At 36.5% G+C, this 72089-nt stretch overlaps 2 protein-coding genes and 1 long non-coding RNA gene across 3 annotated transcripts; 2 read left to right on the plus strand and 1 right to left on the minus strand.

Annotated features, from left to right (window-relative positions):
* Nucleotides 1-588: 588 nt before the first annotated feature.
* On the plus strand, nt 589-5909 carry LOC148275875 (inositol-3-phosphate synthase 1-A-like). Its single transcript, XM_088235086.1, has 6 exons — nt 589-719; nt 1941-2061; nt 2381-2531; nt 2610-2701; nt 3524-3632; nt 4291-5909. Exons 2-6 carry the CDS (start codon nt 2041-2043, stop codon nt 4704-4706), a joined length of 789 nt encoding a protein of 262 aa, XP_088091212.1. The 5' UTR covers nt 589-719; nt 1941-2040; the 3' UTR covers nt 4707-5909.
* A 576-nt stretch (nt 5910-6485) lies between these two features.
* On the minus strand, nt 6486-43654 carry aPKC (protein kinase C iota type). Its single transcript, XM_088235085.1, has 6 exons — nt 42234-43654; nt 25660-25710; nt 22801-22886; nt 12112-13263; nt 11073-11188; nt 6486-10534 (listed from the first exon to the last, which is right to left on the minus strand). Exons 1-6 carry the CDS (start codon nt 42346-42348, stop codon nt 10447-10449), a joined length of 1608 nt encoding a protein of 535 aa, XP_088091211.1. The 5' UTR covers nt 42349-43654; the 3' UTR covers nt 6486-10446.
* Nucleotides 43655-50184: 6530 nt separating this feature from the next.
* On the plus strand, nt 50185-51747 carry LOC148275877 (uncharacterized). The gene is made up of 3 exons (XR_015823921.1): nt 50185-50496; nt 51022-51200; nt 51450-51747. It is a non-coding gene; the product is annotated as an uncharacterized LOC148275877 (long non-coding RNA).
* The last annotated feature ends 20342 nt before the right edge of the window (nt 51748-72089 follow it).

The raw sequence follows: 72089 nt of genomic DNA on the forward strand, positions 1-72089 counted from the left end.
TCAGCACTTAATAACGGAATTTTCGATTGTCTTAGATAGTACTTAGTATATTCCACCTCATAGTAAACTAATTAGCACGTTGGCTATTCTTTTCTCGCGAGTTTGATTCCTGACTAAGTCAAAAATAAATTTGTTAAACAAACAAAAAAATTAAACATTTAAATGGCAGGTTGGATAATGTTTAAATGGCAGGCTGGATTTCCTCCCTAGGGAGTTATTTAAATCTAAATAACCCATAAATTTACTGGTGCAAGAAGTATAAACATTTCAAAATTGTTTTTAGTGTGTTCAGCCGTATGAATCTCACCCACATGATAAAGGTTTTAGCTCTTTTACTTCATAAAAATCAATAGATGGAAAAGTTGAGGAAATGTCGATGTTTAAACATAGGCAGAATGGTGAATGTTACACCGTGTGTAACGTGGCCGATTAAACCAACCAATGACAGATCATAAGCCCGGTAAATGCCTAGACTTCCATATTCCCTTCTCAAAAATGTTTACCTCCTCTGTTGCAACAAATTTAGATCTAAAAATTTGTCTAGTCAAGTAAGACAGAGTGGTCTAATGATGACTCGGGTTTCAGGCTGACCGCGCGGACAACATAGTCGGGGGGAACCGGTACGAGCAGTACAGCCAGGTCAGGAGAGATATTGCAGACTTCCGGACCAAGCATCAGCTGGAACACGTTGTTGTCCTGTGGACAGCCAATACCGAAAGGTAGGTAAATGAACACAACTAAAACTTGATTGATTCATTTGGATTTTTATCTTAATAATGAAATTACTGCATTTTCCACCCAGTGTAATGTGACTAATTGTACCTTTTTTTAGTATTGTAGCTTGTTAAGAAATTTCGTTGATTATTTTTGTAATACTTACCGTTCACCTTTATATTTTTTTATAAATATAATTCAATTTCTTGAATGAATGTACATACAACTATACCGATAAGAAATTATTCAAACAAACGTATTTTAAACTTCATCGTGTAATGTATGCGACATGTTTAAAACTTACAAATATATCGATGGTGGAAAGAAAAAAGTTCCCAAGTGCCATGTAGTCAACTTTTCGGAAGAGCCAATGAAAGTTTTTTGTTTAATTAATAAAAAAATATCATATTTTAAATTTTTATATTAATTATGCAGGAATCATGCCAAAATAATCGGTACATATGAAAACATTTTTTCAGTTTCAATGCTGCAGAACAGCATTTATTTGGTATTTTAAAACACATATTACAATTAAGTGTACCCACGAAGCCTAAAGACTAATTGGCTCTTTTGTAAACCTACTACACGGCGCTTATAAACTTTTTCCTTTCCACCGTCAGTAGATGGGGGTCGGTGCAATATAAGATCCTGACATCACTGCGACCCGTGTAGATCTATTGTGACGGGTCCCCGTAAATTAGTTCTTGCCCTCCGAGCCCAGCTCTCTAAAGAGCCTGGCTACTGAATGGAGGGTGAGTATTCTCATATTGCTAAATCTTCCCCCAAAGCCCAGATCGGACTATTGGGTAGGGGGCGAGCGTTCTAACCCCCGAGGATGCGGCTTCTCTTGTGATATAAAGCGTCATATTCACATATAATGTGTATAGGTGTTTCATCATTTGCGCTGCAGAACCTACCTAGCAAAGTGTTTATTCAATCTGCAGTGCCATGTAAGGGCTCTGTAAGCAATAACCCTCGCTTGGTTTTGGCTAAGTTTCATCAGATGGAATGCAAACCTTCACAAATACCCCAGTAGTATATAAATATATTTGTGTATTATAGATTACCTTTGTTTTCTACACATGTTACATTTACAAACATTGATAATATGCTGTATTTTGACTTTGTGTTTCATAATATGGTGTTTTAAAAATAATCATATCAATATAAAAATAATCTAAATGTGCAAATTAAAAAGTCACATTTGTAATTAACATCTGTTACAGATTCTGCGATGTGAAGCTGGGAATTCACGACACCGAAGTGAGTCTTCGCGCTGGTTTACTCGCTAATGAGAAAGAAATATCACCCTCTACAATATTTGCTATGGCGGCCATAGATGAAAAGGTGTGTTAATATTGTGTTTACTGAATAGGTGTGTAGATTTTAAAGGTTATTGTTATCAATACGTATCGTCTTTTTTGGGTGATCTCCTGTAAGTGAAATTAGTTTCGACCACCGTTGCAGGAGCCATCTTCAGGGAAACTATGTTAACCCTGAAGATGGCTCTTGCAATGGTAGCAGAAACGTCAAAATGAATTCAACCTACACGAGAAGAGCTAAAAAAGACTATATATATTAAAAAGACTAAAAATTTATCCCAGATTGATAAAACTGTAATGATTATAATAAATAGTGATGAACCTAAGAACAATTATCTCCCCAGTGCTGCTACATCAACGGGTCCCCCCAGAACACGCTGGTTCCGGGAGTACTGCAGATGGCGCAAGCTGCGGGAGTCTTCGTGGGCGGAGACGACTTCAAGTCCGGCCAGACCAAGCTCAAGTCCGTCCTGGTGGACTTCCTCGTCACTGCCGGTCAGTTTACCCCCTCTCCGTGTCTGCTCTGCGTGCATTCGAAAATACTCGGGAGTTAACTCAGCGTATGTATTGCAGGTATAAAGCCCGTGTCCATCGTGAGCTACAATCACCTCGGAAACAACGATGGGAAGAATCTGTCTGCCCCCAAACAGTTCCGATCCAAAGAAGTAAGTTGGACAATAGTATTATTTGCATGGTATTAGATATTTACAAGTATATATCTCCACTTAAGTCTATATAAGATCACTGGGAAAATTTTTACAGCAGACCGGGCTTAAAGTTAAATATTCACTAAAACAACGAACACATCATCGGGTCAATGCCGGAGTTTTAAATTTCTATACAAAAATGAGTTTTTAATAGAGGTATACTGATTTACTACGGTATCAGCCAATATGAGATTGTGTATTAAGACCAAATATTTGTAATAAATTATGAAGCTGATTTAGTGCAGCTTTTTTAGAATTAATAAACATCAATACGTAAAAACTTAGATTTTGCAGATTCGTGAATTTGGCGACAATTTACATATTTGGTCCAAAATTTTATGTTTTAATTAAAAATCTAATCTAAAATCTCATGCAGTAGCTTTTTTCGCTTCTAACAACATTACAACCTCAGGAGGCTGCTGATAATTATATGATATCAGTGTTGCGGATTAGACCTCATCGGTTGTAGAATAGATCTGATATTTTGCTACATTTTAGTTTTAGATGACGCAAGGCTTACTATTTTATATGGTTTATTTTCTAATGAAAAACTAACAGAATATGGAATGATCACCTTTTTTAAAATAGCAACTATTCAACAAAAGAATCACTAAACAAAAATATGTATGTTCAATTCAGAACGGACTTACCAAAAAAGAGTCAGGCTCTTCTGTTTGGCAAGTGACTCACTGATTGGGAATAAAAAAAAACACAAAATGATATAAAATAGAATAAATGGATAAAACCTCATACCTATCTTTGTATGCTTATGGTACTCAGATAACCAAGAGCAATGTGGTGGATGACATGGTGGAGTCTAACTCCATTCTGTATAGCTCCGGGGAGAAACCGGATCATTGTGTGGTCATCAAGTACGTGCCGTATGTTCGTAAGTAATACTTTTTTCAATATTTACAAAACGTAAACAGGTTAGGTTAGGTTAGGGCAAACTTTTGTTACTTTATATATTATAAAACACAAACAGGAACCTGAAGCTTCAGGTGCAAATAACTCAGGTTTATAAAAATTTAATATAGATTTATTTATGATCTCATTTGGTTACAATAAACACATTTAACTTTTTTATATACAGGTAAAATTTAAATAATATCTAGCTAAAAATAATTCGAGCTAGTACAAAAAAAACAACTTTGAGTCAAGATTTTACTGATTTTTTAAATCTAGAAAGGCATACAAAATATAAGTTAAACCTCAATGAATAGAAATATAAAATCAAGTGTGCTTTGGACAGTAACACAATGTATTATTAATAATAATAGTTTATTTATCCTACCTGGGTTTTTTTCAGTAGCTATACAGAGTTGACATCTAATTTATCTCTACTTATTTTTCATTATATACACGGAATCTAAACAGGAAACAAAATTTAGATGGGGTAGGAATGTGGAATAAGGATCCCAATTTAACCTTATTATTCTCAGTATTTGAGAGTAATATCAATTTTTCAACTTTTTCGTATTCCATATTATAATGTGTTTTATGTGGAACTATTAAAAAAAATCTAAATATTTTGATGCATTTCAAAGGAGATTCCAAGAGAGCGATGGATGAATATACTTCGGAGATACTTCTGGGCGGTCACAACACCATCGCAGTTCACAACACCTGCGAGGATTCTCTCCTCGCGACGCCCATCATCCTGGACCTGGTTCTCCTGGCCGAGCTGTTTTCGCGCATCTCCTTTGCGGGGGAGCGCCTCCACAGCGTGCTCTCGCCGCTGTCTTACCTGCTCAAGGCCCCCCTAGTGCCCCCCGGAGCCCCCGTGGTGAACTCCCTGTTCCGCCAACGCGCCTGCATCGAGAACGTGCTCCGCGCCTGCCTGGGGCTGTCCCCCGAGAGTCACATGATGCTGGAACACAAACTGCCCTCCCTCATGAAGAGAGGGCACTCTAACGGGATCAACGGATCTCACCACATTCCATCCAAGATACCTAAATATTAAAATCCTCAACTGACAGTGGTGAATAAACCTAACATCCCTTTTGTGACAAACTTTTATTATTATTATTCAGGTAGGCAGCCTTTGCTGATGCGCCTATATCTCGTGTACTGCTTTCTGTCTTTTTTGTTTTTTATAACATTGTTTTTTTTTTAACAGTCAACTTCACTTTTTTTTTAAAGGAATAACCCGCTAAGCCTCTATTTAGAGGCTTATCAGCAGGTGGGATAGAGGGGATATGGAAGGAGGTAGTGAAAAATACACCACAACACCCAGACCAATAGAGAAAAAAATCTTTCTAGGATTTTTTTCTTGCAACTGGCGGGAATCAAACCTGCGATGCCAGTTTCACAGTTGGCTGTCTTACCAACTGGGCCACGGCGCCTGTCTTAAAAGTATTTTTTCTTAAAACTATGTATTTATTTGTTGACAATTTAATTGATTTATATTTATTGACACACAAGTCCACAGGACCAAAGTCCTGTCTTGAATTAGGACGAAAAACTATGTTATCCAGGCTTAGAGCTTTTCCCCACCAACATGACTTTGTATTTTTAAAATGACGTATATCCAGAGCCGGACTACCATAGGTTTAGTTGGCACAAACAATTAAATAAATACGCTCGTATTCATTTACAAACATGTATATTCTTTAAGTGCCAAGGCGCTAGATTCAGTTAGATACAGCGCTGCATATAGCGATACCTAACCTAACATGTATGATTCTCATAGAACATAATGTATTCCTGAAAATTATTATTACGTAATATACATTAACTCGGGAGTTGAATGACCAATCTTTAATGTCCATTTTCTCACATAAAATATCATATCCGTTGAATGACATTTTGTTAAACCAAACAATAAAAGTGTAACATATATCCTTTTCCCTATTGGACATTCGCAATCTTAAATAATTGTGTTTGTCAAGTAAAATCAACAGTATGTGAGGGAAAATTATTTGCCTTCACTACGGTTTACAGAATGTCAAATTATTTTTTTTGTTTGAGATTTTTCATATGATATTGTACGAAAAATAATTTAATACTGACAGTAACTAAATCGACAAATTTGACTAATGTACTTACCATAGTACATATTAATTTACTAATGTATTATTAATGTAGTGCCAATCTTTATTAAAAAAATATGTACATTTTGTGTACAAGTGTATTTTTGGATTATTAATAAACATTTTGATTCCTACTATGTATTTATAAAGCTAGTAAATTATTTATTTTATAATGTACACATGTACTGCAATTGTGTCGCCAAGACAAGAAAAGACTGTTGATGTTAGGAGGAGATCTGGAAAAGAGGAAGAATACTGTTGGTAACTTGAACAAACAATGATAATGCAATTGCATATCACTTTCATCTTCGACCGTGATTATTTTGAATAATATGTCGAGCTTACACTATTTTCCAAGGGTGTTTACAGCTGCTAACCTTTTTGCACTATTAAAGTAAAGATATCGAGCGTCATAATCCAAATATGTCCTCAACCGTAACATGTGTTTTGGTTTAGTATAATCGCAACTGAAAGCCAACTGCAACTTGGCAAACGATTAATGTGATTAAATTGCTATTTATATTAAAAGAAATAAATATTTTCTTACAGAATTAGTATTACCGAGGCTCGTTGTTAAATCCTTACTATGATCTATCCCAAAGAGTGAAAGCGTAATTTTTGAGCGGATAGATTTTTTAAATTTGTACCTTAATAAGTAATAAATAGATCCAGACATAGAGAAATGTTAAGGAAGTGATGAAATAAAAAAGTTTCAACAACAAATAGTTGTTTATTGAAGCATTTCTGGTTACAATTATTATAATCCAATATATTATTTTGCGATGGATGGGCGAGGGAAATACATCCGTTAAATATTTCAAAACACACTTTGTAATCTTTATTTCAACTTTCATTATCTTCTGGCATTTAAAAACTAATTAAATTACAGAAAACTGTAATACAATGTGTAATTTGGCAGATTTCTTTACTAAATAACGATTATTAATCAAATATTGCTCATTTTCTATAGAATTAGTATTTATTCGACATTATTGACAAAAATAATTATGAAAAAGTAATGCTAACCTTAATATTATCTTATTTCCATAATAAATCAATCAAATTGACTCAATGTCAATGCAATAAAGCGGAAGGATTGACATCTCATATTATGTATTGCTACTGAAAGCTTAGAAATTATTGGCATCTTTAAACAAACATTGGCATAATACGTGGAATCAATTGCTTTGTGTTTGTTGGAAGAACAGAGGGCACTACTGTAAGCGGGTTCCCATTTTCATTACTTCACTAATTGATTTTGCAACTAGATTAGGTTACAAGTTTCGAATATGATTATGAATTGGACCAAATGAGAAAGTTCAGTGCTTTTTAAAAATTTATTAATAGACTATCAAACTAAGCCAAAAAAAATAAAAAATTATGTGTTATATCAAAAGATCATGGCGCTGATATTATGATAGACCTACATCTAAATCAGCTAAGTTTTGTAATAGGACATCACAAGTTCTCTTTGGTGAGTTCTGCTGATTGGTGAATTGGCTTCCCGTAAATCGGAAATCTATCATAACATTCTATCATCGGTTGACTTGGAAAAACTAGTGAGTCATTCAAAGTAGTCGGTTTTCATAAAAATCTTTTTTTTTATACATTTTCTAGAGTCTTTGCAGAAAAATGTAATGCTTTAAAAACATTTTTTATATTGATTTCCCATAGCACTGAACTTCCTCATTAAACATGCTGACGTGGATAGTGTTTTTTATTTTATTTTTACCTAACTATAATACTGAATACTTCACAAATCAGAATAATCACAAATCAGTTGAAATGTTAGCTAAATAAATTGTTTAGAGAATATAAATAAATAATTTCAGTGATAAATATTCATTTAAATGTTTTTGATATACACATTAAAACGTGTTTAATCTACACTTCAGATAAAACATATTTTTTTATACTTCTGTTACACATGCCTTTCTTCCTTTTTTTAAATGCGGGTTTTTTTTTTATCAACAATAAAAAGTTTTATTAGATTACAAATAAAAAAATCCTCCATAATATGAGATGTTTTATCCAATTTACAGAACACACAGATTATGCGCCACAGTGGCGGGCGGCGGTGGGGATGATTTTGAAAATGGGAAATTAATGAAATAATGAATCGATTAAGTAAAATTTTATTTATGAAAGCAATTATTAAATATACAACAATAGAAGATATGCAACATAAGAAATGAATAATCTAACTGTCAATATGATGTGAAATTAATATAATGTATTTTTACTAAAATTATATTTAAAAGTTGATATAAAATATATTGAATAAGTAAATACACTGAAAAATACCTCGACAGTTTGGATAAAAGAAATTTCATTTATGATCTAGTGTAAATAATACGTAATATCCCTAGCACTCATGTCCTCCTACAGTTGCTTTAGGAAATGTGATAAAGCTGGTTGAACAATTAAAACATACACATCTTTAAACTTTATAAATTTAAATATTTAGTAATGGTTACAAACAATAACTTGAATATAATGAATAATTATGTATTACCAACGAATACAGTTTGTTAGTTTATAATGTAATCGACTATCCGACCCAAACATTCAATACAAATATTATATCACTCACACTTTTCTAATCACAATCTAAACTGATCACATTCATTGAGGATTGTATATTATATTTTATATGCTCCATTCATATATCGATACAAAACGACGTCAACAACTGTCGCCATACGCGCGTCACAGATCACACGCACGCGGCGCATGCACGCAGTGCACACCTCACACCCACTATAGCTAAATTGACTCCTAAAAACAGTGCAAGAATAATTGGAGCCATATTTTGTTCTCTCACTAAAGGAAATAACCATGATTATTGATTATTTAAGTTATCTATTTCCAATATCCACCATCTCCATAGTGACGATTTCGAGGATTTGAAGTAAAATAAAAGATTGAACTCCATTTTAAAATGTCATTTTTCGGGATTTGGGAATGAAAAATAACATGTTTTTTTATAAAGGAAGTTTATTTTCAGTCGGTGGAGATTGCGGATATTGGAAATAGACAACCATTTCAGTGATGTTGGCTCAGGAAAGTGAAAGTCTATATGAATTTTTTGAAATTCAGTCTCGTTCATTGAATACTCGATGCGGACTGCAAACTAATTATTACTACAGTTGTATTATTTATTTACTATTTTTGTATTTTTCTAGCTCTATACCCTTCGCAGGTGTAAATACTGATTAGATTCTATAGATTTCTGTTCTGTCATTACAAACACTCGCACGTACGGAGCGGAATGTGTCTGGATGGGATTGTAGAATGCTTAACCTAACAGGCGATGGAAGTATTACAATCTAAATAATATTTTAATTAAATTAACGCTAACAGAAAGCGTAAAACTAATTATGTAGATACGTTTCAATATAAATTAAACACTATAGGTATAAATTCTCAAGGAAAAACCTCCGAGATCAGAAGTTTCTATACAAGAAGGAAGAAATGGTTATATGGTAGCATTATCTAGTATTATTATGGTGCGAGTTATAGTCGGAAAAGGGAAGTACTGATTATTATTCCAACATGTTGCCTTATTCTAATCCTCGATTCATGAAACTTCGGATAATTTGTAAGATAGGCATTTCAACCCTCAAATACATTATTTACCAAACGGAGGAAGTGAAATATCCATGAGGGATGAAAGCCAAAAGAACTTGGCAAACAATAGCATCATTAGATGGCGACTGGATTGATCCAAATGACACTTTTCTGGGTTTGTATAACATTACAATATCGTATATGGATGCGTGTATTGTAATTCCAGAAACAGCAATATCTATACAACGCGGAATGTGCTTCTCAGGTATTTGGGTGACGTTAAAATTATACTAGGCACAAGAATTTTATAACAAATTAAAGTAACAGTAAATTTACTAAGCTGTCCTTAAATAAAACTACATCAGATAGACAACATTACCCCCCATAGACGGATAATCTCTTTTATCCCTAAAACTGCCGTAACATCCAAGATTTATTTATAACATTCGTACATCATATCTTTATCCGAGGTAATATTAGAGTAAACATTATAATATGATGTATAATATATTTTATAAGGACATAAAATAAGCTGCGATATTCGCAATACTTATATTAACCGGAGCAGTGCGATTGTGAGGGTTTTGTGATGGCGAATAGTACATTTCGTAGAATAAGAATGTTGCAATACCTACTTCAGAAGAGTGCAGAAGACATTTCTAAAGAACTAAGCGTAGCAAGGTATTAACCGACTGTTTCACTAACCGTTCGGACACTGTCAACATTTTCTACGACTTTTTCTGCGAGAAAATGTTTAACACTAATAGACAGTCATTTTAAAAATAGTAATACTTTAAGTAATAATGTTTTATGAATTGGGACGCACGAGGAGTGTGGACAGTCCCCGAACGGGTAGAGCTCGCACAATGGCACTGCGGAGTAAGGGTATATACAGAGAGAGGAGAGTTAGTTGAGCGGGAGACAGAACATGTGGTGTAGTAGCGAGCGCTGGGGTGGGCGCGGCTGAAGCTCCAGCTCGTCCTCCAGCACGTCGTCGTAGTCGGCCTCCGACGAGGAGTCGCACGGGGGCCCCACTGGGTGGTACATGCCGTACGCCTGCGAGAAGGGATCGTTGTAGGGGTGCAACAGGCAGGCGTGGCGTCACACGCAATCCTCCAGAGACATCAGCAGCGGGTTGACATACTCGAAACCCTCGAATTCCGACTGGTCTATTTCTTCAATCACGCGACTGGAAAAACATACACATAGGTTTATAGAGGTATTAAATCACACTGACCAATCCTCAGTTTTCTGCTACAAAGTAGCATTTTTTTTTCTTTTGTTTGGTCACAAATTACATATATTTTGGATTAAAAAAATAAAATATTATGCAACACCATCAAAATCGGATATTGTAGCTGCTACATAACCATAAATTTGTTCGATACATATGTATTCATCCATAATAAAGAGACCGAATGTAATAATTTTATGTTATTTTTATAAAATAGTAGGATGCAATTTTAAAATTTTAAAGAGTACCATAAATTATCAAAATTTTAACTATATTTTTACCTTACGGATTTTTTTTACTAAGATACATATGTAAGAGGTATTAAAAAGTTGAAAAATGATCTTAATATTTGTGTTATGTGAAATATATAACTAGTTTGTAAATACCATGCAAAGTTTGGAGTACTATTTGAGTAAAATGAATAAGAACCAGGGAAAAGCGGCTGAAGACAATCGGCAAATGCTTACTGAGTGGGCGGAGGGGGGGTACTTACTCGTCGTCCGGAGTCAGGTGGACAGGCTCGTCAGTAAACTCCGGGGGGAAGTTTGCCAAGTCTCGGTCCGAATCCAAGCGGGGCTTAAAGGGTGGCTGGACTTGTTTCTGCTCAAGCTACAAAAAACAAAATGAAAAAAGAAGCGCAGAAGCATAAAGAGCCGTGAACATCTACATTACTTCCATGCGGGTCGAGACGGTTGCCATTGTGGGAGAGTAGTCACCGGGGACTGGGGATGTTGACCCGACACGGCTCTAATATACTATCGCTTCCCGAAAGTACATTAACTAATAATACTGTGAAGATAAGAATCTACAGTGACAAATTGATGACTTGTATACAAAATAATGGATGAAGCGCCGTATACTACGAATGGAGAAATACACGGCCCCCTCCGAGTTCGGGAGCACATTAATCCTCGTATAGTCGACTAGCTAAGAAATAAGCAGTTCCATGCTGCGCGGGGTGAGTGCGGCACTCACTCGTCGTCCGGAGTGAGGACGGCCGGCTCGCCGGTGAACTGGCGGTCGAAGTTGTCGAAGCTACGCGGGGCGGCACCGGGGGGCGCGAAGGGAGGGGGGGCTGCGCGGCTGCCCAGCTGGTACATCGAGAAGCAACCACAACTAGTTCACATATCTCTCCGCACCCGACAAGGAGGTCTAACAATACTTTTATCCATAACAATAGTAAAAAAATTAAGACAAGAGATGGCAAATAAAGGAAACAGGAATGATAGATAAAATTCATTAAGCATCGTATTAAGATATTATACTGTAAAGGTAAATCCAATTCAGAAGTGTCCATGCCAATGAACATAGGACCGAATTATTTAGGTTTCAGGCAGCTAGAGAAAGTGGGCAGCGTATCGTCACAATTCATTCCCGCTAAAGATTTGCTAATTTTTAACAGTGCGTTTTCCCAAAACTGAGTGATAAATGCGGTTGAAGTAATAGTGCGCGAGGTTTTGTCCACTCAGACTCTTTCAGATAATGTTTTATTAAACAGCGGTAAAAATATTTTTAAAAAATGAAACACTTACCATTTCCCAGTCGATTGACTTGAAAAAGGGGTGGTCCACAATATCCACGAAGGCGCTCTCGCGGTGGCACCCGAGACGCTCCTTAGGGTTCTTGTTGAGGAAGCCTTTGAGCACCGAGTTGGCCTTTACGCTGAGGGATCGAGGAATGCGGATGGTTTTCTCCAAGATGACCTGGAACAGGTAGTCCTCCGTGTTCTGGTCGGGGTTCTCCGAGGCGCCCGCGATGTCGAAGGGCGAGCGGCCCGCCAGCATCTCGTACAGCAGCACGCCTAGCGCCCACCAGTCCACGCTGAAGCCGTACTCCTCGCCGCGCAGGATCTCAGGCGCGATATAGTTGGGCGTGCCGCAGAACGTGGACGTGGTGTCTCCGGGCCGGATGCCCTCCTTGCACATGCCGTAGTCCGTCAGCTTGATGTGGCCCTCGTGATCCAGCAGCACGTTGTCCAGCTTCAGGTCCCGGTAGATGATGCCCTTGTCGTGCAGGAAGTTGAGAGCCAGGCTGATCTCGGCCGCGTAGAAGCGCGCGTGTTCCTCCGGCAACCGGCGCTGGCGCTGCATGTGGAACATGAGGTCGCCGCCGCGGACGAATTCGATCACGAAGAACAGGCGACTCGGGGTCTGGAAGCACGAGTGGAGTCCCACGAGGAAGGGGTGGTTGGAGGCGGTCTCGAACACGTGTTTCTCCGTCTGCACCCAGTCGATGTCCTCGTCGTCCGTCACCAGCGCCTTCTTGATGACCTTCATGGCGTAGATTCTTCTGGTTTTCTTCAGCTCCACCATGAGTACTTTGGCGTAGCTGCCGCGGCCGATGACGCGAATGAGCTCGAAATCGTTGAGGGAATACTGGCGCTGGGTGCCCGGCTCCAGGAGTTCCTCCGCCCCCTTGGCGGCCTCCTCCACGGGCACGGACAGCCCCGTGATGTCGGGGGGCGGCTCCGGGAAGTCCTTCCGCTCCGGCCCGCGGTCCGCCACGGGCGTGTGCAGGCTCCCGTTGGGCTCCTCCTTGACGATGGGCTCCACGTGCTCGCTGGAGCACGGCTTCTGGACCAGCTTGTGGCACTTCTTGTGCACCAGCAGTTTGCACTGGATGCACTTGAACCCCTGGCGGCCCAGGCCCCAGATCCGGTCCTGGCAGAAGGCGCAGAATGCGCGCTGGAACAACCGAACACAGTGAGATACCATCAACAGCTACTAATTATACGGATAATATTGTATTGTATATAATAGGTACGTGTATTATACAAATACAATACACGGTGGTTTGATAGGAAACCTCAAAACCTCATTACCTATTTCCATATTGTCCGGCCACGGCCATACTAAAAATAATGATGTTAAAATTATCTATATATTGATAAAATCCTGCGAATCCTCGGAGGTAGTATGTATATAAGTACTCTATGGTACACCGGAAAAGACTTCTGTTGAGCCAAACATTCAAATGGATTTATCTCAGTACAGGCAATAATGCATTTATAAACAGAGGATGGGAGGTTTTTTTTTTTTTTTTTTTTTTTTGTAGTTGCAAATTATTTGTACCTTGCTTTTGTTATGTGCAAGGTTTTATCGAATACATTTATCTTTAAATTATATTCCGTTGACTTCAAAATTTTTCACCGTAGACTTACAATAATAAAAATAAAGCAGAATCAGAATAAACAGAAAAATTCTAGAAATATTACATTAACAAATAATAAAAAATAAAAAAAGTAAAAGTTGGACACAAAAAAAAACAAAAGGAGCTAGATACCACCATTGAATAACTTAGCCTGCTTGATCGTCCCTGTAATGAATCGAACGGTCTCTCTTCGTGTATCATTACAGTTCAGGAGCTCAGCTAGGTTATTAGTCGCAGCAATCCGAGTGTTTATTTTGCATTCAAGCTCCCACCTCGGCCTATCAAACATTGGACAGTATACAAGAAGATGTTCCACAGTCTGCTCAGTGATGCCATCACATGGACAGCAACTATCGTCTCGCAGCCCAAAGCGATGCAGATATTCCCTCATGCATCCATGTCCCGAGAGAGCCTGAGTTAATTCATATGTAGGCGTTTCATGCTTCCAAAATGTTTTGGCCTCGTCTGTGCTTCTCAAAAGTTGCTTAATCCACTTATTGGCAGTTTTTTCTTCATAAATTTTCCTCCACTCATTTAATTTATCTTTTGAAAGGGACCACCTTACATGGCTTATTGGGACTTCATCAAAGTTCGGCCTCACTTTTTGACTGTAGCAGCCTTGGCTAGCTCATCTGCTCTCTCATTTCCGATTTCTCCAACATGAGCTCTAACCCAGCAGAATCGAACATATATGCCTTGTATGCTGAGAGCATAGTGAAGTTTTTGAATGTTGCTTATAATGGCATTCGTGGAGTAAACAGATTTGAGCGCGAGCAGTCCAGACATACTATCGCTGTGAATTGTGATAATTGCGGGACTAGTTATTTTTCTTTGTATCCATAATATTGCACTTTCAATACCAATCAGCTCTGCCTGGAAGACTGAACACTCATTTCCAAGTTTAAGTTTTCGCTGGTCTATCCCCTTAGTTCCTTGTATACAACAAAGGCCGCTCCAACATGTCCGTTCAGTTTGCTGCCATCAGTGTAAATATGGATAAGGCTAGTTTGAGTAAGTGATAGCGTATTTGTATTTTCCTCTAGATTCACTTGTATATTAGCACACTTAGCGGGATGTGGTAGTGAGCAATATTCAACCCGGCGCTGACATACACGGTCATTTGGAAGTAATTCGCTTACTCCACTACGTTTCGTTTCATCCAAAGACACGATTTTCAGCAAATTTTGAGATCTATGGGCTCAAGATCTGCAATTATCAGAGCTGCATAAAAAGATATCGTTCTATATCCCTTGCATATTTGTATAGCAAATAGTCTTTGTAAGGATCTGAGTTTTGAAATATTTTTTTTACGTTTTATCGCAGAACCCCATACGGCAGCTGCGTACGTTATTACAGGAACTATTATCATATTATATATACATCTTAAAATATTCGGATTCAAACCCCAAGTAGATCTTGTTGCTCTTGTCAACCGCTGAAATAAATTTGATTTGCATATAAGGTAGTTTAATATGTTCATTCCATGACAATTTTCTGTCGATCTCAACTCCCAAGAATCTGAAGTTTGAGACAGTTTGTAACGCTTGTCCCTGCATGTAAAACTTAGGCGTTATACCACGTTGTCTCGTACAGATCATGACATTTGTTTTTTGCGGTGCAAAGTTTAGTCGAGCTCGATGTCCCCATTCTACTAATTTATTAAGAGTGTCATTACCCACATATTCCAATTTGTCAGTGTCATTGCCAGATATGAGAATAATAATGTCGTCGGCATATGCCTGTATGTGAACATCTGGATTTTCACTATTGACTTTCAAGGCTTTGTTAACTACGGCGTTCCATAGCAGTGGTCCGAGAACGGAGCCTTGAACACAACCTATATTATTTTTCTTAGAGCATACACTATCAGATATACTCAATGTGATATTACGATCCCCAAGGTAACTTATAATTATATTATACAAGTTTTTAGGAATTTGAGCTTCTTTCAATTGTTCAATAATGTAGGGCCACCAAGCATGGTCAAAGGCTCCTTGGATATCCAAAGATATCACAACAGTTGATATTTTGTTTTTTGTATTACTATTTATTCGTGTGATCACCTCCATTAGTGCATCCGTTGTACTTTTTTGTGGCATAAATCCAAATTGGTATGATGAAATGAATTCTCTTTGATGGAAGTGCCATAAGATTCTTTTGGAAATGATTTTTTCAAGGATTTTCCCAAAAATTGATAATAGCCCAATAGGGCGATATGATTTCGGTTCGCTTGGGTCTTTTCCAGGTTTTTGGATAACGATAATTTTTGCGATTTTCCATTTTCTTGGAAAATATCCCATAATCAGGCATTTATTAACAATACTGTGATAAATGGATAAATTCGTGTTGATGGCTCGATGGCAGATATCTGCAGTAAAGAAATCTTCTCCTGGTGCCTTTTTAGCATTGAAAGATGACACAGAGTTCGTGACTTCTAATTCAGTAATTTGTGGATCATCAGGTATTTCATTTTTCCATGCAGATTTTGCACCAATTCTAGTGGTCTTTTGTTCATCTGTATCATCATCGGAATTATCATCGGGGAAAAAAGTGTTCAGCAATAATTCGGCTGTTTCCCTGTGAGTTTTCGTGTAGCCATCAGAAGTTTTGAGTGAGCTTGGGGTGTGCCTAGAAGTATTTGAAAGTATTTGCTGTACACCATTGGATGGGAGGTTCGACCTCATCACAGAAGCCCTTCAGCTCGGCATGGAACCGAAGCGTTCTTTTGGTTCGGTTTTTAGTTTAGCCACCGAGAGGACTGCCACATTAAAATAGGCTCAAAAAGGATAATCCTTATATAGAGATTTTAAAATATATCAATATTTAACAATTGAAACAAACCCCTTTTATTTTAATTGAGTGTAAGTGTACTTAGATTTGTTTATTTATTATAACATGAAACATTGCAGCAAAGACAAACAAGGGCATTAAAATAATGATATTCAATATATTCATAAACACGATCAACATATAAGACTCCGAGCTAACCCATGCCAATCCATCTTCATCGCCCACTGTGTTAATGGCGAAGAGATCTACGCAAAACCGGAAAATCTATCCCAAAGAATTCAAAGTTGCGTGACAAATGGACTAATCTACACACATTCTGGACATTGGGGCGTAAAAACAAAAGTTGCTCTTGGAAGATTTAATAAATAGCCGATTTTGACTTTCGGTGAGACGGTTGGGAATATGAAAAGAAATTGATCGCAGCAGAGATGGGACATCACATTTGCTATTTTTTGTTCACTTTTAAACATTTTAATGATTAGAACACACGTTTAAAATGAAATATTAATTTAACTACATTTCCGAATGAATACCAAATAAACAAAATGATTATTTTATTTTCCCATCAGTCGGAAGATACGAGTATATTAGTACCGTGGTGATGGTGTGGTTTTAAGAAAAACGTGCATAAATACATCTAGGTATAAATATAGGTAAGCCTACGACAGCGTAGAACCAATATAAAGAGCTACAGCAGCACCTAGCAGATGATAAGACATAAATAATAAATATAGCGGAGAATCGCGCAGAAATACGCGAGTTAAAATTGGAATATATTTCGCCTCCCGTAGCGTCTACACAACATACATACATCCTCGTAATGTTTTTCTTTAGTTTCAAATGTGATATAACCCAGAGTACATACCTTGTAACAAAAGAAACCGAAATCCCAATACATCGGTGTATAATGTACAAGGGTTGCCGAGACGCACTCATTTATCAACTTGCTTTGGCACTCCACACACTGCCGAAGGTGGGGGCACTTTGAATGACAATTAACGAATGACTCATTATTTTTTGAAGATTTACTTTTATTCCCGCAAACTAAGGGGTGTTAATGGCGTGGTTAGCTAATAGTCTTAGAATCAACGTCAATAATGTATAATTATTATGGACCTTTGGGTGAACCACAGCACGGCGCGACGGTTTCCCACATACGACTAAAATACAGAAATAAATAATTTTAATTTGAGAATTTTGTTTTAATGAACACCCTACCGAAACTACCTTTCACGTGTTAATGTTATTGACTATCAAATACCTAAAGTTTGTCAATAGGGTCTCTAGAATTCTAATTCTATCTGCCCCACAGTGGTTGAAATGTCAAATCTGACTGGGCGTTCATCAATTTTCAAACTATTTTTTAATATCCAGTCATATTTTTTAATGTATTAATAAATGTCCCGGCTTTCAGAAAATAATTTTAAAAAATATTTAGCTACACTATTTATCCGTAGGGGCGCGGTCGGTATCAAAGTTGCCTTTAAATTCACAATCTTCTCGGTGTTGTTTTAGTCACCGAGTTTACAACGTCTTTTTATCCAAAGTTTAAATTTCTAAATTAAAACTTTGTTTAATTAAACTTTAAAATAAAATTAATACGGATATATCAATATTGGAGGTATCTTGATTATAATTTATTGTTTATCAATCAATTTTACAATAGTTAAATACACTAAATGGTATAAATCAAAAGTACGATTTTTTAATTTAAAAAAAAGGTACATAAAGTTTGCGTCTACCGGCAATTTTATCTCTGCAACCTTTTATTTTAATTTGATATTATTCTACAAAGTGTTGAGATTGAACAAAACCATAAAAAAACAGCTGCCGCCATGCTTAATGTTGCTTATTTTCCTTTTAGACTACTCAATTACTAGAAAGATTTTGTTCAACGATTGGCGAACTAGTACTGTTACATTTCGAAACAATAAGGTATGTAGTTCTCTACAATTATAGGGTACTCGCGAAGGTTTGCCTTCGACCTAATAAATCTCAGCCGAAATCAAGTGAGGGTCATCACTAGAGCCCGCCCAGGGCACTGCAGATTGAACAAACACCGCGCTAGAATGAACCATGTAGGTTCTGCAGTGCAGATGAGGAAACACATGTACACATTATATGTGAATGTGATGCTTTACATCATAAAAGGAGCCTCATCCTCGGGGGACCGCTGGTTAAACCTGAGGATGTTAAAGAGCTCGCCCCCTACCTAATACCGATACTTTACGAATCTGGGCATGGAGAGGGAGATTTAGCAAAATGTAAACTCTCGCCTTCCAGACAATAGCCAGGCTCTTTATATACCTGGGCTTGGAGGGGGAGATTTGGCAAAATTTAAACTCTCTCCTTCCAGACAGTAGCCAGGCTCCTTATAGGTCCAGAATGAGAGGGCGAGAACTATTCACGGGGACTCGTCACAATAGATCTTCACAGATCGCAGTGACGTCAGGAGCTTTAATATCACTGACTAGCAGTGTTATAATATATTAAACTCTTATGTGGTAAAATTACGAAGTGTTTTATTTTAAATAAACAGTAAATTTGCTTTAATTATGCGAATTTTAAACTAGAAAAATATCAATATCTAGTTGTGTGAATGGATCATTCGATTATTTATTAGCTCTTACCCCTAATTACCAATAATCCTGAGAATCGATCCCAAGAATCTTTTAATTCTTTGTTCGTTTAATTGTGCACTAATTACACATATCTGAATCGCATACCTAATGAACATAGTGTAAAGTTAAACATTTCTAGGAATTGTTGATTCGAATAAGGCGTATTCGAAAATCCCACAACTCATAATTTTTATTGATTCATTCGGTTTCTTTAGGAAAAAAATAATAATTACGGTACAAAAGATTAATTCTATTTTTGTTTTTTCTTAATTGGTCACAATTAAAAAAATATTAAAAAAGTTATTTTTTGCCATTATTTGTTATTGTTATTATTAAGGTCGTTTTGTTATTAAGTGCCATTTGTTATTATTTAAGTCGGCTTATCGTAAGTTCTGTTGGCCTCGTGGTGATCAGTGCGTTTGCCTACCATACAAGAGGTCTCAGGTTCGATTTCCGAGACGGTTGACATGAAATATTAATTTAAAAAGGTGGTCCTTACACTAGAATATTTCATAGTCACTGGACCGGCACCTGAAGCGTAAGACTTATCATCTTACCCTTATGTAACAAAAAAAAATCAAGATATACTGCGATTGGCGAATCAATACAGTGGCCTGTGCACCATTAGGTGCGGAAAGGGAATGATGATGATAATAATTAGACAATTAGATTTCAAAAATAATGTTTCATTCTCAAGAAGGACTAAGTCCGCTAATTTTCACAAGGTTCAAAATCTCGCAACTTGGCGTACCATGTTGGACATGAGCTTTCTCTATAAAATTGTTAATAACGTAATTGATAGCCCAGAAATTGTTAGAGGCATTTCATATCGAGTCCCTGTCCGTAGAACTCGTCAATCTCTACTCTTCGACATTCCTAACTCAATGACCAATTATATGAAAAATAGCACTCTTCGAAGAATACAGATTACATATTTTAAACTTATAATATTAGAAAACAAACACTGATTTGAGTCTACTGAACACTTTATTTTATTTTTACAAATATAAAAAATTCAAAAACAAAAATTTCGTGACAATACCAAATCAATCAACAGATTACGTATAATGACAGTTTTAGTGACATCGAAATATTACACTGTAAATACTATATTTTTATCAGATCTGTTAGACATTTAAAATTTATCTCCTGCCTATTTTTTTATTTTGACCATTATTTTTTTCTTTCAGTTTTAACTTTTTAACTTTTAAATAAAAAAAATAATTTTAACTATTAAATAACATTTTTAGTTTAAACTTTTAATTTCAACTCTTAATTTTGAATTATTCATATGTACACCTATGTGCATCTAATTAATTCAATGTTGGTTGTGAATTTTTACTAAGAAATATAAATGTTAATGGAAGCAGAGAGAGAGGGGAGGAAAGTATAGTTGGAGCTATGCAATGTATTCTCCCTTTTATGTACATTTTATTCAATATTTATATTTTTTTAGAACTTAATTACTTTTTCCCCTCTCCTCCTCATTCATAATAAATTCATGTAAAATCTGTAATTGGTATTTATATAAAGACTGTATGATTTCCTAAATAAATAAGGAATTCTATTCGTTTTAATGTATTTATAAATGTCTGAGGTTAAATGAAAAAAAAAAAACCCGTTTGTTGACGTCATAAAAATGACGAAACTTACAACCGAACTTTTAAAAATGAGTTGGCCTTTCAGCTTCTTGTTGGGTAAAAAAACTGAGAATTCGTACAAAAAGTCACATTTTTTTGCATTTACAAGCGATTTCTAGCCAGATTCGATGTTCCAACCACTGAGGTGTCCATGCGCTCTGTAGCCGCAGGACTGTGTTTTAATCTGACTGCCATTTTTGTAAACAATTAAAAAATATTAAAACTTTTCATAGTTAATTAAAAAAATAATGTAAATAGGGGTTAGATGTTTTACAGTCCATGCGCTCTGTAGATTCATGTTACACCTGTTATAGAAATCGATCATAATTAAGGACCCTTTTCACAAAGCGAAATATATCTTCAAATATCGTTTGTTGACGTAAATCCATTCTTCTATACGAGCTCTACCGATTGGTGAAATAAAATTTAAGCAATACAATATATTAATTTATTTCAACAGAGAGGGAAAACATTATTGAGAAGGGAATATGGACGTCTAGGCATTTACAGGGCTTATGACCTGTCATTGACTATTATCATTATGTACTTTTATATCGTATGCCATCAAATGCCTAGACGTCCCGACATATTCCCTTCTCAATAATGTTTTCCCTCTCTGTTGAAATAAATTAAAATATGAATAACTCCCTAGGGAGGAAATCCAGCCAGTCTGCAGGCATTTGGACATACTGAAACATTGTTCAATACAATATACATGTGTTATGTGCAAGTTGTAGCGAGTCGAATTGGATTGGATTACCATTTAATTGAGTAATATATGAAAATATTCCAGAAACAACATACCTATACGTAGGCGTATAAAATATAACAAAAAACAGTTATTTGTTAAATACACGAATTATCTTTTCTGTACATTCTTATCACATAATATGTAGCTACTTATATCGATTTTGTGAAAATTCGGTAAGTTTAGATTTTTTTAACGAATAGTCCACTTCTATAGTATTGATTTCCAGTATATGAGTTCATCATCATCATTCCCTTTCCGCACCTAATGGCGCATAGGGTACTGCATTGGTACACTAATCCTGATACATGAAGGTAAGATAATCAGTCTTACGCTTCGGGTGCCAGTCCAGGGACTATACAATATTTTAGTGTGAAACACCCCTTTAAATAAATATTTCGTATCAATCACGTCGGGAATCGAACCCGAAACTTCTTGGATGGTAGGCAAACGCGCTGACCATTACACCACGAGGCCGACAAGATATAAGTTAGGATGTAGAATTTCTATACGAGTATTTTTATTTTTGTTAAAATCCTAGTAGTTATTTTTATATGATAAAAAAACCTTCCCTAGGATATTCGACTGTTTTAAGATATCTCGCTTTGTGAAAACGGCCCTCAATAGGAAACGAGGAACTAGAATCCCAACCGTCCGTGTGTTCTGTAGTTGCAAGACGTGTTGGGATATTTATTTATCATACAGCGCCGCTGAAGCGACTTTCACGAAAATAGCGCTACATAAATTAGTCAACTGTATATCGTGGGGGAGTCGTGGTGTAATGGTCAGCGCGTTTGCCTACCATTCGAGAGGTCTCGGGTTTGATTTCCGACATGGTTGATATGAAATGTTTATTCAAAAGAGTGTTTTCACACTAGAATATTTCTTAGTCACTGGACTGGTACCTGAAGCGTAAGACTGATCATCTTACCTTCATGTAAGAAAAAAAAGAAAAGAAAAAAATAAGAAAGAAAAAAAATAGGATACGCTCCGATTGGTGTACCAATGCAGTGCCCTATGCACCATTAGGTGCGGAAAGGGAATGATGATAATGCGGGGTAATTACTACGATGGGGTAACTTCAGAATCAGCATTTTTGAGTTACCCTCTAAAAACACGTACTTGTATCTTTCTCCATGAATGCTACAAATAGGCAAGCAGTGATTAAAATTCATGACTCGTCTATTCGTAGCCTCACGAAGGAGGATAAACAATTGTGTTTTTAGTGGGTAAATAATATATATACATATATAATCCAATGTGGGTACTCACCCTGTTAAAGCGCTTGGCTTGGAAGATGTGTCCATTGACCCTGTACAGCTTCCGCCATCTCCTCGCGCCCCTCCGGTATATGCTCCCTGGAAACCGACAGCGGGTGATGAGGACGAGCGACAAGAAATCCTAACTCTCCGATCTAGCTACGCGGTGGAGGCGATACTGCATTGCTGGATGGTCGTGTGTTATCCATAATATGAAAAATATTGACATTCGACGCCACCGTATTCAATAACAAATCATCTATAGTTTACAGTATAAAGATCGAATGCTTATATATTCTGCGTGTATAGAGTGTAGAGCAGACTATCGGATTATTACGAAAATGGCGCTATACAAGTTATCCATAATTATTATTATTATTATTATTTTTCTAATACCAGTAATTTTTCGACATTACAATATCAAATGTCGGAAACCCGGTATTTCGATATTGTTTCGATATTTTTGCTAATTATTTGATATCAATAAAATTTAAATAAAAAAAATAAAATAAAATTTAAAAAAAATATTGAAAAATCATAAAAAAAAATTTCGACGTTTTCAGTTTTCAGGTTAAAATCGTTGCAAAAATCCAGGAAATAAAAGTGATTCGAAGTAAGTCTACAATAATTATTGAACTTCCCTGTTTATTTTAAATACAAACATTTCTTCGAACCCACTATGCTATGTTTTTTAACAAATTCAACAAAACACAAAATAAGTAGACAAACGATATAAAAATTGGGAGCTTTTAAGCAAGTCAGTAAGAAAATATTCAGCGTGTTGTTTGCGGGTATGGCTCGTAATAGTAATGTTAACTAACTAAAATGACCAGGGGTGGTATTCCAAACGCTCTTGCGCCCGTATTATCTCGTGTATTTACACACAAAATACACGAGAAAAACTGTTTTCTCGTGCCGCGATAGCGGTTTAGAATAGCACCCCAGGAAGCTACTGTCGCTACTGACGCTAGCGACGGAGTTTGGTTAAACGAAATAAGCATTCTGATTTATGATCGGATGAATGAGCGGAATGGCGTATGGCGTGACAAAGAATTACGTTTGAAGTTTGAAACTTTAAAACCAGATAAAATAAAATAAAATCGCATCTAATATCGAATCCCGGTAATAGAGAAGTAAATATAAGTAAAGTAAAAAGCCCTTTAGGTACCCCAGCGTCAAGTTATTTGAGGAATTTGAGATCTTAGATATAAGGCAATTATATATGTTTAGAATAATAATGTTTGTGAAAGCAAATTGTTCTACCAAATCCCAAAAGGAACACTCCCACCCTACCAGACGTCAAACTAGAGGATGGATCATGGGGTCTACCGCAAACGCTGAATTCGGGCAAAGAAATTCCAGGTTTCTGGGCCCCAAAATATTCAATATGTTATCCGAATATTGCAAAACCATGACCCGGATTCAATGAAATAAATTTGTAAACAAATTGTGACTGTGTTTAGGAGAAAAATCGGAAAATTTACTCAAACACATTCTTAGATATTAAATGGTGTAAATTGATATTGTATAACTGTATAATACATTAACTAGTCCATAGTAATGTTATTGTTTATTTGCATACAAATGTCTGCCTTAAAACAGGTCGTACCTAGTTAGGCAGACTAGACATGATCCAGAGAAATCTATTATCTAAGTGTGTATGGAGTTGATAAAAAATGGTTATATTTGTTAATAAACCATGATTATAATAATTATTATTAAATATCGTTGTTTTCAATACCGCCTTTTTGGTCCGATATTCCCGCATAGATACCGGGATACCGATAATATCGTTGACAATTTCCGCATTTTTAGAAGTAAACAGATTTTAAAAAATTATGACGAACTCGGATATAAAACAAATATATATTTATATATATATAAAACGAATGAAATGTAAACATAATATGCTTGTCATTGTGGTTTTTGCATAAAATATTTTTTAAAAGACAAAATCTCGCTAGTAAAAATGTTTCTTAAATAATCTATCCAACCTGCACTGTAGGTTGTAGGTATTGTATACCTAGAAAATGACTGGGGGGGAAATGTAAAAAGGCGAATATATTAAGCTTGGAAAAATTCCATTCAAAAAGTCTCTCGTCATTATCGGTACATCGGCGCTGGAGCGGAATATATTGTACATTACTATATAAATATAACTACAGAAATAGACACATCATTCACCCTACCGCGAATATATTACTCACCGTGGTGTTGTATGGGTTATAAGCACAATACATAATGCTCTTATCTGAAATCAAGTCATGAGCCCTGTAAATGCCTAGGATCCAAAAGCTTCCCTATTCAAAAACGTAGATATTTTTATATCTTAATACAATTAAAAGCACGCAATTTAATGAAAATCAAACATTTTATTTTAAATTGAAGTTATTTATCAACAACAGTGTAATTAGTAATTGTGAGTAAAGTTAAGGATAAATAATAATTACGGGAAGTTCCACAACTCAATAAGCCAAAAAGTTTAATTGCGATCTATTTTCTGAATCAACAATATATTGAGTTTTTCAAAATTTTTCCAGGCAAGGACTGGATTTAACTCCCTGGGAAATTGTTTATATTGACATATTACAACAGAGATGAAGAACATTTAAGAGAAGGTAATATAGAAGTCTAGGCATCTACAGGGCTTATGACCTGTCAATGGCTGGTTTAAGTAGCCACTCTACACACTGTGTAACATTCACCATTCTGCCCATATTTGAACATCTATATTCCTTCAATTCTTTCATCTGTTGATGTTTGTGATAAAGGTTTCAGCTCTTTGACTTCACTAGAAACTCAAGTAGAAAATTAGTTTGCGTACGTGATTTTTCAAATATATAAATGAATGTAGTAAACAAAAAGTACTCACGGTCCTCCCCCATACACGGCATTCCGGGCGCTGCGGGAACATTTGGGAAAACTGAAACAAAAAAACAGGAGCATTAGTCGAGGCAGATTCGGGGTATGATTCAGCGGGAAATGCTCGTGCAGCTATGCAAAACACACCGATCCAATGCCGGAGACGAGATGAGTCTGAGGTTGTCCAACACAATTATTCATGCGCCACATCGCACCACCCGTGCAGAACTTCATCTGCTGTAGGACCCTATAGAGCCAGCGCTGATTTCATTTTGCCTGTGCCAAGAATCTTTGTGTCTGGACGGTTTGAGAATACAGTTCTGCGTGTGAAACAAAACGAGAGGTCTGGACGAGCGCCATCATCTCGATGGCTGTTCTCACCTCACAGTGAAGTGGCTGGCGCGTGAGCGTGCCATGCTCGGGGTCGCGGGTTTGATTATTGGGAAAACCGACATGAAATATTGACTGAAAATATGAAAAGGGCAGTTTTGCACTGCGACATTTCATGTTCCTGGACTGGCACCTGAGGCGCAAGTCAGTTCACCTTACCTTCGTTTATATATTTGGGAAAAAAACAACAGTTTTTACATATATTGCAGACAGAAAATAAGAATACATACAAACTAAAATGTGAAAACAGTCAATATAAAATTTCCACAGTGATGTAAGCTATTGATTAAGGTATCAAAATAAAAGCAATTTAAAAATTGAGAAATGTTAGGCACTTAAAAGTTGCAAATAAAAAAAATATATGTATGTACATAGTAATAAAAAATAAAGTAAATAGAAATAAATAAATTTAAATTTAATAAAATAAGAAAAAAATACAGTTATAAAAAAATAATGTAATATGTACAAAATATAATAATGAACATACATATATAATTACTGACATCCTATAACTAATCAGGCGTACTGTCTATAAGGAATCTTCTACATTTCATAAAGAAGAGATAAAAAATGTTTGCGTGACCGGAGAGAACAGTATTATAATAATGACATGCTCTACAAAAAACGTTTTTCCTTGAGTTAATCCTAGGTATTGGCAAATTAAATGTAGTATGGAGTCTTCTTCCGTTGGGTACAAGATATTCTAAAGAACTTGTGAGTAGAGGGCAGTCTACGACGTTGCTTTCATGTAACAGATAACCGATACGATTTGTATTTGTGACCTAATACAGTGCCCTATGCACCATCGGGTGCGGAAAGGGGTATGATGATGAAGATATAAAAAGACAGAGCGCATATGTATTTCTACAGTAAACATCAGCTGCACAAAAACACTATCAGATCAATCTCCGATAGATGAATCATGCCAGTGCAGTGAGGTAATTAATGTATTTATGAAACATGTTTTAATCCGTATCCGTGTTATGACTCCGCTTCTATTTATATGACATGTATACGAGTGTCCACTCTCCGAACCCTGAAGGATGAACGATCGGTACCTATAGGAAATACCGTAAATTTAGAAATAATTTCATCCGTGCCCGGGAGGAATGAAGAATACAGCTCTGTGTGTAAAATAGAACCAGAACCCCGGAGGTGTGGTTTTGACTTCTAAAAAGCTGCTGTTGCGAAAAGCGCAGATTTTGATAACTAGCAGTAACAGCAGCGCCATACCGTCGCGTATGTCACGGCTGTTTCTTCCTACTCCCTCCTACATTTCTACGAGGAATGAGTTGTATTTTTCACCAAGTGAAATAATTCGGAATAATCTCATTACAAAAAAACGTTTCAGCTCTTTTACTTCGCGTAAAGTTAACACATGGAAGAATGAAAAAAATATGAAATTTAAGCATTGACAGTGACTAGTGATCACTTTAAATAGCCAATTACATGCAATAATCTATGTTGTTACGGACGGCAATACGGGAAGCGGCCTTCCCGGGGACCGCCACCACGCTAGATTATGTGCTTCGAATTAGGGACCTCAGTATATGTTAGAAAATGTGCTGGCCCTCCAATAAAGACTAGTATTTGTTCATACCGAGGCATTTAGAATAGGTAATTAGTTTTTATTATGAAGATTTTTCGTTCGTTCTTCTCCGACGTTCGGCTTTTACTTATCTCTCTTCTCTACCCCCCGAGCCGGCTTTCTACTCGACTTCACTTCACTTCGCTTGAGACCTTCTCTTCACCTTGGACTTGGATTTTTGACTTCTCCCCCTGCGGATTCCTGACCACGGCGAATTGGACACTTCAACCTGAAGTGAGAGGCCCTTCTGAGGACATCTCCCCGCTTTGATGAGACGTAACTGGGTCGCCTAGCCTCCGCTGATTTACAACCAGCGGACCGGACCGCGTGCTCTAGTGACTACAGCGGAACCACAACACGACGCCAGTAGCGCGTTAGCTACACATGTGAATGCCTAAACTCTCATATCGCCGCTCAAAAAGGGATTTCCATCTTAATCACCTCGTTATATCTGTATTGGTGAATGCACCTTGAGAAATTTTTCAATGGTTACTCTAAGGCGAAAATCCTAAAAAGGATAATCAAGCGGAGAAAAGTTCGCCCGGTAGTACAGTCGTTGGCGCCTGATTAAGGTCCCAGGTTAGATTCCTGGGAAAATGGACATGAAATATTAGTTTTTAGGGGTGGTTTAGCACTGAAATATTTCATTGTCCTCGGACTGGCAACCGAAGCGTAAGACTGATCACCTCACCTTTCTGAAACACACGATCGAAATACGCCGCATTTTATTGAACAATGCAGTGCCCTTCGCGGCGTCGTGTGCGGATAAGGGTTCGATGATGACAAACTGTATTGTCTTGTCCGTCCGCCCGGACACAGACGGGAACGATTATTCATATACTAGGATACCGACTGCCAGCAAACCTACCCCAGCCCGCGGGCCACAGACAGTGAACAGTGAACAGTGAACAGTGAAACCCGACGAGCGCGTAAGAGAAAACGGAGCCAATTCGTTCAGGAGGTGATTTGATTGCCAATAAATATAACGAATTACAGTTTCTTAGTGATATTGATTTCCGTTTAGCTCTGTCTCCCGCGGGATCCTCTCTTCGGGCCTCTGTATACACTACACCGGCGGTTCCCAACCTTTTGCGGTTTTGAATACGCGACCTGTTTACGAATTTAAAAAATCTGGACCGTCATTTTATTATACTGCCGTCAAAAGCAAAAAGAAAGTTTTTTTTTTAAACAAAAATCACAAAATGAAATTAAATATGAGGTAATTCAGTGTAGGTGTCAAAAAGCTCATATATCTTATGTGATAATGCATTTGATGTAACTAATCCCTGTTCGGTACATATTGGGACATTCTTTAGTAGTTTCAGCCATTTGAAGTAATTAGTTCCAAAAAATTACTCCTGGGGATCATTTTGCGTAGAGCTATCTGTCACCCGTTTGGTCGTGAAAAATTACTACCCCTTTACAAACCTCAATATTATAATTACGATTATGAAGTAAGTTCTTTTTAAAAAAAATATTTTTGTGGTTTGATTATTATACGGGTTTTTAATTTAATATATTGGATTGGAAAAATAACAACTTTTTATATTGCAATTCCCTGACGGTAAAAATTTGTTATTTTTTTTACATGAAGATTTTTTTTTTAAATGCTTTTAATAATAATCGTTTTCAAGTTATAAATAACATAATTCAAATTCAAAAACTCTGCTAAATCTATGTTCAGAGAACAAAAGGTTAATTTAATTTAATTCGCATTAGATTGACGTCTTCTGGATGAAGAGAAAATAATATTTAGAGTTGGTTAGGAAGCTTTAAAATTATAAGGGGCCATTCGCCACATCCTACCTATGTGAACTAACGTTTTGTTTTTAATATTGGACATAAAAACTAAAAAGAGAAACATACTCCAATCAGAAAACGACAAAATATACCGCGATTCGACAAATTCTTAAAAAAATAAACAAGCTCTCCTGGGAGTCGCGACCCACAGGTTGAAAATCACTGCACTACGCAGTACGCACACAGATATTAAGACGGAAGACCTTAATTACGAAACTGGATCCGGTCGACAAAGCCAAAAACGCTGACGAGGCAATCAATAACCGATTCTAGATGACGAAACAATAAACAAGCTCTCCTGGGAGTCGCGACCCACAGGTTGAAAATCACTGCACTACGCAGTACGCACACAGATATTAAGACGGAAGACCTTAATTACGAAACTGGATCCGGTCGACAAAGCCAAAAACGCTGACGAGGCAATCAATAACCGATTCTAGATGACGAAACAATAAACAAGCTCTCCTGGGAGTCGCGACCCACAGGTTGAAAATCACTGCACTACGCAGTACGCACACAGATATTAAGACGGAAGACCTTAATTACGAAACTGGATCCGGTCGACAAAGCCAAAAACGCTGACGAGGCAATCAATAACCGATTCTAGATGACGAAACAATAAACAAGCTCTCCTGGGAGTCGCGACCCACAGGTTGAAAATCACTGCACTACGCAGTACGCACACAGATATTAAGACGGAAGACCTTAATTACGAAACTGGATCCGGTCGACAAAGCCAAAAACGCTGACGAGGCAATCAATAACCGATTCTAGATGACGAAACAATAAACAAGCTCTCCTGGGAGTCGCGACCCACAGGTTGAAAATCACTGCACTACGCAGTACGCACACAGATATTAAGACGGAAGACCTTAATTACGAAACTGGATCCGGTCGACAAAGCCAAAAACGCTGACGAGGCAATCAATAACCGATTCTAGATGACGAAACAATAAACAAGCTCTCCTGGGAGTCGCGACCCACAGGTTGAAAATCACTGCACTACGCAGTACGCACACAGATATTAAGACGGAAGACCTTAATTACGAAACTGGATCCGGTCGACAAAGCCAAAAACGCTGACGAGGCAATCAATAACCGATTCTAGATGACGAAACAATAAACAAGCTCTCCTGGGAGTCGCGACCCACAGGTTGAAAATCACTGCACTACGCAGTACGCACACAGATATTAAGACGGAAGACCTTAATTACGAAACTGGATCCGGTCGACAAAGCCAAAAACGCTGACGAGGCAATCAATAACCGATTCTAGATGACGAAACAATAAACAAGCTCTCCTGGGAGTCGCGACCCACAGGTTGAAAATCACTGCACTACGCAGTACGCACACAGATATTAAGACGGAAGACCTTAATTACGAAACTGGATCCGGTCGACAAAGCCAAAAACGCTGACGAGGCAATCAATAACCGATTCTAGATGACGAAACAATAAACAAGCTCTCCTGGGAGTCGCGACCCACAGGTTGAAAATCACTGCACTACGCAGTACGCACACAGATATTAAGACGGAAGACCTTAATTACGAAACTGGATCCGGTCGACAAAGCCAAAAACGCTGACGAGGCAATCAATAACCGATTCTAGATGACGAAACAATAAACAAGCTCTCCTGGGAGTCGCGACCCACAGGTTGAAAATCACTGCACTACGCAGTACGCACACAGATATTAAGACGGAAGACCTTAATTACGAAACTGGATCCGGTCGACAAAGCCAAAAACGCTGACGAGGCAATCAATAACCGATTCTAGATGACGAAACAATAAACAAGCTCTCCTGGGAGTCGCGACCCACAGGTTGAAAATCACTGCACTACGCAGTACGCACACAGATATTAAGACGGAAGACCTTAATTACGAAACTGGATCCGGTCGACAAAGCCAAAAACGCTGACGAGGCAATCAATAACCGATTCTAGATGACGAAACAATAAACAAGCTCTCCTGGGAGTCGCGACCCACAGGTTGAAAATCACTGCACTACGCAGTACGCACACAGATATTAAGACGGAAGACCTTAATTACGAAACTGGATCCGGTCGACAAAGCCAAAAACGCTGACGAGGCAATCAATAACCGATTCTAGATGACGAAACAATAAACAAGCTCTCCTGGGAGTCGCGACCCACAGGTTGAAAATCACTGCACTACGCAGTACGCACACAGATATTAAGACGGAAGACCTTAATTACGAAACTGGATCCGGTCGACAAAGCCAAAAACGCTGACGAGGCAATCAATAACCGATTCTGGATGACGAAACAGACGATTGGTGAGGCTCACAATACACACTGATCATCGTCGTCATTCCCTTTCCGCGCCTGAAGGTCCATAGGGATCTGCGTTTTGTCACCAACCGCAGCATATCGTCATCATTTTTGTCACATGACGGCAAGATGATCAGTCTTGCGCGCTAGAGACTACGAGTATTAAGTATTCTATTGTAAAAACACCCTTTCAAGTAAATATTTCATGTCAACTATGTCGGGAACCGAACCCGAGACCTGTTGCATGGTAGTGGTAGGCGAACGCGCTGACTATTAGACCATGAGGCGGACAATAATATGATAATAAGACACGGACCGGAAAACCGAATACTCGGGTTTTGCGATTTATAACAAATTTCGACAATAAAGTTACATTAAAAAAAAACATTTTTGGCTCAATTATGGTTGATGGAACAGAAAATATACAATATAGGCAATTGCTTGTAAACCGCAAAAACAAGAAGTTTAAAACGAGGTTTTTACATTAGCTTAATTAAAAATAAATAAAATAGCTAGGGTAAGAAAATCTGCGTGGGGATGTTGTGGGGTTTGAACATTGAGCACTTAGGCTAATTGTGTCAGTTGTACAAAACAAACACGGAGTTTGTCAATAAAAATGGAAGCATTCAAATTAGGCCGAGCCACGAGCCCCCATCTGGGGAACCGGGAACCGGGGACCGGGAACAATACGTGGAAAGTTGGAAACATCGGACAAAATTGGAAGCGGGCTAACCAATAAATTACGCGCCGTTTTCCTTTGAAAAAACATCTCCGCTATAATGGCAAAATTTGGATTAAAAGAAAGAGGAAATGGAATTACACGCATGATAAAAATACTTAGTTCCCGAGGACAAAGTAAATCACGTTTACTTTGCGTAGGATTTCCTCGACTAAAATCATTATTATATTCGGAATTTGGTGAAATGACTGGCTTTCCGAGTGTGTAGAGTCTAGGGAGTTAAAATTTGGGGAAATGTAATCCTACTCGAAATCAATTCGAATTGGACGGCAAGAATTCGATTAAAAACTCGTCGTTTTATATCATCCGACACGACCGGTAATGGATTTTGATTATATAAAAGAAATACGTCTACAATATCAACATAGATTTTTCCACGTCTATTTTAAAAGTTGAACACGAAAACTTTTATATCGTATACAGGTAATACCATAACGCGATATGGGCCGATCCTCGAAAATGTTAATCTGAGTTGAAATTCGGGGTATAATACATTAATGTCGTCTTTAGTAAAGTTTACCACATTTTATAGCAAAATTACATATTTATCCTTAAATATCGCAGGTCACGAATACACGCGCCATTGCTCTATTCCACATTCCACCTATCGCGGTGCAGGGCGGTGGCGGTGGCGGTGGCGGTGGCTTTATGCATCGATGAATCATTTTAAATTAAGTTTCCTAGTTCGATTGAAATCTATATTTTATTTTTAAAATGCTTTATTTGAAACAAAATTAAATCCCTCTTCCGCGACGATAATCTGAACTTAAACATGAGGCATGAAATGGTGAAGTGTTTGTTTCGTACGGTTCGTATTGTTGCATGGCTGCGAGACTTGGGCTGCATCGCGGAATGCTCGAGGTATCTCGGGCAGACCTGATAACGAACTCGGAAGTCTTCGGTCGAGCCGGGACGAGAAGGAAACTCGTAAAAACCATAAGAGTTTGTAAAATTTCATATCTGGGGCATCGGGGCATATACGAGTAATGCGTGGAGAACAGTACCACTTTCGACATTTGATTTTGAAGGTCGAGATTGAGGGTCGCCGGGGGGTGGAAGTAGACAGACGTCCCGGGATTGGCTTCGGGACTGTGGAGCAGATTTTCCGGGCAGCACGGGACAGAGAGACCTTGGCCAGAGTGGTTGCCGACGCGCGACGTTAGGGATACCTGACAGGGCACTCGAAGGAGAAGAATGCTTCGTTGTTAACTTTCTGCAGATATCGCTTCAAATCAGTCGAAACATTCATTTGAATTCAGTGGATTACAAGCTGGTATTATTTTTAATTTATTATAGGTACTCTCTACTCGTTTGGCAAATATGTGTCGAATTGTAATTTTACTTCACTGATTTACAAATTTGGTTGTTTACCATATTTCCTTACTCCGTATTTAATAAGCGTCTATTGCGTCTACGTTACGTCCATATTATCATGTACACGGACATTATGCACTGATGACTAATTAGCAATTTGTTTATTTATTTAGCGTTGCAGTGCACACCTATACACGTTTACTGATTTTATAACTAAACGGAAGCGATGCGACGCGCGAAATTGAATGAATTATGTTGGAATCGACTGTTTTTCTGATGTTGTTATAGATGAAGCTCATTTAGTATTATTTTATGGGACGCCGAGTTGACAACAGTTCCACCTTGCGAGCTAACGAAACAGCGATACGAAATGCACTATTCCTCGTATTCGTTTCGAAGGTTCAGTGTTCGTTGTGACTTGTCCGACGATACGAGTTTCTGGCACGCGAACTTCTCGGCCTAGCTTTTCCGAAGCGAATCATTATTACGAAAACTTCGCTCGGATTTGTAAAAAATATAATTGTAGGGTTCTTTTCCAAAGTTGATTTTTTTCCAAAATGTAATAAATCGACTGTTATATCACACCATATAGGTTTAGGGACACAAAACACGCAAAACGATATGGACATATTGGAAATAATCCGTTTTGAAAAAAAAAATCCAAGGAGTTAGTCACTTTTGGGAAAAAATTTAAAACAAAAAAAAGGATTTACTCAAATATTTTTCAGAGTATCTTTTTTTTACTTCAAATGGTCTATAATTAAAAAACGATTCCTGAAAAACTTTAAATTTGGAAATAGCCGGTTTTGGAACAGAACCCTAGATTTACTAAACGTTTATGTTTAGCCGACGAAAGTAATATATATATTATAGGTACAATAGATAGAATTTAAGTTTAAAAAATAAAGTTTCGTGTTAGCAGATACAGTCCGAATAATATTTATAATTCAACAGTATTCGGATATGGAGATTATTTTCCTCTACGCGGTTATCATATTTAATAATAATAAATATTTATTCCGGACTCCGAGGTGGGGAGTGCAAGCCTCTAGGGTTCATATAAAATAAAATATAGCAAATTGGTTATATCGGAGTAAGTTGCCCCGAGGGAGGAACGCAAGAATTTTATTTACTATTGAATTTTATAAATTCCATTGCATATAAAATGAGAAAACGTCAAATCTTCTAAATAAACAATATAATAAAATACAATTTATGATCTATTGCTTGCACATTTACGAGAAAAATGTGTCTGTCATTTGCGATTGAACCTCTGCCTTCGCCGTGCAGGGGCATTTATTCGATTTTTATAATAGTCATTTATAAATATTTAGAAAAAACATTATACGAATGAGGCCGTAGGACCCGAAAGTATCTAGTAAATAAAAAATAATCGCGTTTTACGACATTAAACTTCAATTTTATTTTTTGCATAAGATAGTCAAAAGAATTTAATGAATATATCTTATACATCGTGAGTTGGGTACACCGTACATCACGCACGGAAGGAAACGTAATTTTCATATGAAATCACCAATTTGAAGCCATCTACTTGCAATAGGAAAATTATTTCGGGGACTGATTTCGTTGCTAGTTAATACAAACTGGTTTCGGTAGTCACATATACCAGTTACTTTGGTTCATAATTTTAATAAAAGAATATCAATTAAACTCCTTAGTTTAGTTTTGCGCTTCTTTATTCCGGGCATCTTCGGATTAAGCGTAAGTTTTATCAACAATAAACATAAATACGACGAAACGAGTTTGAACATAATATATACATACGAGTACAAAAGTTCGGTAACTTTAAATTGTTTCTGAACATAAAACAAAGTTGGGGATTGAAAGATTTAAATGGATATTTAGTCGAGCGCGTATTGTTTGCACAACATTACAGTACTTGTACAATAAGTAGGAAACGATCGGCTACCAAGTCCCGATGTAAAGTTAGAGCGATTCTTCTGTAGCATGTTTCGCTAACATAACTTACTCGACGGGATTTATGTCCCCGGGCCAGGCACCCGCTACAACTTATTCCCGGAACGGAGTCTTGAGATATTATGCAAATACCGACCGACTCTTTCTTACTTCTTATTTTGGTTTGGGCGGAGGGACACGATGTACGCGTGTTGCGGTAATTAGTAATTAGGTATATATGTTTCGGTGTCCTTCAACATACGAACATACCCGTCTGAGCCATTATTTCAATTATTAGATACTTGATATCCGACGAATTTCTGGTCAGGCGACTACGCTACGGAAGGAGGTCTCAACAGAATGCCCGTACGAGGTTTTCGCGTAACCGAGAACCCGTAGTTTGCTCGGAGACACTTTTCGTATATAGCTCATATTATATGAACATGAACATATTATTAACTTCTCCAAAACAATGTCCATGTTTAAGATGCCACTGTATAAGATTCCTCAGGGAATAAATTTGCGCTGTCTTTATTATTACTATTATGTGTGTATACGCGTATCATTTTTTAATTAACTCAATTGTGATGCTTTATAATTTGCAAAACATATTTGCAAATTATAAAGCAATATATAATTTTAACTATTGCTAATTGAATTATTATATTATTGACTTATTTTTACGATCAAAATTAATTACTTAATTGAATTATGAAATTATCAAAGAATTAAATTTAAATTTTAGATACATGATTTAACTATGATTCACCGTGCATTATAAAATAACCTATCTATGTTATATTTTTGATATGTTATAAAAAAATATTATGTATTTTGTAAATTGATGCACGACGCATATCCAGAAAGTAAGAGTACTCAATTTTTGTATTAAAAAAAAATACATATTAAAAAAAAACACATTTAAGAAAAAAATACAGTACATTGTTTGTATATATATTACTTATTTTTCCCCGTAATCGCCTTCCCGTTCTATACAGGTCGTAAGTCGTGGCACAAGCTTTATGATGCCCTTCTCATAGAACTCTTCCGCCATCTCCTTCGTCCACTTCAAGACCTCTTGTTTAACTCCTTATCGGTTAGAAATTTTTTCCCACCCATGTAAGTCTTCAGGAAGGTGAAAATCTGAAGTCAGAGGAATATGCAGGGTGGTTCAAAATGTCCCAACCAAACGAGTTCGAACGCGCCTTGATGGCGTTAGACGTGTACGGGCGGGCGTTGTCGTACAACAAACACACTCCCTTTGTCAACATTCCCTTCTGTTTGTTTTGAATTGCTATTTTGAGCTTTTGTAGGGTCTCACAGTATCGGGCCGCAGTAATCATATCCCCCTAAGACAAAAAAATATTCAAAATTATCCCTCTTCAGTCCCAAAACACAGATGCCATGATTTTTTTGGCCGAAATTGAGGTTTTGAATTTTTCGGCAAATGGGGAACTAGTGTGCCGACACTGTGATGACTTTTTTTGTCTAAGGGGTGTAACGAGCCACCCATGTTTCATCACCAGTCACAATGGAGAGTCACATAAACGGTTATGATCCGTGCAAAAATTTCAGTGGGAGTTTTTCTTTAACTTTATGACAGCGCGCATTTCGCACATGGCGGGATTTCTAATAGACATATTTCACAGAAAAGAACACTACGAGTCAAGTTTTGGTACTAACGAAGGTCGCCGGTGCTCGTTGTGTTCAGGAGACCTCCCACTACCAAATCAGCACGAAAACTAAACAGTACTCTTACTTTCTGGATATGCCCCGGATTTTGATATAGAAGTGTCCCGACTTAACAAGAAATTTTCTAACAAGTTGGGAAATGAAAATGAATAATTATGCCATAGTAAAATTGTGTATTGTGTGTATTAAATGAAAAAATAAAAATAAACTTACGTACATATTCGTAGGATTGACAAAAAGAACAAGAACCGTACATTAAAATTCTATAAATAGAAAGTATGTTTAAGTACTTTTAGATTGCGTACACGCGTGTGGGCTGCATTTCCACTCGATCGCCCTTACTCATAGTACCATCGTCCCTTCTGCAATTGCTACGTCATAGCACTAGCCGTACCCCGACTACGGTAGAATAGTGTGCAATAAACACAAGCCCGTATGAAGCCATTTTATGTTACGAGAGAATAGAGAGATAAGATAAGCCAATATAAGCAGCAATAATGATTTGGTACAAGTTAAAAGGCAGAAGGTATGCACGATAAGACAAAAGACAAAGTAGGCATATGTATATTATTATCAAACAGCGTAGGAATGGAGCTATGTGGCGAAGTTCCATGATAATATTTTATAGATATCATCGTAAGCAAACAAGGAAAACTGACCAAGTCAATTTTTTGCGATTTTGCGATTTTTCCACCAAGGTTTAGAGATGGATGTTATCTTTTACTGAAAAAAAAACAAGTTCACTTATATCTCTTTTTTTTACAATATTGATAATTATATATATGTATTTTTTTTTATATTGATCAAGTAAGTCTATGAGCGTCTGCTACAGGAAATATTGACAAATTCAAAACACTCTCATACTAACACAATACATTGGTAATGCTTTGTCAATGTGAAGTAAAAGAAACTTGAAATCAAAAGTGTACTAAATAGCAAAACTATTAGTTTGTGACTATGTATAAACTTCAATCTTGATTTGTCAAAAACAAAAATTGTGACTTGATCAGTTTTCCTTGCATGCTCAATCTACGAGTATGTCAAAAATGGACGTCTTTATTGAGATTTCTATAACATCTTGATAATAACCTCACGACGGTTGCTAATTTCCGGATTTTCTTACAAAACGTTTGATATAAGTACTTAAATTTCAGTTAATTTCAGTAGTATTATTATATTTTGTTAAATATTGATTGAAATTAATGTTTGAGTAACTAACAAACTACATACTGGTGGCAAACACATTTAAAATGTTGGTTTATTGTACAAAACATTAAAGGAGGAACAACCAGCGCTATTAAAGGTAGGATTACATTATTCTGGCGCGTTAGGGAGCTAGCTATCTGGCGCATATCGCTTGTATGAATATTGTATCGGCAGAATTACATTGCTCTAGTGTGCAGAGTGTGTCGTGGCGCCACGACACTACACAACACGCCAAAATAATGTAATCCTACCTTAATTCACCGATAATGTCGAAGGGTAACACTTAAGATTTACAATTATGAAGTTCAGCCCTACCGGATATAAAAAATGTTTGCTAACGCGCGGTAAAAATAAGAGCATTAAATTATACGGTGAAGTTTCTTGAAAATGTATGAAAAAAAAAACATTTTAATGAAAAAGAACTACTTTGAACATCGTATGTATGCATATGCATGTGTTTATTTATACATGTAAATATTAGGATGGGGAAAAAGTAATTTCGTATTTTTCGCTTTATTTCAATGCTTTGTAAAAAGTGTTACAATCATCCGATTTAAGTCAAATATGCGCCGTTCTATTCGATAACTTGTTGCCAACGAGAATCCAACTTCATAATGCCCCTCTCGTAGAAGCCATTGTCCCTATTGGCAAAAAACTCGGACAACCAATTTATACAGGCCTCTATTGAGGCCAAATTTGTACTCCCAAGCGCGTTGGCCATATACAGGAACAGGTGGTAGTCACTTAGTACCAGGTCCAGACTATAGGGTGGATGCACAAGAACTTCCCGTCCGAGCTCCCAGCTTCTGGCGCGTCATCAAAGATGTGTGCGACCTGGCGTTGTCCCGATGAAAGACGATTCCTTTCCCATTCACCAATGCTGGCCGCTTCTGTTCGATCGCCAGCTTCAAACGGTCGAGTTGTTCACAGTAGAGGGAAAAATTCAAAATTAAAATCAGTCCTGGCTTAGCCACGGTCTGGGCCGCTTCGTTGGCTTTCGACCGCGATTTCTGTAGCTTGACATTGTCGTAAGTGACCCACTTTTCATCACCAATCACTATCCGCTTCAGAAATGGGTCGATTTTGTGCGATTCAGCGGCGATTCGCAGATGGAAATTTGGTCCATGAGGTTTTTTTGCGTCAGCTCGTGTGGCACCCAAATATCGAGCTTTTTTTATCTAGCCTTCTGCGAATGGTTCAAAACGGTTTTGTGATCGATATTCATCTTCTGGGCGATGCTGCGACTGTTAAAATGACGGTCTATTTCGATATTTTCCATGATTTTATCGACTTTTTTGACGACATGCCTGCCAGAGCGTGGTGCATCATTCACCTCCACTAAACCAGAGCGAAATCGCTCGAACCACTGCTGTGCAGCACGAACCAAAAAATTATCGGCTCCGTTATACATCGCAAAACTTTTTTGGTCGCTTTCGACGCGTTTTTCCCTTTCAGATAGTAAAAATGTAAAATATGGAGAATTTCTTCCTTTGAGACCTCCATACTCGACGCACGATAGTCACGACTGAACCGACCAAAGCGCAATACTGTCAAAAAGCGTTTGTAGTATACACTCACACCTTTACAACGCCGTACCGTATGATCCGGTGAGACCAATACTAAACTAGATATACTTAGTTGAAAAAAAAGGCGCGAAATACGAAATTTCTTTTTCCTCAACCCATTATATTAAATATCTATCTGTATACCTGAATAATAAGAGAGATCTGGGAATTCACGGTGACTTATACAGATGGTTTATCTCTTACTTAGATAATAGACTTCAGTCAATTATGATTGAAGGATATCAATCTGATTTCATCTCCATTCCGTCTGGTGTACCACAGGGCTCACATCTTGGGCCACTTTTATTTAATGCCTATATTTATGATATTCAGTTATGTTTCAAAAATGCCCATTACCTTTGTTATGCTGACGATAAAAAAATTTACCTTAAAGTCAAGTGTAGAGATGATTGTGCAAAGTTACAACAAGATTTACATGCATTATCGAATTACTGTGTTGTAAACAAACTTTATATCAATGTGTCTAAATGTTACAAAATATCTTTCACTCGTAATAAAAATAAAATAAAATATGACTATATGATAAATGAAAATACAATTAGAGAAGTAAACGAAATACGTGACTTGGGAATTATTTTGGACTCAAACTTAAATTACAATAGTCATATAGAAACTATAATTAACAAGGCATACAAAATGACTGGATTTATCATGCGGCTGTGTAAATCTTTTAAAAATTTAGGTTCATTTATATTGCTTTACATAACATACGTACGCCCCCATCTTGAATATTGCACTGCTATCTGGTCTCCTGTTTATAAATTAAATATTAATAGAATCGAGAATGTTCAAAAAAAATCCTGAAAAAACTAGAATACAAATTTCATTTGCATTTTCCAAATTATTTAGCTTCATTAAAATTTTATAACCTTGTTTCATTAGCACACAGAAGAGATATGTTTGATCAGATCCTGCTTTATAAAATTGTCAATAATAAATTCGATTCCCCGGAACTCATTAATCTACTTGCTTACCGTGTCCCCTCCAGGCCAACTAGACTCTCTGATATTTTCTATATTCGTAAATTTAAAACTAATCATCGGAAACATTCTACAATCCCTCGTATATGTGAAACATTTAACAAAAAATTTAATAGTCTTGATATATTTAACACTCCATACAATATGTACAGAAGAGAATTAATAGGCTTGATTCATGCTCTTCATTCATAATTCGTTTAATCATTAAATCAAATGCAATTTTCCACTCTCACTTTCCTTCAATCATCCTTTACCACTCCTTATCAATGTCCTTCTTTTCCTTTCCACTATCTCCTTGTTTTGTCCATATTTATCTTATTTTAATATAGAGTATATTTATTATTTATATAGTTTAAACTTCAAGCCGTCGTCGCTTTATTACAGTAGTATTTAGTGAATACATATAATTGGATGGCAGGCCCTACTATGTATACATTTTATATATATTTTTTTTAAAAAAATATTCATTTAACCTGTACATCTGTTTGTATTCGAAATAAATAAAATAAAAATAAAAATAAGATGTGAAATATTTCCGGATTACGGAAAGTCAACGGACCAACCGGCAGAACTGGCCGAGAAGAGGCGGAAGAGAACTTGAGACGTCACGCGTGAAGTAATTTCAGAAATACAAAACTTTTAAAAATCACAGCGCTGATTATACGATACATATTTTTTTTAAATTAGCTAATATTAATAAACTATAAACAAATTTTAAGAAAACTGAGCATCCACATTGTCCAATAAATTCCGCATAAAATAAAAAAAGAAGCAGATCAACAGGTATCGTGAGGATATACTCGTACCTACAGCGCGCCAGAGTGAAGATTTTGGGTCAAAGAATGACTGTACTTGAGGTCCAGACCACGAGGGAACCACGCAGTTAACAATAATCTAATTAATACACGGTGTACTAGTCATTTATATTGTAGGTACATAAAATAAAATTTTAACGTCAAACAGATATTTGAGCCCAGCGTATAACGACATTTATTTAAGCAAGCCATGTAAGCCGGTACAAAAAACACACAGTTGGTTCTGAAATAAATACACCGAGTAAAATAAAGAAAATAAACTTAACAGAGATCTGACACCGTCGGAGGAAGCATGAGCATCTCCACGGACAGCGCGGGATAGGAGTACATCACCATGGCGTCGCAGATGTCCGTCCACGCGGACCTCGGGCGCTGGCACATGTCGCCGACCGAGGGCCCCCGGAGGACCCTCGCATCACCCACCCGGCGGAGCGGGAGCCGACCGCCGAGAGAGCCTTCGATATGTACGATACCGCAAATAAGCTTTGTATTATTTAACTTCCCTAAAACGATATAATAGAGAACAATATCAGGAATAAAGGTCGGAAGGAGCGTAATCAGCCGCGCAGAAGTGACCGTTTCGGAGATATTTTAAGGTTTTTACAAGCGGTCACAAAACGCGAAATTTATTCCTATCAGATGTTCAAGCGCCAGACAAAATTCGCTTAGGCATACTGTTTATATTACGTTCGCAATATTGTCGGAAAGTATACGGCGCGTGGGACCTCTGCTATGTTCTGGGGTGGGACATTTTCCGCCAACACGAGCGTATATAAAGGAAATTTTATATTCATTAAGAGGAAAATTATACAAATCGGAAGCCAATGAGATTTTATTCTAATAACACACGCGCGCTTTATGAAATTGAGCTGAAACATCAGGAAAAATAGCGATTGTCAGGTGTCAGTAGAGAGAAGGGAAATTGTCACGAGTGAGTCAGTGGCATGGTAGCGAGCATTACGAGATAAACAATCGATTATTAGCTTCGCGGGAGATAGTGTGACTTCGGTATCAACTGTCCAGTTTAGTAAGGGAACAGGGTAATATGGCAATATGGCAATATGGCAATATGCCGGTTATTGCGTTATTGCGGTACTCCGATTAAGCGATCTAAGGTTCAATGTTCAGGCTTCGACGATACATCTGAGACATTGTAATAGTACTATTATATATATGGTATAACTCACTTTTATAAAGACCACAAAACACTTTTAAGATTTTTACGAACGAGATTTATTTTAAGCGATGTAGACATATAAACACGAACCGCGTGATTCGTTTTATCGCTAATTAATCCGTTTAGGAGGTATAATAAAAAAAGCCAATTATTTGTAATTTACTTAATCGAAGGCTCGAGATAAAGAGCAGGTGTACCTAGCGAGCGCGCTTGAAGAAATAATAGGGGTGCGCTTTCCGCGGAGCGAACCGCCGCGAGAATAGCGGACACCGGAAAATCTGAGGCTGGGGAAACAACACGATGGAAGGGAGTGGCTGTGTAACTCGGTACCTACGGAAGTTGTGAACTGGAAACAGAAACTGGCCAAGGGCATAACGCGAGCCGAACTATATTGACACCTTCGCACTCCCTTTGCGTATTTCACCTGCCGGAACAGCGAGCGAACCGTGTGAGCGATTATAATTTCGACAGCTATAGTTTAAACTGAATATCCGTATCGATAAAGCTACGTTTAAATTTAAACTGTCTCGATGCGAATCGAACATCGGAGAATGATATTTAATCGGGACTTATCAGCGTAGATAAAAATGGTTTACACGGAACGGCCGAGATTAGTATCACTGTAATACGGGGCGGGGCGGGCGGTGAAAGGAGGTGCAGGTACAGCGAGTCATCGTTGTTTCTGTCGGCGAGACGAGCAGACGAGCAGACGAGCGCGGATTCAACTCCCGAACGTCCATAATTGATCACCAAAGTGGGCAGAGAAAGAGGCGACTGGTGATTTAATAGGTATCTGTACCGCAAATTGTCTTATCTGAGAAGATAAGTCATATCTGGATCGGTCTGGATCCAGACTATAGGATACAAACAGATAAGAAGTTCGTTCAGTCAGTCAGTCCCTCGAAGCGAGTCTCGTCTACGTCTTCACCCGTAGTAGTCTCGTCATCTGATAAGGGTACTTAGCACTCTTAGCAGTGGATGTACTGGGACGTTTGTGATCGACGCTGAAATAACAATGTTGTTATCATATCCATGAATATCTTCCGCGTTAAATTGTAGTGTCTGAATGAGAAGCCCTTCTAAAGGAAAGGAATTATACTACACGCATAATATTTAATATGTTTCGCACAAATGATGCTATAAAATATCAAGTGTACTGTACGAAGCTGTATAATGTAACCGCGTCTCCAATGGGGTACATAAAACTGGAGAATGATCGTCCTGTGTAGATGTAAAAGGAATTTGACGTCCTCCGAGGAAGGGTGGTGGGGGGAGCAAGAAGCGAGGAGCGCTACCGCCGCGCCGCGCCTCACCGGTGACCCTACCCGACTACGGAACTCCCTACTCCCCACCCTGCAACAGTCGGCAGACGGTGGCGGTGTCGGATGACGAGCTTCATCCATGAGACAATACAATGATTGGCGAAACGATCATTAATACAAAGAGGGCCCATATGCATGGCAGTAAAAAACATTAAAAAATATCATGAAATTATGCATAAGAAATTCATTTTGATATTTCAAACATTTCTTTCCATTTTTAGATGTATTTACATTTATACGAATATATAAATGCGAAAGTGTGTTTGTCTGTTTGTTTGTTGCTTTCACGTCGCAACGGAGCGACCGGATCGACGTGATGTTTCGTATAGGGATAGCCGGATAGCTTACAAATGATATACCTAAGCAACTTTTACCGAAAAAAATTACTCCATCTAGGGAATTTTAAGTGAAAAATATTTTTTCAGTGGAAAAATGAATTAATATAGCAACAGAATAACGATGCGACGTGGCCATAGACTAAAGGACCGTCGTATTTTTTGTATAACGATAGTTGGAGGGCCGTAAATCGATACAGGCTACTTTTTATCACCAAAACATATATCATTCTCTAAGGAAAATTCTTATTGTTAACGACGAAATGAAGCTACTTTGCAACTCTAACAGATTGACGTGCACAGAGATAGCTGTAAGGCGGGCAAGTGACACTGGCTATATACAAAACAGAAAAACATTTCATACATCCGGAAAGTTTATTTATTAAAAAAGAAAAAAAAAGTACACAAACAATTATATCTATATATGCCCTGTTTGGTCAAATCAAAAGCTTCAAGTGACTATCCATCCAGTCATTGTCTTTTTGCTGACAAATACTTCCCCAATACTACACGAGCAAAGCCAAAGCGAAGAAACTTCAGAGTAATATTCCTCATGGTAAGCTTTAAAAAAAAACTAATAATATTTTTCCATGGTCATTTTTAAAAAAAATTGATCTCAAAATGAAGTAAATCCTTAATTTCTCGGACAAGCAGTCCCTCCACAAACCCCCACCGCTTCCTACCCAGCCGCTTCACTTGTCCGCGTTTGGTCCGTATCGCTTCGTTAGTCAAATACGTTTTTATCTCATTTTTTTTTTGTTGAGGAGAGGTAGGGGTTTGCGGAAGGGATGCTAGTCCGAGAAATTAAAGATTTACTCCATTTTGAGATTACATTTATTTATTTTTTTAAATATGACTTTTTGGAAAAAATTTATTGGGATTTTTTTAAAGCTTACCGTGAGGAATGTTCCTCTGAAGTTTCGCGTTTTGGCCCTGAAAAACCGTGTATAAGGACTCTTTGAGCTTATTCTTAGAGGCGGGGGTCAGTGCGATGCAAGCTCTTGACGTCACAGCGACCTGTGAATAATTTCGAGATTTGGCAACACCGGTGCTGCTATCACCGGACACCTCTATCGTAGACTCTGACATTTGACGGAGCTATATTTACTCAGAAAGTTTTTTTTATACGGACGCTATTTTCAATTGTTATAGTTATTTCAAAATTTCCTATCAGTGCAAAAATGGAATTAAATCGCGAAAATTTTCGTGGGGTTATTTTTTACAACTTTCGACGTGGATGAACTCAATAACGGTGCATTGATAAACTTAAATCGACTATTGACGATGAAGCGCCATTAAGGACCAGTATATCGATGGTATACGGTATTCAATTGTGGCCGCAGTTAGCTCAACGACGAAATCCGTGAAGGTCAAATAGGTGCGAAAGTTTTCACGGTCACTGTCATCAATATGTTGCTTTTTTATTATTTACTGAACCCAAAAGATAAGAACCCCTGGAAACGGAAGCTGTTTATAAACTTAGCTGCCGAGGATGTGATAAAGTGTACATTGGATAAACAGGGCGCACAGCAAGGATTGACGAACACAAAAGAACGCGTAAACTTGGGCATCCTGACAAATCTGCAATAGCGAAACACTTTATAGACACCGGACATTTTTTGGCATTTGAACCGAAAATTTTGCATAAACCCAGTTATTACAGTGCACGAATAATAAAAGAGGCAATTAAAATACTCAGACACAAAAATAACATAAAATAAGACGACGGGCTTAAATTAAACTCAACATGGTTCCCAGCACTACATACTACAAAAATGAATAGAAATGTGCCTACTGCCGACTGCGACACGGTAAAAATTACTAGTAATTAAACACACACTTTTTTCTACAAAACACTCAGTTTACCCAGAAGATGGCTCCTGCAATGGTAGCCGAAACGTCGGAACAAATCCAACTCACACGGTATCACCCAAAAAAGAAACATCCGTGAAGGTCATCCAAAATCGGTTGTTGTTCCGAAAAACATTGATGTTGTACATTAACTGATAATGGAAGATCATCATTTGACTTACCGTGAGATACAAGCATCCTCAGGCGTTAGTGGGAATAGCAAACATTCTATTGAATTACATGAACATTTGGGCGTCAAAAATATTTGTTCACGTTGGATTCCACATGATTTGACGATCGCTCAAAAAAAGGCTCGTGTCAAATGGTCGAAAGAAATACTGAAAAAATATGATCGCGGTGCTTCAAAACATGTCTATAACATCGCGACGGTGAAGAATCTTGGATATATGTATTCGTATAAGCCGGAAACGAAACAGCAGTCGACGGTATGGGTGTTCCAAGATGAGCGAAATCCAACAAAAGTTGTTCGCGGACGAAGCACTTCAAAACAAATGGTCGCCCGTTTTTTCGGAAAAACTGGACATGACCTTTGGTGCGACGTGAAACGGTCAATTCTGAATGGTACGCAACCATTTGTTTGCCAGAAGTCTTCGCAGAAATAAGAAAAACCAACCGCCGACGAATTAAAAACATTGAAATAATGACTCATCCACCGTAAAGTCCTTATTTGGCACCCAATGACTTCTTTTTATTCCCGAACATCAAAAATAAATAGCTAAGTCAACGTTTTTTGGCCCCTGAAGAAGCGGTTGATGAGTTCAATGCATATTTCAGAGGTACCTCAGTCTGAGTGGAAGAAGTGCTTCGAAAATTGGTTCAAACGGATGCAAAAGTGTATTAATCATCGTAAAGAATATTTCGAAAAACAATGAAGCAATTTTCGATACTATTTTTTTGTTTTTTTTTACTATCCTCCCAAAATATAAAAGGCAACCCTCGTAATGTGACGGGTCCCGTGAATAGTTCTCACCCTCCGAGCCCAGGCTATAAGCTCTTTATGTAGATATATGAACTCGCAACATTATGATATTTTTAATGAGACAATAATATTAAATTAAACCAAACTGCCCTTATAAGCAGAAAGGCAGCTTTTTCCAAAATTCATATTTTGAGATATTATGACAAATTTGAGTATCTAATAACTTTATGCAAATTATTAAAAATCGTAAATAATCGTAAGTAAAAACAAAGTACGCCAATTGTTTATACGCATAAAACCAGTTTGTGTCATCTCTACACTGTGTTTTTGCTTATTAATCTCTAAATACCGTGTTATTGCTTAAACAACGTAATATCTTTGTATCAAATGGTTAGAAATTTCTTGTGGAACATTATCTCAACTTTAACTCATTTTGTAATTTTCGTCGAAAAGCTGCCTTTCTTATTATGAGGGCAGTATGATATTAAGTAGTTGTTGCACAGCTTTCCTACAAATTTGATTAAATAATTTGTATTCAAAGCCACTCATATTCTCCAACTGCCACGGGTCCTATAGTAACTATATCTTGCATGCTGCACACAACTGCACACATGTCGAGCGAGGCTCGATAATAAAACCTACGCGTAATGGTGGTGATCGCCAAACTCTCGCAGAGTGGCGGCCGGCGGGAGTAAATAGGAGAAGGCGCGAGGCAGCGGATCACCCCGACTCACCCCGCACCACTTCGCACCGAGAGACGAAAGTCGCCTGTGCGGGAAAGGGAAAATTACGAAAAACTTCCAAATTAATTCGGAATTAATTATCATAATGAAAACTTCAGTGGACATTCCGGAATTTGTGGCCATTAAATAGCTGCCACCGACGGAACCCGCCCGCTCGAAATGACGAATGAACGATTCAGTAGAATTTACCGAATAATCGGTGAATAAAATAAACGGCGAAGCGGTAATTTTCCAACCAAAATGACTAAAATTGGCTGGTACGTCGGTTCCAGCGTTCGGCGAGCCTTATCTATAACAAGGACACGGAGAGAAAAAAGATATTAGGATTTATGTGTAATAAAAAGGGGACCGGAAAGTTCTGGATCGGACAGTTTGGCCTCGAGCCAAGCGCGGACCGCGGGCCGTCCCTGCTGCAGTACGGTACTCTCCGCCTTCACTATTCCCGGGCGACATGCGACAGTGGACAGTGGAGAGATGGCAGATAACAGATAACCGATAGGAGAGCCAGATTGTTCCCTTTTTGTGCGCAAATAATATTCATAGTTTTCGCTTTCGAACAAAGGTTTTTTGAATGGAATTCAACTTGAACGTAGTTATGCAGAAAGAAGCCAGTCCACAATTTTGGAAAATGAGATATTGATGTTATCGGGTGCAGTGAGGTCAATTCTATGTTCTGAAAAAAAGAACCAGACCGCTTTCATACAAAAAACTGTATTAATCATCTTCTGAAAATGGAGTCGATCACAAAAACGGCATTTCTCAATTTGCAGAAAACACTCAGAGCACCAAAAAAATCTTACGGTACTTTAAAAATCAAAACTGGTCAAATACATAATTAGATTCTCGTCTGTAATATATTAAAAAAAAGTATTTATTGTCTATCATTTGTCAAAGTCAAAAAACTGTTGTGTAAATTTGATTATTCACTCTTTTCACAAAGGTGCTCTATTATTTCAGTTTCAATTTTCTATGGCTGGCTGCTTTCTGCATAACTACGTTCAATTGTGAAGCATACAAGAATTATAACATGCAAATACAGTTAACGACAAAGACGTCCACACTCATGAAATCTTATAAAAAATCTATTAGTAACTTTAATGCAACATACACTATTTGATGATTATTTATTTTTACGAATTCGCTAAACGTAGTTTGTACAATACTAAAAAAGTGTTATTATTATTGAAACAATGCATTTTTTGGAAAATTATTTAATATTATATGAAAATCTTAAAACCAATCAAAATAGTTTTTATATTGTAAAAAAAATATATATTTGGTTCCCTTGGCTTCAACCCGGCGTAACTAGAACCGCGGATCGCCATTACGCAGTATGGACATGTACGTGCCCAACTGTCTGCGGTGTAATCAAACTTCTGTTGATCGAATTATAGCGGACGGGAACAGGATTCACATAAAGTACACGCGGCGTGGTCGCAGACCCGGTCAGTATTCTAGTAGAGTAGCGAGTAGCGAGTAAGTAGCTCTACGACGATATTCATTTAGTGATAAGTCATAAGAACTTGTCTAGAGAAGTAACATTACATGATATGCACGATAAAAAGTATTATAGCGGGACACCAAATGCCGAACACTCTTCGAGTGAATCAGAGTGTCTGTTGACGAATGACAGCAGTCCGCCTTCTCGTGGCGAATTTTCCGTGGCTTCCTCATTATAAGAGAAAATGCGGAGAAGCTCCTAAAATAGGCCACAGTCGAAACATTCCAACCGATCAGACAGACGAATTAACAAACAAAGACCTAACTATGTAGACTAAATGGACAAACACAAACTTAGTTACACTCTTAGAGTATATACATATATAGAGGGATAACAAAACATTTTACCAATCCAATGCATGTTGCCGGTTATAGCGGACTCATTTTTTACAATATGTTCTAAATGAGAGAAAGAGAGACAAAAAAAATCTGTGGGTACGGTCCTAATTTTTTGTTTTGTAGTCGATTTTAGAATTTTACGATGCTCTTTTTTTAAGTACGCGGCCAGTATTGTTTCAAACTGTCAAACGCTCTGTCGGTATTTTGATGATTGTTTTACGTATTTGGTGTTAATTGCACCAAAATTCATTATGCCGACTTGTGCCATGAAAGGATGTTCAAATATAACTGGAAAAGGGAGAAAACGCTTCAGTTATCACAGGTATTTATCAAATATTATACATTTTCAAAGTAATACGTTTTTTGGTAGTTATCAACATAAATGCACCACTATTTTTGTACTTTCATTTGAGCAATTATTATAGCATTTGTTTCTGTGTAATTCAAATACCTTATACATTGGCTTTATGTGATTTAAATCTTTTTTTTCAAACGTTTCAATCCAAATATATCTTAAAATGTTCAAAACATGCAAACTCGACGACTTTTTACCGAGTCAACCGACATCTAGAAATAATTATTTCTCTTTTTATATCACTGAAAGAATATGAAATTGTCGTTTATTGAGTGTAACTAAAAGAGATGACAATACATCTGCGCCAATTTTAAATGGTATTTTTATGACCACTTTTTGGGCGGCTCTTATAATTAAGAATGCCAGGGCTGTGCATTACCTTAAAATATTACGTATTCACTTAAATGTTATTTATTAGTGTAATCTTTTTATCAAAAAATTTATAAGCATAATATAGTAATTTAAGGTTTATTTTTTTTGGATTCCCGATAGATGAAATAAGGCGAAATAAATGGATCCATAAGACAGGACGGAACAATTGTCCCCTGAAAATAACAACTGGGTGTGTTCCAACCACTTTCTGTCCATTAATTTGGACAAAAACAAATTATTTGGTACGTGTTATAGATGGTGCTGTACCCCCCTGTTTTCAAAAACCTAACTCGCTATGGGTAAATATACATTTATTTCATATTTATATACCATAGAGTCGGAAAAATCAGTGTACGTGCATGAGAAGATGTATAAATGTAGAGGAAGCGAGATCTGCATGCAAAGACAGAGTGATATGGTATTCTATCCTCTCTGCCTATCTCTTCAGTGAAACGGCGTGGTTTCTCCAAATCAGCAAATTGGAAGTGGTATCTTCATACAAAGATACAAGTTTAAATAAAAAAACTAATAGAGATTACTGTTTTCAGTTTGCAAATCAAACAACGAATTCGGAAAATATTTTGGAATTGGAGACCCCGTTTAACCAGTTTTTAAAGATGTAAGTTTCAACCTGCCGTCAGAGTAAGCCAATATTTTAACAAATTGGTTAATTTTCAAAATCAATAAATTTACTTTATTGCAGTTTTACTTGTTTATTATATGTAAATGCATATTCGTTTATAAAATTAATTTATGTACCCAACAATGTCATTTATAATGTTTATTATTGCTTACTTTTATGTATTAAAAATGTTTTTAGTAAACTTGTTACTAAATTAAAATAAACGTTTTTATTGTACTCCCTACCTATCTCTGTAAAAAATCGCGTAAGTCATGCATTTGTGAGAACCCTGTTTTATAAACATCTGGAAACGAAAAACGTCTTCACTAAACAAGCAACCACGCCCCCTTTTCAAAAATTCTTACAAACTTTGGAATAGTACGGACTCTGATATATATACTCTAAGGTTACACTTAATGAAAAAAAATGCAATAATATCCATTTTGAATATAGAAAAATCGTCATAAAGTAAATGCTTACATAAATGATGAACGACTGACTGGAATTGAACATGTTAAATACTAAGGACTAACAATAGACAGACAATTGACATGGACAATTCGTATCAACAATTTAATCAGCCAAGTGGCGACATTAGTCTTTTTTTAAATCAAAAACTTTGTTCCAAAAACGGAAAAAAATATAATGTATGAAGTCCATGTAAAAGCTTAAATATGTTATATGCAACTACTATGGGAAACAGGAAATCAAAATGACATAAAAAGACTACAAAGACACCGAAATAAAATATTAAGGTTAGTATATGACCTCCCCTATCTAACAGCAACTAAAGAACTCTTTAAACAAATTAAGCAATTAAATGTAACTGAACTCTTTAAACTAGAATCCTTAAAACAAATTAATAAATTAGCCACTGATGTAATGTAGACGAAGAACTAAAACTTGAAAAAAAAAAATAGTAAACATGGACATAATACAAGAATATCAGAAAAATATCATATGCAACTTTCTAATACGATACAAGGACAGTCGAGACTAATAAACCAGGGACTGAAATTATACAATAAACTACCAAACAAAACTAAACAAAAGACTTAGACAACCTTTACAAAAGATGATAAAAATATTATCATTAACAGTAGAATATGAATTTTAACAGTAAAAATATTTTGTTAAATGTATGTAACCTGTAAGGGTTAATCAATAAAAAAATTAATGAAAAAAAAACTATGGATTGCATTATTTATTTATTTTTATTTGGGAAAAAAACAACAGTTTTTACATACGAGTATATCACATAAAATAATACGACGCAATGCGAAAAATGACCCGAGTAAGTAGAGTGAGCTTTCCGTTTGAAGTTGCTTTCGAAATGTGCACTCGGTATGACTAGATGACAAAAGAAAACCGTAGCTACTGCCTCCTACCCACTACCGCCCGACGCCCGTCCCAGCCAGTCGTCAGTCGTCGCTGGTTAAGTGGGGTTCACACGAGGGCGGGAAATATTGCCCTGCCCCGGCATCGGACCTGTTGTCCCGGTGGGAACAGAATTTTGGAAGACGGGAAAATGGACCGAGACATTGTATTGCCCCCCCCCCTCCGCGCGCAGCCGTATCGTCCTCGTGTGAATGCGCACGGACAGGTTATTAGGACAATAGCCACTTACTTCGTGCGTGCGTGATGCTCACGCGCATTTTTTAGCTGAAAATGTCGCGTAGAAGAAATTAGGATGTTATTATGTATGTATATGTCGCCGCCAAATAATTGAATCAGTCATTCAACTGAGTGGCTAGGCTGTTCATTAAATGCCGACATTTAACTGAACGGCTAGATCGTTCGTCAAATGAACGTTTAACGAAACGGTTGATCGTCGCCTAGCCTCTTTAATTATAATGCAACAGTATTATAATTTTATTTTTTCATTCATTTTGTCATGTGAAGTTCGGGTAGATCAGTATAGGTTGGGTTAAGTTTAGTAATGAAAAAAAAACGTTTTTTTTGCTTAACCTAATACTTAATTTAACTTAATGATGAATCCTTAACTTGAATTCATAAGCTAAGTGAAAAAACGAAATTTGTATTATTAAACTTAATCCAACCTAACCAAGTGGCTTTTAGTTGGGCCGTTTCCAAAGTGCTAGCTTACAACCAACCAACACGTTGAACGTTTAATTATCTGATTTAATTTAACGAGCGGCCTAGCCGTTCAGGTAAATGTCAGCATTCAATAAACAGCCTAGCCGACAACAGTGCAAAGATAATGCGGCGGAAGCGACTGTACCTGCTATGGAAGCGCCCTGTTTCACTTATTCCTTTTTTTATTATATCTCCCTTCAACAATTCCAATACACGTCGGTATAAAAGAAATAATATTTTTCCGCGTCCGCGTTCGGCGTGTGAACTACTGTCGAATCGGCGGATTGCGCAATTGTCCAGTCCTGCGCGGTCGAGGCTGTTGACAAAGCCGGGACAAGACAATACTGTTCTGCCTTGCACCGTTCTCGTGTAAACCCAGCTCTGACACGAGTCCGCAGTCGGCAGCCGACCCGACCCCGGAGCGCCGCTGCACTTACGTAATGAGCCCGAGTCACGCTTCGCCACTTCGAGGAATTTCTGCACATCAGAACGTATCCCGACCCCCCGTCCCCCATTCCTACTAGGAGTATTAATATACACGTAACTAAAAAGCTTCCGCTGCGAAATGCTTCCGCAGACCAAAATTCTATGGTAGGAAGAGCTGTGATTTTAAATTACTAAAAAAAGAGAAGTGGCAATGAGGAAGTTCAGTACTACAGGAAAGTGGATACAAAAATATTTTCTTACGAAGTTTCTTGAAAATGCATGAAAAAAATAAAAAAATGATTGTACTAAAAACATCTAAAAAGAAAAATCGTAAATAGAAAACTAGTGACTTCACGCGCGGAGCACATAAAAAAAAAAACGAAACGTTAAAAATCGTAGTGCTGAGAATACCATACATAAAAAGATTTTTAAAAATTGGCTTAGTTGTTAGTCTAATGACCACAGAGTAATAATTTACTAGAGAAGCCCTTCAGCTCTTTTGCATGGAACAAGAGCGGTCCGAATTTTTAGTTTGGTTTTTAGTTTAACAACAAATGTGGAACGGGCGCTTTAGGTTTGCACTTGCGATTCTCGACCAGACGGCCCTTTGCATTACTGTAACCTGTAGCTAACTTCGTGGTTGATAATCAAAGAATGGTTTTTGTCCGTATGGGCGACTCGCCAGTGGCGTGTTATTACTCTAAGCTATTTACAAATAAAAAACAACCGAACTTCCACATTCGGCATTTTAGAGATTAATATAACCAACAGAGTCCCTCATTTTTGTGTAAGTTCTGTGGCGTTCATTTTAAAGATAAAATCGTCGGAATAAAATTGATACGAATTGAGAAATCTATTCTGAATTATCTGTTTCCAGACGGATAAAGAATACAGTTTTGTGTGTGAAATAGATCCAGAACCCTGGTCGAGGGTTTTCAACTCGATGGTTGCTCTCAGCTATAAAGCCTGAAAAAAAGAAATCAAGTGGAGAAACGTCCGCCTCGTAGTGAAGTAGAAGGAGCGTTCTTCTACCGTGTGTGAGATCCCGGGTTCGATTCCTGGGAAAGTAGACACGAAATATTTGCACATTTATACATGCTAGCAACATCTCCCCATTCAAAAAACAGCTGTTATTTTAATTAATTAGATTTTTCCATGTATGTTTTATATAATTTGATACCTATTTTCTTTCTTAATATACATTTTTAACACCTCTTATGTTGACCAGTCTGTTTTTTAATTGGCTGGAAGATATTGCTTCTATCAGTGAATCCACCCAAGTAATTATTATTTGTACTTGAATTTTTAAATAAATAAATAAAATATTTGTCTTTAAAGCAAATATTTAGTTTTACACTGAAGTATTTCACTGCGCCTGGACAGGCGCCTAAACGTGAGACTGATCACCTTGTCTTAATGTAACGGATGATTGAAATAAGCTGCATTTATACCTGCAAACATAGGCACTTTGAAGTTGATGTATACTTCATCAGCAGAAGCCAGTTCGAGTCCAACTCTACAGTATGGACTCCTTACTACAATTGTCACCAAAATTATCTGGAAGGAGTCCAAAAAAATTCTTCAGATACATTTATTTTAAACTTGGAATTATTCGTGAATTTTTAATTTACGATTTTTTATTAAAAACATTTAATTTGTTAAAACTTAACGATATAAGAAAAATTATTCAATCACTGTACAATAAATAAATATCCCAGCACGTCTGTACGCCAGAGCGCATAGACGATTGGGATTCTCGTTCCTCGTTTCCAATCATAATCTATTTTAATAATAACAGATATGAGCTAGATTACAGCACGTCTTGCAGCTACAGAGCGCATGGACGGTAAGTAATCTAGCCCCCATTTACACTATGTTAAAACTAAAGTTTGACAATTAACTTTAATGTTTAATTGATATTAAAATCATAAAATAAAAACAAAATAAAGAAAAACTCATTTCTAAAAATTAGATTTGATTCTAACAAGTCTTGCAGCCACTGGCTCATGGACTATTGAAATTTTAGACCCCATTAAAAAAAATGAAAGTGTTTTACGGTTGGTAAAATTTACATATTGAAGCAAGATTACCAATCGTCTTGCAGCTACAAAGCGCATGAACGAGTAGAAATCTAATTATAAATATGTTCCGTAGTTACTAATTATAAATCTTAATAACTTAATCTTATTTTTAACTTAAAATATAATTAATTTATCTTTGTTTGAAAATGTTTCGTTTATATTTTTAATAACCTATGTGTTCGCGTTCTTTTGTTACAGTTACGCTATTTTAATTACATGTTCTTCGTATTATGTTAAAGACAGTTTGTGCCGTTTATGTAAAATAAATAAAAAACAACAATTGGAAAATTTCAAAGAATCAAACATAGGCGGAATGGTAAAAGCACAGTGTTAAAAGTGCCAAATCAAACCACCAAACGACATGTCATAAGCCATGTAAATGTCTAGACTTCCACATTCCCTTCTCTAAAATGTTCTCTATCTCGGGTGTAATATGTAAACAATAATAAAGTATTCGAATAAATAAAAGGCTTTCATATTATGAGCGAGATGTTCAGCAACACGCAAATGCGTTATGTTGTTATACATTTATTGTGTCGAGTTTGTGAAGGAAATACTGAATAATAGATTATGTTGTAGATGCAGAAGGGGAATGAGGAGGGGGTGGGGGAGGGGGGGGGGGCAACACGAGGTAAGAGATAGGAAAACTAAATAAACTAAATTCCATCTCGCGGTTTCTGATGAAGCGCAAAACTATGCAGACTGTAATAAGTCCATATATTATGCATAAGGTTCTGTGTTCCTCCACCCTGCGATGTTCTCGTGATAGTTTACAAGGAAGACGCACCGGATGAGGATGTTCCCGAACTAAAGAACATTTAAAGGACGTGTGTAATATTCGAAACCACAAATTTACACCATTTTATCTGTTTAAATTACAAAAAAATAAGGATTTTGAATTAAAACAGAATCCACGAGGAGAAGAAAGACAAAGATAGAGGCCAGATTTCTTATTGTCCATGCGCTCTGTAGCCGCAAGAATGTGCTGCAAGAATGTGCTGTAATCTAGCTCCTATATATCATAATTGGAGACTAGGAACTAGAATCCCAACCGTCAATGCGCTCTGTAGCTGCAAGACGTGCTGGAATATTTATTTATTGTACAGCGCCCTCGGGGTGATTTCCACGAAAATTGCGCTATTTGAATTATCCAAATATATATACATAAAGAATGGGGAAATTTTACGTGAATGGATGCACGTTTTCTATTCCCTCAAGAATATGGACCTCGGCAAGTATTATAAAGTATAAAATATAACGAATTTTTATAATTATACGTATGATGCGAATGAACGATCAAAATACGAGCTAAAGAACAAATAAAAACTATTCTACTATGGTGTAATGTTTTTTTTACAATATTCCTAAAAAAACAAAAACCTATTATAAACAAAACAAAGAAACCGCGAGAAAAAAACAACGGTATATCACAAACCGGCCAGTCTTTGCATACATACCCGCTTCCGCTTCCTCTTCCTCTACAATGTTCTCACGAGCACGCGCCGATTATTCCGACTTTTGACAAGTGCATATTCAAGTGTTTACAGGCTACCGGAGTCCTATAGAACGTCAATAAATAACTGTATTCATTTAAAAAATTACTACTTGAGGAGGTACGTGGAGGGTGAAATTTAGTTTAAAGTTTTTTTTTCCCTTAAATATTTCTTTCTTGCAATATGTAAATATAAAATTTTTATTTTTATTATGGATTGTTTAAAGGATGGCAAGCGGATGTATGATTTGTATCATATATTTGCTTGCTATCTTATTTCAGTTTTTATGTACATAATATTACTTGTTGCTTTATTACTATTTGTTGCTATATTATTATTGTTAACATAATATATAAATATTTTTCTGTCCCAAAATGAGTTTGTTGTAACTCCTGGGAGTACAAAAAAAATAATTTTGTATGATTTAATAAATAAATAAATAAATTTTGTTGGATTTTATCACGCCCTGGCTTTCTCGGTCTTCAGCAGCGCAAATTTTAGATGTCAAAAGCAAATTAATAAACAATATAGGCGAAATTTAATAAACTTACTTTGCTTAAACAAAAGTAATTCTTCGATACAATATATTTTTTACAGGCAATGATCCCTTATTACGGATTAAACTTACAATAAACCGATTTTATGACCTTCCAACAGCAAAAATATACTGTGAAATATTTTGTACGGCGATATAAGTCCATTTCTTAATCTGAGCGAGGTATTTGGGCTTCGGGGGAGTGTACGATGTGTACAATGTAGCGTGAACATAAATATTATATTTAATGGATTTGAAAACAGTATGAACCCGGTAGTTACTCTATTTTTACACTAAACACCGTGAAAATGTTTGCTTCGAAGTGAGGTTGTAATATTCCTCAGAAATAATTCATAACTGGCCATTCACGTGCCAGTGACGAATTGGAATACCCGCATACTACGTTCCTCATTTCCTTTAACCGGAATGATTACATTCTGTGTATTTTTTAAGGGGCAAAGCCACACCACATTATTTTAAAATTGTTTTTTTTTTGCTTAAAAGATGCTTTGGACTTTGGAGTTAAAATAAAGAAACGATAGGTTTTATTAGTTTGAAAATTTCTGAAGAGGTCGTGTTCGCAACACCCCGCTGTGCGCATCGATCCCTTTCGACCCAGTTTTCTGAGCGACCGCTGACTGATGCTGCAAAAGTAGCTTGACGATCTTTGAAGTCGACCGGGAAGGAAGAAGAAGACAATAATTAAGTTGATTTTAAATGCCAAATGTGTTACTGACATTGAAGATTGAAGGTAAACCGAAAATTTATATTGTTAAATGTCAATGCAGACTTTAAACGCGTTGTTCTCTCTCTTCAAATGCAGCGAATCATTTGAAATGTATTTTCTCAGATTCATTCGCCATCGAACTGCGTACGGAACGTGAGATTATTTACTAACTTTTTTGTTATAAACAATTTACCGTGTGATTTTTAGCTTAAAAATTCAAGTTTTCATTAAAATCAGCAATACTTTAGAGGAGAAATATTTTTGGCCATGGAACGTTTTACACAAAATATATCTGCGGTGTTGGGCTCAAACGCCCCCATTTTCAATTGAAAAAATCCAAAAGAGGTACACATCAAACAATGTTATATTAAGGTTATTGCTTTCAATGAACTCTTTAAAATAAAGATAAAAACATTTTTTTTAGAGATACAAATCGGCTTTACCTCTTAATACAATTTTAATGTTCTCAGTTACGAAAGAAAATAATTATAAAATTAGCAAAAATTATGACATATTAGTATTTTAAAAATTCCCACTGGGCGTGTATCTATAAAAATAAGAAAATAAATAAATGTACATACAATTTTTTTTTAAGACATTATCTGAAATTTGGTAGGATCTATTACGATATTTAATGAGAAGACATTGTCTGAAATTTGGTAGGATCTATTACGATATTTAATGAGAAGACATTGTCTGAAATTTGGTAGGATCTATTACGATATTAAATGAGAAGACATTTTCTAAGGGTTCAATAATGACCCGATACCGGTATAAATAGTTGAGCAATCAAAAACAACTATCGATGTCATCGAAAAAATATTCACAATATATTCATTTAAACATTTATTGAGACACAAGTCCCAACTCTATGAAACCAAAGTCCTGTTGGGACGAATTTATGTATAAAACTTTTACAGTCAATATCACCATATTTACTGCATATAACAAAACATAATTAAAAAATACATGGCAAATCAAATATAAAAAAGAAGATTCCGTTTTGAACTCCAGTTTTATTAGAATTATTTTTAATAAACAGTTGTAATTTACGAGACAGACAGGCGCCGTGGCGCAGTCAGTTACATGACAAACTGCGAAACTGGCTTCGTGGGCTCGATTCCTGCCAGTTGCGAAAAAATCCAAGAAAAGTTTTGTGGTGTATTTTTTTATAATTTTTTTCGGTACCCTCTCTTTATATAATAGAAGCTTAGCAGGTTATTCCCTTGAAAAAACAATACATTAAAAATAAATACTGAACATTTTTTAAAACGGCCCAAGCGATTTTGTTATCAAAAAAGTTGTAAATATAAACAGCTGAAGCAAAATTTTCGGCAAACTAGGTTGTAAAGAAAACAAGTTTGTCAAATTTGCACGAAAGTTATCAAATTTCCTACGCGCCATTAACCGCTCGAACTCGAGCCAAGCCGAGGGCCTGGAAGGGCAAAAATAATGGAAACGAGATAAGGCGTGTAGGGGTTGCATTAGGGGTAGGTACGGGCACTGGACTGACTGGACACGGGAAGCTGCCCGGGTAGAGGGGAAGGGGAAGGAAGTGGACACCGCGCACCGGTTGAAACAGGGACACGACGCCTGAAACCTTTAATGATTTGTTACCTTACATATTGTTACAATCTGGGGCTTTAATAACTATTATTCCAACTTGGGTTAATCTATATAATTGCTTGAATTTACAATTTATTTAATATTCATATATAAATTACACCAGCGGAATAGCAATGTTTCTTAAAGGAAAACATTTAATGTTATGACAGTATTTGATGATATTATTTTATTCTTAATTGTTCATATTTAAATTATTATAAAATTAAAACTTCGTGATTGGTGTTACACGATTGCACACATCTTGTAGCACTTATATTGTTGGGTTGGTTCCTAGAAACCTGCTAAACTTATTTATTATTAAATACACTTCTTCGGGAAACAAGTTGTAATAAGGAGATGTGTGAATCTAGATGTTTCACAAAACCAGAAACAGTTTCAACAAACAAAAAGATGAATGCAATAAAAAAAAACGTTGTAATTTTATCCGTTCATTCGATTTTTTGTTGTTAAATATAATTTAAATAAAAATTCATTATTTGTTTATTTGACGGACTTATGCCGTCCATTCTAACGATGGTAAATACAAGTTCTTATAGTAACAGGCACTAATAAAATAAAATACTACTAAATAAAATTAAAGCTAGGACAAAAAAAAAATTACTACCTCAAGACAAGATCCGGTCTATCTTAGTGAAGTTTTAAAACTATAAAGACTTACACCAAAAAAGTCCAGATCTTGTCTCGAGTTTACAATACGACACAATCGGGACATTGGTGCATGCCGGCCATAGTTTGTGCTGTGTTGATCGAGGAACAGCACATTATTATTTCGCAACCGGCGGATCGGAATGAACATTGAATGCCACCTGTTCCAGTAACGATGGTACATCAATTAAGCCATTCAGCAAATTAAACATAAATATGGAGTCAATGTTATTTCAACGTTTTTGTAGACTTGAGATTTTTAACATTGACTCCATTTCTCCGTAAGTGTAGTCTCCCCCCTCTCGAGGCCAATTATCCATGCTACTTTTCTTAGCAAACGATGCTGCACCGATTCGATATGATTTATCCGGCCTACATAGAAGGGAGACCAGATCACGGATGCATATTCTAAAAGAGGACGAACAAGTGAGCAATATAATATTTTAACCGTGAACATATTAGTAAAGTCACTAGATGTCCTGCTAACAAAACCCAAGAGTTTTAGTGACTTGTTAATAATAATAATAATAATTATGGATAACTTATAATAATAGCGCCATTTTCGTAATATAATACCTCAAAGGTGCTTTACAAAGTGATTATATAAAGATATAAATTTAATTTTAACTTTAACTTTTTAATTTAAGAAAAATAATGTACTTTTTCATACTACTTTTCCACCACATGCTGAGAATTTATTCAAATGATTTAGAGAACAAGTGGGTTTTAAGTTTCTTCCAAAACATCACTTCACTCTCACAGTTTCGAATTTCTGCTGGGAGAGCATTCCATGCCGTAGGGCCTGCGACCGCAAATGCACGTTCGCCGAATTTAGTGCGCTGTTTGCGTAGAGGTATAATAACTTTTCTTTTCGAAGTAGATGTAACTGATCTAAGCGTAAGACGTCTGAGAGCTAGTTCATCTGGAATGCAGAGTTCCCTTAGATATTCTGGAGCAGAGTTGTGCAGTGACTTATACATAAGCCACAGAGTTTGTATTCCACCCTCTGTGGAAAACGTAGCCCGTGCATTCCCGAAGTAGTGGAGTGATATGACTGAATTTAAAGATTCCAAAAATAAGTCTCGCGGCGGCATTTAATAAAGCCTGTAGGCGAGTCATTGGTAGTTTATTCATTGGTAGACCTGCGTAAATACCATTACAATAATCGACTCTAGACACTACAAACGCATTTATTAATTGACGGGCGGCATCAACTGGCAAATTTTTGCGTATGCATTTAATCTGTCTCAGCTGGTAAAAGCTTGAACTTATCGTTCTACTAATTTGAGCGTCAAGAGAAAGGTCAGAATTAAGGACGACTCCCAGTAGTTTAACGGTGGGTAAAGCGGTACTCCTCACATCGGGTAGTGCCGTATCCTGAATCAAATTCTGTCGTCTGGCTGAAGCCATCCATAGTTGTTCCGTTTTAGATGGATTGAGTGTTAGTCTATTTTCAGCCATCCAGTTTCCTATTTTCTCAATGCATCCATTAATCAAATCAACAAGCACATTTCTCTCGCTCGGTTTACAATAAAAATAAATCTGCGTATCATCTGCATAGCAGTGAGACCACAATCCACATTCTTTGATAATATTCTCTATATCTTTGGTGTACAGGAGATAGAGGAGTGGTCCGAGTACTGATCCTTGGGGTACTCCAGTAGACACCTTAAAGTTATATGAGCTATTACCCTTGAACACAACTGCATATTCTCTTTCATTAAGATATGAACTGAACCACATATGTGCCTGATCACGGATACCATTAGTTTTTTCCAGACGTTCAAGCAAAATGTTATGGCCTACAGTATCAAATGCAGCACTCATGTCCAAAAGAGCCAACAACACTAGATTACCAGAGTCTACCGCCGTTATAATGTCAGACAGCACTCTTATCACTCCTGTCTCCGGAGAATGAAAACGTCGGTATGCCTATTGCCTTACCGAAAATAATGAATTCTGCTCGATATAATTAACGAGCCTATGAGAAATTATTTTTTCTAATATTTTTGATACGATGGGAAGATTTGAAATAGGGCGAAAATTGGAAAGATCTTCTACATCTAATTATGAACCTTTTAAAAGTGGTGTTACATTCGCTTTCTTTATGGCTTTTGGAACAATGCTGTGCTCCATGGAAGTATTGAATAAGTCTGTTAAAAATTGAGCTAATGCGTTAATGCATTTTTTCAAAAGCCATGTTGGAATCGGATCTAGTATACATTGTTTGTTAGGTAATGCCGCAACAATCCTTTTTACCTCATTTATAGATGTTGGTTCAAATTTACTTAATTTTTGGGAGGCGTCAGCTGAAAAAAACGGTTTTTTCCCTGAAGTAGATGCCAGTCTGATTTTTTCGACCTTATTTGTAAAAAAATTAGTATCATAGTATCAATATGTTCATTAAAGGTAAGTTTACAGTTCATGATAACTTCGAGGTCCTTAATAGACCTGACTTCATCTAAATTAATATTTTCTATTTAAACATTAAAACCAAAAAAAAAAAATACGAACTAACTTGAGCGAACCACGTATCGCAATCAACCGTTCATATTTGAAAATGTCAGTGCGAAGCAGGGATCCAACTACCACAGTACTTGGTTTTTTTTTCAGTGTTTGTTAATATTATTATTATTATACTTTACTTTTAAAAAAATTTACTTATTTATTTATTTACATACATAAGTTTATTGTACATTATTTGAGACATAAGTGCCAACTTCATTGGACTAAAATCCTGTGTTGAGATGGGACTACCAATTAGTTGACACAGACACATGAGTATATCTCCACAAATATATATGATCAGAAATATAAAAATAATTTAAAAGAAAACGTATATATGGCACATCAGTATGGTAAACAGTAAACTCAAACATTCGGAAAATCATCAAGGAGTTTCCTACTCAAATCTCCCACTAAGGAAAATCCAGTCCTTAACTTCTCTCTTGAAAATAGTTTATCCTTGAGAGCTTAATTCGCTCTTCCAAAATATTGAACACTCTCGGTGCGATAAATGAGAGATGTCCCTGAGCAAAAGTCGTACGTAATTGAAATAATACATAATATTAAAAACAAATATTTTAATTGAATACCTTTACAATCTTGACAAGGGTTATGCCCAGCGAAGTGTTCATTTAGAAAAAAAAAATTGTTGTACGTAGATAATACAAAATGTTTATTACGTATTAAGCTCTCAAGGACAAAACATATTTTCAAGAAAGGAGTTAGGGACTGAATTTTCCTTAGTGGGAGGGATTTGAGTAGGAAACTCCTTGATGATTTTCCATATGCTTGAATTTACTGTTTACCATATTGATGTGCCATTTATATGTTTTTTTAAATATTTTTTATGTTTCTAATCCTATATTTGAGGTGATATACTCATGTGTCTGTGTCATATAATTGCTCGTCCCATCTCAACACAGGACTTTTAGTCCCATGGAGTTGGGACTTATTGTCTCAAATAATGTACAGTAAACTTAAGTATGTAAATAAAACTACGTGCAGTTATTTTGCCCTTATTATACTTTGGTGACTGTTATTGATGGATGGCATGTCAAATATTTAGAGGTTTAAACGGTTAAGGTCTTGACAAATGAAAAGTCGTGTTCTGAAACCGGTCGGCATATAAAATGTTATTAAAGAATACAAGTGAGCTCGGTAATAATGATGTTAATGTATATATATATATCTATTATATAATTATTTTGTACGTGTGTTTGTCACTGAAATCCTAAACGGCTGGACCAAATATGATGAAATTTTTGTGAGTTTGAGTGGGTCTCTGGATGGTTTAAATTGCGATCTGTAACAAACTCTGTAAAAACAAGAGTTGAACGGCGCAGGATAACGAGATATTGCGCTCATTTTTTATTTTGCAGCAAATCACACAACGACGAAACGAAAAGATTAAAATGTCAAAATCAATGTTAAATGTCACTTAGTACATAGTTTATCGAAAATTCGAATTTCAAAAAAATGTTTGCTGAACCAGCTTATAGCAGGATAGTCAACGTTCGGGTAGGACAACGTATTTCCGGTCCGCTAGTTTTATGATATAAAGCATATAAACAAGAATGGTTCAATTTACTAATAAACGTTAGTAAAATACTTTAACAAGTCAAACGGAACGGGCGTACATTGACTATGACTCCATTGCATACAAATGAAATTTAAATACATCGCAATGCACGTAAACAAACTCTGTAAAAAAATATTCACAGTTTGGCGTTCAACGTCCGAGACCACGCTAGTATGGAAAGAGTGGGAGAGAGGGGGAGTTTAACTTTTGCGTCCCCGACAGCAGCGAAGGGAGGTTAAAGTAACAGAGTATTCACAAACTTTCTTCGCCTCGGACTAGAAAAGTCTCGGTTCACGCGAGCTAAAGGTAAAGGGGGAGAGGTTGTCGAGTTTCCGGAGATTGCGAATGAATCGAAACACAAGAATAGGTGCAAGTTTCAGAATAACTAGCGAAATATAACTCTCCAAAACTAAATCCTTAACAAAACTACGCCTACGAGTATTTAAAGGGGAAAATAAGATTTACCTGACTTTTCTTTTAAGATTTTTTTCTTTGCAGTTTACAATAGGTATACGTAAGTTACAAACACAAAATGTAATAAAAACCCTACAATGGCATGGCCTGTGTGTGGGTATACATTTTATTTTAAATTTTAATAAAGGCTACTGGAAGAATACGATAGATATCAAAAAATAAAAACTAAGAGCTAATATTAGAACACAATTTTCTGTCGATAAAAATGAGAAAATTATTACATTCAAAAACATATTTGACATACAGACGTGTTTGTCAATATTATTTTTAAGTATTTCAATATGGTTGCGAATTGTGTGTGTGTGCATTGTTCGAATTATTGTCACAACTTCAACATCCTTTGTACCCACAACATCTGTTCACTTAAACACCACATTAAAACCTCGTGTAGTGAATCGCGCGTTTATTTTGTTAAACGTGTGCCGCATCATAGACTTTGTTTCCACCAACCACCAGTGTTCAGCTCCAGATCGAGGGCCTGTCCTAGTGTTGGTGACGCTCGCAATTGACTAGTCGGACCACCGCAATTCCATCGAGAACGAACCAGGTTAGTGGCATCCATTCCTAATCCATCTCATTCTTTGGGGTTGTGACCGATTGACACTGCATACCGCATATCGAGGATATTAACTTATTTCATTAAAATAAAAATACAGTCCACTCCTCAAAATAATATCATAGAAGCCCTAGGGCTTCACCCCTCGCATTTTCTCGCCCCGCCACCGCGTGGGAATTCGTTTTCCCACCACAATAAACAACAATATTTTGAGTTTTGCCCAAATGTTTGTAGAGAAAGTCTGGATTTCAACTTCTAGGGAGTTATTACGATTGACCACTTAAACCCATTCAATGACAGGTCATAAGCCCTGTAAATTTCCATAATTCCTTCTCTAAAATGTTTTCCATCCCTGTTATAATATTTTAACATCAATATTTTTTTCTTCTCAGCATTAATTGATAAAACACTATTAAATTGGTTCAAATTGTCAAAAATCGTTTAAATTGGATATACCGGCCTCCGTGGTGTAGTGGTCAAGACGGTTGACTCACGCACGGAAGGTTGCGGGTTCGATTCCCGGTGAGAACACAAAAATTAAAAATGTGATTTTTCTCAAGCCTGGTTGTTCTGTAATGTAATTCACCACTGTAATTGGGCCTCCTGGCCTGATGTGGTGCAAAAAAATGAAATGAAAAATGAAAATCATATTAAAACTTATAATATTAGAAATCAAACACTGATTTGAGTCTACTGAACACTTTATTTTATTTTTACAAATATAAAAAAGATAAAAACTGAAATTTCGTGACAATTGTTTCGCCTTGTTAGGGAATTTTCAAACAAATGTGAAGATTAGATGGATTGAATGTCCTTATATAGTTATATAATTCAAGGTACTTAATTAGAAAATAAAAATAATCTTATGAACTTTAGCATGTACATTAATCATAATTGAGGGAAAAACCAATTGTTAATGAAAATCAGTGTTTGATTTCTAATATTATAAGTTTAAATATGGAGTTCTAAGAAATAAACAACAAATCAATCAATAAATCACATTAAATTATGTTTATAGCAATCCATGGTATTGGTTGATGTTTTTTGTTAGAAACGTAAATGTAGTTGTGTATTTATTTCTACTCACCCGCAAAACACTGTAAAGTATCTTAACATTACGATATATTTCAAGCAATCCATTAAGACTATTTAAAAAAAAAAACACTCCTAAAATGTTGCATTAGCCAGAAGCCAGGAGGAAGGAAAACTCCGACTATCAATAATTAAAGTATTCGAGATAATTTTATAACGTATTGCGGGTTCTCGTTAAAAGTTGCGTTTAAAATACAACCTCGCCATACATCGGGGAGGGGTCCATTACGCTCCAGAACCGGAGAGGTGATTTATCACGGCCGAGTGCCGCCGCCGCCGTGTCCGACCTGCCACCCCCGACCGACCGCCACGCGACTCCCGTGTCATCCATTCTCTCCTTTCAGCATCTTGAAAAAGTTCCGGTGCCCTCAACTTGCGAAGATCCCGTCCATCTCCACCCCGCGCAGCCGGGCTCGGGAGTTGTTTAGGGCCGCTCGCTCGAGCGTTTTACTTTCCGAGATTATCTCGAAAATTATACGAATAAAGATGTTTTTTACCAGAATTCATGGCGTCAATTCAAACCTTGCGAAAGGAGCATCCTCGTACGATCGGTGAATTATTGTTGTATGCGGAAGTGTGAGGAATTTTACTTTTATAACGCGAAACGTAGGTATATCCGTTATTATTTTTCAAAGTGTGCCTCGAGAGACTTCGGAGAGATAAGGAACATTACCTATGGTTTAGTCACGAACTTTCGACGTACCGAAATCCATCACATTGAGTGGCCATTTGATTTTTTTTTCAGGGTGTGTAATAAATTGTACATAAGACATTAAATTTATTGTAAAGCACTTCTCATCACTAAACAGAAAAAATAATTGAAATATATTTTTTATTTATTTATTTATTTTCTTTTATTCAGGAAACATACAGTACAGTTGCACAGTTTAATATTTTACACAATTAGACCTAATTCTAATGGACCAGTGAAGTTTCCATATTAAAAAGCAATTATATGTAAGGTTAATTATGAAAGTATAAAAAAGAGAAGGAAAAAGAAAACATAAATGAAAGTTGTTTAAAAATTAAAATTTAAGTGAAAAAAATATATTTTAAGGTTTGTAGTTTGTAGTGAGTATTTACAAATGGAAATAATATTAAAAATGAAGAAAATAAATAAATAAACAAGGTGTTAAACCCTTTAGAGGACACCTAGAACAATGTTGTACATAAATCGTCGGGATCCTAGAATAACGACGAATGTGCGAAAAATGCGACAATGACTTTTAAAAAATATTTTATCTTGAAAAGGTTATATAAGGGCTTTATATTCAGACAACCTTTCAATATAGCCCATTATACGATGTTTCATTGTAATAGCCACCCTAAACTTATTAAACTCAAGCCCCTCTTCCATTCCCTCTCCCTTTTTTAAACAATTTTTTAAGCAACATAAAATATTTGCATAATCTAATCATTTTTCCTAATCAGTGCATGTGCTTATGAAAATACATGTCGTGTTGGTTTTATATTTTTGTGCAACAACTATGGTGAAGGTGTGTAGTGGGTTTTGCGTGTTGGTTTAATTGGTGTCCCGACGAAGGGACGGGTACGTCTCGAAACCGGTAGACATAGAAAAGTCGGTAAGTGGTTACATACAAATATTTAATAGCATTTAGTGCAAAAAAATAATTTAAATCGCTCTCATGTAAAGTTAAAGAAAATCACGTGCGTCGTTGTTCTACCATAATGACGAAATATACTACCAAAATTGAGGCATTTGTTTTTTAATATTTCGTATTTATAATAAGTCTTATGTTACAAGACGATCTTAATAACGTACGGCGGTAGACAAATCTTCCACTCAGCTTGTTCAAATGCAATAGGTTAATTATTATTATTAGACCGGATTTTTCTCAAGCCTTAGTGTTTTACGCTGTAATTCACCACTGTGATTGGGCCTACTCGCCCTTCGTAGTGTAAAAAAATACAAAATACAAATACTTAAAAAAAGAACATGTTTTATTATGTTTGCAAGACGTAAATCAACGCATAATGAAATTAAACGCTATAAAGGGTTAAAGGCAGTACTATTTCAGCATCAGTTACAAGGGAAATGAATATTAGTCTGTGGAATATTATTTGCGAATTTATTTCACTACTCAGTAGTGCATTAACGTTAACGGGAGAGAAAGCGGAAAATCAAATAACAAAGGATATAATATTATTATTACGACGTCTCCCCACAATTCCGGTTCCGTATAACACATTCACAAGACCCAAATCCCCGCGAATAAGCGAGGCATAGTTGTAATTTGAAATGCCAGGCAGATGATAAACCCTCCGAACTGTCTGCGTTTACTCGAATACAAACGTTACACTCGTCACTCCACCTTCCGCCGTGGGCTGTCACTCCTCGATCCCGGTGCCGTGCACGGCGCACGGCGCACGGGCGGCGCCGCGCGGCGAGGCGCGGCAGCGGCAGAGGCGAGCGTTACTTTTAATATTTAATGTATCACTACTGCAAATATATTTTTTAATGAATACAGTTTGTTATTCAATAAGCCGTGTATTTGTTGTAAATAATCGTAATGAAAGATAGGCGCCGTGGCTCAGTTGGTTCGACGGCCATCTGTGAAACGAATTGATTTCCGCCAGTAGCGAAAAATAATCTAACAATGAATTTTTCCTCAATTGGTCTGGGTGTTATAGTGTATTATTCATAAATTTCTCCCATGTCCTTTCTTTCCTACCTGTTGACATGTTGACCCCTAGGATAGAGACTTGGCGGGTTAATACTTCTTAATTTAAAAAAAAATAAATCAACAGAATAGCGACAAAGTGTAAGGGCGTTTATCGGGCGGCTCACGAAAAATTAAGCAAAACGTTTAGAGATGGTGAACGAGTGGATATTTCAACGCTTGTGAGCCAAAATACGTCTTATAAAATGAAGTCAGGTATTTAAATAAGCTTTGTTAATACGGATATAATATTATGTCATTTATTCGCGAACGATATACTCATATTTTCAAAACCATATCATATTTGATCTAAAATTGGGTTTAATTGATCATTCGAAAGAAGAACATGCGCGCCCTTTGCAGAGAGTGAATGAGCGTAGCATTAATCCGACTCCCGGGAAGGAGCCCTCATTTAGCTGTTCTACGCGAGCGTTATTAGAGAATACTGGGGCCTGTTGAAGAGATGCCAGGGCCCCGATTAAAATGGGAAGTTATCAGAGTTATCTTCGACTGTCTATAATGTAAAATCAAAACTTTATGTACGAAAATGTGTACATTTGTATAAAAAATTAAAGTATCTTCGTCGATAGCCTGTAATTGAACATGTTTAGAAAAAAAATGAATATTATATTTTTCGTACACAAAACTTAATTTTACTTTATAGATAAATGAGAAAACGCCGTGATAAAATTTAACCGAAAAAACGCTGGAGATTAAATTAACACTTCTCACGTAGGAATGGGAGTAGCTAAAATACCGATTTATATTAGTGAACGAACATCTTTCGCCCTCAAATAAAGCCTTACATGCAGCTGCTAGATTAAAAGCTAGAGATAAAAAATAAAAATAAGTATGGATACGAAATGGCTGCATTTTTCTTCGTCAGACAGAGTCATCTCCAGCTATATTGATCAAGAGTACGGAATCTCTTAACAATGTAAAATAATTCATTGCAATTTCCTTTTCTTTTTTGTTCAAATTTACATTTTTCTTATACTCGTATGTGCATGTAACTGAATTTATAAAATCTTTTCGCGTCTTTAAATATTTATTATCAAAATACAAGAGGATTGTGCTAAATTGGGCAAAATACAAGAGGAAAGACTAATGATTTTTATCAATAAGTTTGAAATAACAACTATGATGTAATTTGTCTAAGCGAGACGTGGCTAGACTCAACTGTACTTAGTGAAGAAATGTTTGACGCGCGATATGCAGTCTATAGAAGAAATCACGAAACTACAATTTCTACTCACAGACGGGGAGGAGGAGTTCTGATAGCAGTTTCAAAAAAACCCGTGTCCTCTAGAAAGAAATCATTTATAGCGACTGTGAAGATATGTGGGTGGAAATAAAACAGAATGTGAACTCAAATTTCTGTATAAATATTGGTGTAGAGTGCGTCCCAACAAATATGCAATTCACTAATTATAATGATTGCATTCAAAAACTCCAGCCAAAAACAGCTTTCTTCGAGGCAATGATGCTAATTCTCAATATGTGATTTTAGGTGACTTTAATGTTCCTGGAATAAAATGGAGGTCAGATAATTCGTTCAATAGCAAAATTCTCTCTCCCATACCTTATTTTAGTCCAAAAGCCTTCAATTTAATTGATTTTGTAAGTATTTGTAACTTGTATCAATTTAATCATCTATTTAATCTTAGTGGACGCATATTGGATCTCGTATTTTCGGATAACAATAACATAAAAATTTATCCTGCCAGTGGTCTTTCTGTAATTGATCAACATCATCCTCCATTTGAAATTTCCTTTGTTATTGATAATGTAAATTATTCAATGAAAATTGTGATGTACTAAAATATAATTTTAATAAATGTAATTATTATCTTCGCCGTCGAGACCCATAGTCAGTTGATTGACGTCATATTTTTTGTGATATCGGCACTAACGAAATGTATTTAGTATTCTATAATACCATATGGCAAGTTATAAATGATCATGTTCCTATTTATAGCACCAAAACTAGTCAATGCCCAAAATTATTTAGTATGCCTCTAATTAAGGTTTCGAAAGAATAAAATAAAA

The sequence above is a fragment of the Micrasema longulum genome, unplaced genomic scaffold, assembly GCF_059751315.1.
Source record: "Micrasema longulum isolate JH-2025_06_02 unplaced genomic scaffold, ASM5975131v1 h1tg001327l, whole genome shotgun sequence".
NCBI classification, from domain to species: domain Eukaryota; kingdom Metazoa; phylum Arthropoda; class Insecta; order Trichoptera; family Brachycentridae; genus Micrasema; species Micrasema longulum.

Excerpts from the sequence above, each read along its gene's own strand:
- LOC148275875 (XM_088235086.1), top strand. The coding sequence starts at position 2,041 with ATGGCGGCCATAGATGAAAAG. Across the intron at positions 2,062-2,380 it reads TGGCGGCCATAGATGAAAAG|TGCTGCTACATCAACGGGTC; the intron begins GTGTGTTAATAT and ends TTATCTCCCCAG. Across the intron at positions 3,633-4,290 it reads CAAGTACGTGCCGTATGTTC|GAGATTCCAAGAGAGCGATG; the intron begins GTAAGTAATACT and ends TGCATTTCAAAG.
- aPKC (XM_088235085.1), bottom strand. The coding sequence starts at position 42,348 with ATGTGCCAGCGCCCGAGGTCCGCGTGGACGGACATCTGCGACGCCATG. Across the intron at positions 22,887-25,659 it reads GCCGTGTATGGGGGAGGACC|GGAGCATATACCGGAGGGGC; the intron begins GTGAGTACTTTT and ends GTCGGTTTCCAG. Across the intron at positions 10,535-11,072 it reads CACCTGACTCCGGACGACGA|TCGCGTGATTGAAGAAATAG; the intron begins GTAAGTACCCCC and ends ATGTTTTTCCAG.